Source organism: Miniopterus natalensis, chromosome 19 (assembly GCF_054644295.1).
Source record: "Miniopterus natalensis isolate mMinNat1 chromosome 19, mMinNat1.hap1, whole genome shotgun sequence".
Classification (NCBI taxonomy): domain Eukaryota; kingdom Metazoa; phylum Chordata; class Mammalia; order Chiroptera; family Miniopteridae; genus Miniopterus; species Miniopterus natalensis.
In genome coordinates, this window is record NC_142099.1 from 30,704,695 (window position 1) to 30,773,197 (window position 68,503).

General features: G+C 46.4%; 2 protein-coding genes across 2 annotated transcripts; one reads left to right on the plus strand and one right to left on the minus strand.

Moving 5' to 3' along the window:
* The first annotated feature begins 12,502 nt into the window (after positions 1-12,502).
* Positions 12,503-14,774, plus strand: AVPR1B (arginine vasopressin receptor 1B). Its single transcript, XM_016215919.2, has 2 exons — positions 12,503-13,442; positions 14,361-14,774. The coding sequence occupies exons 1-2, from the start codon at positions 12,503-12,505 to the stop codon at positions 14,693-14,695; spliced, it is 1,275 nt and encodes a 424-aa protein (XP_016071405.2). The 3' UTR covers positions 14,696-14,774.
* A 6,856-nt stretch (positions 14,775-21,630) lies between these two features.
* RHEX (regulator of hemoglobinization and erythroid cell expansion) lies at positions 21,631-25,274 on the minus strand. Its single transcript, XM_016215908.2, is given in 5 exon segments — positions 21,631-21,831; positions 22,386-22,456; positions 23,793-23,936; positions 24,946-25,046; positions 25,264-25,274. Coding segments are annotated over 5 exon segments (528 nt in total).
* Positions 25,275-68,503: the final 43,229 nt, after the last annotated feature.

The following is a 68,503-nucleotide window of genomic DNA, read 5'->3' on the forward strand; positions in this document are numbered from 1 at the left end:
TGCGATTTGCATCAAAAAGAAGCAGATATGGAAAACTGAAAATACTGTTAAATCTAGATGGGAGCGTTCATTATAATATTCTTCCTGAAAATGCCAAAGCAATCTTAATGCTGTGTAGACATGGGCATCCTGGTGGGACCATGCTCATCGGCACCGTCCTCCTCTGAGACGTTGGGTGCCTGTTTAGAGGGGGCACAGAGGCAATGGGGGCCTGCTGCACCCTCTCCATTCACTCACCACCCAGGGTGTTGACAGGACACAACAGCAGGCCCTAGACCTCTCCTTAGGTAAGGGGTGCTCAGCATTTTTTAGCAGTGGGGCAGGACTGGCCCCATGCGCCTCCTCCCTGGCTGTTGGGCCCCTCCTGGCTGTCTCCCCTGCTCGGGCGAGCCCTCCCCTTTCCACATGGCAGACCCATCCCTTCTGCCCTGCGCTGAGCTGGCACTGCTGCCCCAGAGGAAAGCTGAGCTATCGGGTGTCCCTTCTCCCTCCCCTCCCCTCCCCCGTCTCCTCTCCTCTCCTGGGTCTCCAGGGATCCTCGGATGCACCTCTTGTTGCCCGGAAGCTGACAGATGCCCGCTGGGGCAATACTGCCCTTCCACGTCAGAGGCCCACCTTAGAGGGCCCCCTGGCTGATGCCAGTACTGTTCCGGCTTCTTCTTGCCCTGCAACTTGGGGAGCTGAGCTGCAGAATCCGAGAGGAAAGGGACTTCTGAAATCCAGAAGCACAGCCTCCCAAGCAGAGCAAGAGTCCCCTAGAGCATCTCCCATGGTGTGTGTGTGTGGGGGGGGGGTCATCTGGCATGGGCTGAACAGTTTCTGTTCAGAATTCTTTCCCCATTTACAGAGTGTTTCTCTGTGTCAGGCCAGAGATCAGCAGCCTCTCTCAGGGACAACAAGAGCTCAGGACTTGAACTGAATCAAGGGACCCCCTGCAGCCCAGGAAAGCTAGACACACTGGCCTCTGGCCGCAGCCCTGGGGCTGGAGTGGAAGCTGTGGCCGTGAAAAGGTGGCTGGCCGACAGGCCACTCTGTCCCTTGGCGAGGATGCCACTTGTCAATATTCTGGTCCCAGCTTTGCAAGGTCGGGAGCCCAGTTTTATAATTCAGGTCCTGGGAGGTACAGGCCTGTGCTAAGCACTCCTCGCAGGAACATGCATGCCAGAAGGCCATTTGCAAATGAGCAATGGATGAGCATGGCTGTCCAGTGACCAGAATATTTGCATCTGTTTTCCAAGACACACATTTCCTGGAATAGAATTTATAACCAGGAGGTTGCTTGGTGAGCATGGAATCAGCCCAGAGGAAATGGGTGACTGAAGATTGTACTCAGGCTGCAGAAGAAGCCAAGGAAGAACCCCTCGGGCCTTTCGTACCTAAAATGCCATTGGGTGGACTTGTCTCCTTGATATGCCTCTTTCTAGACACCTATTCTTTTGTTAGCCACATAGCACCATCTCAGAAGAGGACATTCTTCTTATCAACTGTTTTCCAATTGTGCTTTACTGAAGCTGTCTCAGTAGGTGACTTAATGGCCACCTGGGAAGCACCCTGGCCCAAGGCTCGCTGAAGTGCTAGTTCTTCTGGTGTTTCTATGCCAGCCTGTGAGGCGGGCACAGTGGGGAACGCAGTGGGGCCCCTCTTCCCTTCACCTGGTTGTGTGTGATGCTGACAGAAGTTATAACAGCACTGGCAGCCTCAGTGTGACAGGGACCAGGTATGTAACATAAAGGAGGGAAGCAGGCTGACTCATAGTACGATTTCAGTAGCAACTTGAGTATAAATAGGCTTTTAAGGCTCTTTACTGTAAAAAAAACTAGCTTGGGTGTGAGGGTAAATGGTCCCTGATGCTCAGTGGGGTGAGTCCTGGGGGCTCTGGCAAGCTGGAGGGGGCATGTCCCTTCTCAAAGTCACCGCTGCTCAGTTCCAACAGACTGTGGCCATATGGGATTAAGGTACTGAAGTTCTCAGACCTGATTTTTTCTAGAGAAGTTGATAATCTGGATTTTTAGGTGAAGTCACCTGATTTTTTTAAATGTTGGCAACTACTTCAAAAAAAATTTTTTTTCAATGCTCCACTAAAGAAACAAAACATGTCAGGGCCAGATTCAGTCAGTTTACAAATTCTGCCTCATGTTTTGAAAGGATCCCTTGATTAAATGTCTCAGAAAATGCTGGTTTAAAACAATAAAATGGCAGAAAAAATAGGCAGATTTTCGTTGTTGTTTTTTAACTGTAAGACTAATCAGGACCTTTTAGAAACTGATGCGTATTTGGGTTTCCAATCCAGGTTCACTGGCTTCACACAGACACAGATCCCCTAAGAGCAAGATCTAAAGATGCCAAGTTCATCCATTTTCAGTCGATCATCTGGCTTCCGTGGCATTTTCTGGCCCTTTCCCCTAAGTCAAGGGCTGCATTCTGAGGTCTCAGAGCCCCGTGCACCTGATGCTGAGTGCAGTGGAACACAAGGGCAAAGCCAGCCTGTCCCCTGGATGAAAATCACATTACTTATCCAGCTCACTTATTTAGGTTCTAGAACAGTTTGGGCTGAGCTCACCTTTATCCAGAAGCTGCAGGTCCTCTACCCCATCAGTCTCACCTCCTACAATGACTTCCCTCTTTCTTACTTTTTATACCATGGTCATCATGCCATGTGAAACCACCACCACCCCTCCCAAAGGGCCCCTGACTTATTTCCACCCCCACCCAGCCTCCTAGCTGGTTCTGATCACCTCCTAGGAAGACTAAGCCTGAACTTAGGTCCCAGCAGTGCAGAGGGACCAAAAAGATAAGGAAAGGGCAGATCTAGTGAACTTACCCAGAACATTGCTATTGGAGAATCTAGGAAAAAACTTTTAAAATGTCAGCATTCATATGAGCCTTCAGTGTTGTTTTACTCTGAATTATGCTCAGAGAAGGCAGACTGTCATCTTTCTAGGGCTTAAGGCCTCTGCTAGGACAATCTGACTCAGTTTTTTCGAACTACTTTGTACATTTTATTTGTTTGTCATGTATAGCCTTCCAGCTTCCAAAAGGAATCGGTGACTGCCTGTCATAAAAACACACATCTCTGACGAGAGCCACCATGTGGCATCTGTTCCTCCCTTTTCAGCAGCTCCAGCCCTTATCTCGCCCCAGGCTTTCTGCCAGCACCTCTGAGTAGATCTGCCTCCAGCTTCCCTCTCAAGCCCATCCTGTGCCCGGCGGCCAGGGCGAGCTTTCTAAAACACAGTGACTGATCACCCTATTGCTTTGTGTCATACCCACCTTGATCGCAAGCTGCCCTAACGCAAAACACAAGCCCAACTCCTTCATGTTTCCTCTGTCGTCGTGATTCTCAAATCGGGGTGGGAAACGTATTTAAAATGCAACTCCCTGGTTCTCACCTCACAAGACTCGATCTGGTGGGACTGGGGTGGGAGGGAGTCAGGAATCTGCTTTTTATTTCCAGACAAGTGCTCCCGGTACTGGAGGTCTATAACCTACCAACTAAGAAGCATTATTTTTCAAGCCTGGTGGGACCTGGTAAATGGATGAAAGTTGACTTTAGTTGTTCTTAAATTAATTCAGCTGCCCCCAAAACAGTCTGTTTCCCCATTTCCTTCACCCCAGCATCTGGTAGAATGTCGATTGATTGGTTTCATCCTGAAGTGATTTTTTAAAAATATTCAGAGGAGAAAAGAGAAGGAAGGAGCTTGTCTAAATGGCTTTCACTGTATCCTGGGGGATCAGCAAGGTGATAGTCTGGAGGCAAATGGTGCCCTCGGTGATGTCTGGGTGTAACCCACATGCTTAGGCCACTGAAAAAAAGTCAGAAGTTTCATGGACAATGGTGTGAGGCCGGACCTAGAGAATTTGGGTTGATTTAATAAGCAGGAAACCATATGGCTACGTGCACAGGGAAGAGCTATGATAGGAACAGTTTCAGGGTAAATAATCAGGCAGCGGAAGAAGTGGGGCCATTCCTGGGGCGTTAGAGGCAAGGAGACCAGCTGGGGGCTACTGTGCTTGTTCTGGTGGGAGCTGAGCCACCTGCTCCTCAGGATCTGGAGGTGCCCAGCCCCACCCCACCCCCTGAGTCAGGTCCATGAGCCCTTGTTTGGTCCTAGTCGCCCGGGGCTCCGACGCTGGGCTCTGCTAACTGCTCATTCTGCACCTTGCGGGTTGGCCTTCATCTCCGGCTCAACGTTGACTGAGACGTAGGGTGCAACCTTTGCCCCCTACAGTCCCCTCCCCATCCTCTCGAATGTCCTCACACTCGGCAGCTATGTGGAGGGGAGAGCAGGGGCCACGGGGAGGACAGGTGTCCAGCAGAGGGCCAGCAGAGCAGAGCGCTAACATGAGGCCGCCCTGGCACTGCAAAGCCCCTGGCACTGCAAAGCCCCTGGCACTGCAAAGCCCACGCGCCTCTCCTGCCTCGGCACCAGCCTGCAGCCAGGATACTCGCCCTCCCTGCCTCCACCTCCCCTCTCTCACTCTCCCTCCCTTTCCAAATCCTGCTTGTATTTTTATGCGAGTGGTTCAACCATCTCTTCCTCGCTGCCTTCCAAATCACACCATCAGGGTCTCACCTCTATCTCCTCTATCTCGTTAGCTCTTTTCCTAAGGGAAGGCACCTCCTCGTAAGAGAGACTCTGGTGCCAGTTTTACTAATAACAATTCTGCTTGGAGCCCAACCCACCTGGCCTTCCCTTTGCCCCCACGGCAGCCCCTGGAGCACCTTTGGGAAACTCTGAGGCTCCACTTTGAAACCAACAGGCTGGGTAACTTTTGAGATCCCTTCCATGTTTAAAGCTGTAGGAGTCTATGATTCCTGCATTTCAATTCCATGTGACTGGGGGAAAAAGAGGCAGAAATGCCAAGTTGAGAAGGGCTGGCTTAAAGCAGTGGTTCTTAAAAGTTTTACTCTCAAAATCCCTTTATACTCCTTATGAGGACCCCAGAGAGATTCAGCTTTGTCCCTTATCTCAATCTTTATGTCCTGTGTGATCTTGGCCTTGTAATTAGCTCCTCTGGACCTCAATATCCTTAGATTAGACCTGAAATACCTACCTGGATTATGGTGGGAATTAAATGAGATCATGTAAGATCAAGTAATTTTTCAACTCCAAAGGGTATGTAAATATTAGTTGTTATTAGTATTATAGTTTTTTATTAAGTATGTAATGGTAATGGGATGCTGTTGCCTTTTTATATCACCTCTTCCAAGTACTAAAGAGCAACATATTATTACAGAAAGACTGAGTTCTAGAGCCTTCTCTCGAAAAGGCTTAGAATCCTGGTCTCTCACTTACTGGTTCTCTGGAGCCTTGGATGCGTCACTTAACCTCTCTGAATCATCTGAGTTTCCTCGCTCACCGTTAAGAGGGGAAAGGGGGTAATAATGCGGTATTTCTTTTCCAGGCTTGCAGTGCGAATTCGAGGCAATGTCTGCACGGTGCTGGCGCGAGGTAGACACTGAAAAACAAACGGGAACTCAAGCCTGCGGCCTCCCACCCTCTGGCTCACTCAGGCCCGTCCCCCTAGGTCATCCTCTGTACCTTCCTTCTTTTTATTACAGCCTCACCGTGGAAACTCACTGACAATTCCATTTTAAACTGGTTCTTTAACAATATGGTTTTGGCTACACAATGACATTCCTTGAATCCAGGCAGTCGGGACACCCAGCCAGAAGGTAGAAAGGTGCTGAAGACCAGGCGTGAACTGGGAAGGGGACTTGGGCATGGGCCAACGTGGGACGCATCCCCGAGGGTGGCATTAGCTCTCAGGAGGAGTTTTCTCCCCTCACGTCCCCACAGCGTCCTGCAACGGGTCTGCTGTACGACATTCAGGCACCCTCCATGGGGCAGCTGCTGATTGGGACTCTGGCTCAGAATCTGTCTCCACAAAACTCGTCTGGCCTGTGACTTTGAGTTTCCTGACCCCTTTGGCCCTGAATTTCCAGAATTAGAGCTCCTCCTTGGGTTGGTGCTATTTTTCCAAATGCTTGTTCTAAACATAAGAATCTCCTGAGAGGGGTAATATTTAGCGTGAACAGGTCAGGGTGGGTCGGGATATTGTGATACCATCACAGGACCAGAAAAGAGGCATTGCAGGGACCTTCGACATCGACCGGTCCAATCACCTTGGTTTACAAAAGAGGAAACTTAGGCCAGGGCGAAGAGACTTCACTAAGGACACACTCAGTCACTAGTAGTACCAGGGGGACAACTAGGTTTCCCCACTTTAGGCTCAATATTTCCAGTTTTTCCATCCATCCTTCCAACAAATATTTATTGAACACCCACTCTGTGCCAAGAGCCATGGTTAGAGCTGGAGATAGTTTCATCAGGGTGAGGAGCGGACGCCTTGGTCATCTCATGTCGCCTTCCTGCACCCCTTAGGAATAGCAATGACCACCTCTCACCAGTGGGGCACAGAACAGGAGCGTTGATGGAAAGACAAATGAAGGGGAGCATCTCTAACATGGGCTGCCACCTACAGGGGTGTCCCTGGGATGCTGGGCACTGCGTGAGGATTTGGTAGCTTGGAGGGAGGATGAGGCAAGAGGTAAGAGGGAAAGGAATTGCAGCCCTCCCTCTGAGAGCAGGCTCCGGGCACTGGAAGCAAGCCACCTCCTCCCCTGTAGCTGAAGGAGGGGCAGTGGGGTGGGGACTTGGGATTCTCAATGGTGAGTCTAGAGATCCTGCTACTCTGGGGGAGGGAGGAGCACCGGAGGTGGAAGCTGCACTTCGCAGCTGTCCCCCAGCCTCCCTCCTGTTGGGCTCAGCAGCTGTGCCCTTTCCAGTCCTGCTTCCCCCCCAGGGCCCCTCTCTCAGGGCTGCTAGCCTCAAACAGTCAAGCCCGCTAAGTAAGCTGGCCACCAGCTTTCCCAGAAACTAGAAAGCTATGCTGTGTGTTTATCCTGTGAGCTTGCCGCCCCTTCATTAAACTGCAAGGAAACTCATTGGAGTTTTGATAGCCACAATGAGCTTAAGAGAGAAATCACAAACCTCTCATGAACTGATGATAATTGATGGAGAAATTTGAACAGCCCTGCAAGGGGACTCAGGGGCAGTGACATTTGAGAATCGTAGGGTCACCTCCAGTTCTAAGAGGCCATGCCAAAGCAGAGAGCTAAGTACCCCTGGGAGACTCAGCCAGGCACCAGTGACAATATCCAGTACTAACTCAGCTTCTCTTTCTTGGAGCTGAGGTCTTCCCTCGGGCTGGACATGGGGAGCATCCAGACTATATAAAGGGCTTCCCCTCTTTAGCTGTCTGCCATGTTTTTGGCTGCCAGGATGCCTGACCACTCAACCCCCTCACCTGCATCTCTCACAGCCACATGCTCAGTGGGATGTGGTCTGAGAGGTTCCCAAAGACACTGCACACAGGAAACTTGACCTGACCTAGTGGGGCATTAGAGTCACTTCTCTGATCTACTCTCCAGAAAACCTTTGTCAAAGGCAAATTATATACCATACAAATTACTACACTCTTCTCTTTACTTTTGTGAATGTTTAAACATTTCTACAATAAAGTTTAAAAAATAATTATTACCTGGTGGAGATAATTTATTTACTCATTTGTGCCTGCTAAATTCTGAATTAACATTCAACAGAAGTTTGTTGAGCTTCTATTATATGCCAAGCACCGAGCTGGCTTTATTAGCTGCAGTGCTGAGACTTTGCTCTAAGGCAGTGGATCAGAATCTCAGCTGGGGAGGCCTGGCATTGCACAGTTTGTTCAGGAGATTCTCACGCGCAGCCAGGGTGAAGCACCGCAGCCATGAGGGACCCGTGCATGGAGGGGGGAGAAAGAGCACAGAGGTTGACCTGGGTCCTGGTCACACTCTTCCTTCTGATACCCATGTGATGTTGAGAACCTCACTTGCATCGTTGGCTTTCAGGTTGGGCTTTCTTCTGGAAAATGAAAAAATGGGACACAATGGTTTCCAAGGTCCTTCCCATTACTCCTCTTTTGTAGAATGTTGGAGTCGAAAGCTAAGTCCCTTTCGACTCCAACATTCTACAAAAGATATTTTATGGCAAGAAACAAAGTGGAGACTTGCTGGGAGGCCCTGAAATCAACACTGATTAGGCTGACCCTTCCACCCTCCACATCCACTCTTTTTACCTGTTGGTTCTCCATCAATCTTAGCATTAAATCAACTTAACAGAAGATGGTGGTGACACCAAGGCCTGCTCTAGGCTATAATGCTATAAAAGATGCATTAGTCCCCATAATGGCCCATCTTCCCCAGGCCGTTTCCTCTATCTAGACATTTATGGGACCGTGAATCAAGGGTTGCCCAGGCAGGTGACAAGTGTGTCCAGAGGAACCGAGCATCTCCATGAAATGGTAGCTCTGGCAAGTAACTCAACATGCTGAGAGGGTTCTGAGTCCCAACCAAGAAGAGGCCTGCAGACCAGGCCCCCAGAGGCTGCAGGAGAAAAATGTCCTTATCCACTCTCTTCTGCCCAGGTCATGATGTGGCACAAGAGGGACACACATCCCCACTCTCCACTGGCCAATAATAATGCCGGAATGATTTTAAGTTCACCCTTTTGGCCAAAGTGGAAGATTGTTAAAGAAAGAGATATTTATAAGTATATATTCTGAGAAAAAAAATTTATTTTTCATGATAGGTCTATTCCTGAAAACATTATGTTAAAGTTGAATATATGAAAATAGAATCCTTTCTTTTTTAACTGAGGTGGCATCTAACAATGTCAGTTTCTAACAACTTCAATTTCTCTGCCTCTGAGTCTACTAGTTAGTAATGTAGAAACCAACATTCAAATCCACGAAAGCAAATTCTTTTGTAATAAATTAGAATAAATGATTTGATTATGAGTCATGTCTTTTTAAATTTTAAAATATTTTTGGTGGGAAGCTTTACAAAATCTTTATTATTCCCTTAAGGTTTAACTTTCAGTTCATACAGAGTCAGCCTCAGATGGGGACCCACAAGTCACTATTCCCATAAGTATATTGGGAATATGGGGGGGAGGAGCACAGGAAGCATGCATATGAGTGGTAGGTCAGTGTTGAAAGGACACTATGTGCTCATCTACCAAGGGGAAAGCCAATAGGTAACGCTTAAAGCCAAAAATCCGAGAAGTAGCAGTATGCTCAGAAATAAACCCACGCATATATGGTCAATTAATTTACAACAAAAGAACCAAGAATATACAACTGGGAAGGGACAGTCTCTTCCATGAATGGTGTTGGGAAAATTAGACAGTCATATGTAAGAGGATGAAACTGGACCACTATTTTACACCGAACACAAAAATGAACTCATAGTTGATTAAAGACTTGAATGCAAGACCTGAAACCATAAAACTCCTAGAAGAAATCACAGGTGGTAAGTTTCTTGGCATAGGTCTTGACAATGTTTTTTTAAATCTGACATCAAAAGCAAAAGCAACAAAAGCGAAAATAGCCAAGTGGAACTACATAAAACTAATAAGCTTTTGACAAGCAAAGGAAACCATCAACGAAATGGAAAGGCAACCTACTGAATGGAAAAAAAATATTGCAAATCTTAGTAAGGGGCCAATATCCAAAATATACAAAGAACTCATACAATTCAATAGCAAAAAAAAAAAAAAAATCTGACTAAAAAATAGGCAGAAGATCTGAGCACATTTTCCAAAGAAGACATACAGATGGCCAACAGGTACATGGAAAGATGCTCAACATCGTGAATCATTAGGGAAGTGCAGACCTGAACCACAATGACACATCACCTCACACCTGCTAGAATGGCTATTATAAAAAAGACAAGAAACAACAGGTGCTGGTGAGAACGTGAAGGAAAGGGAACCCTTGTACACTCTTGTTTAGGACTATTAATTGGTGCAGCCACCATGGAAAACAGCATGGAGGTTCCTCAAAAAATTAAGAATAGAGTTACTATATGACCCAGCCATCTCTCTTATGGGTATCTACCCCCCAAAATTGAAAACACTTACTCATAAAGGTTTATGTCCTCCTATGTTTATTGCAGCAGCATTATTTACAATAGCCAAGACATGTAAACAACCCAAGTGTTTTTCGATGGATGTTTGGATAAAGAAGACGCAGTACCTATATACAGTGAAATTATATTCAGACATAAAAAAGATGAAATTATGACCATTTGCGACAACATGGAGGGATCTTGACAGTATTACGCTAAGTGAAATAAGTCAGAGAAGGACAAGAACCATATGATTTCACTCATATGTGAACTATAAAGCAAAAAGCAACCAACAAACAAACAAAAACCAAACTCACAGACACACTCAACAGAATGGTGGCTACCAGAGGGCAGAGGGGTTAGAGAGGTAAGGAAGAGGGTCAAGTACATGGTGAGGAAAGGAGACTGGGCTTTGGTGAGCACACAGTGGAGTATACAGGTGTCACATTATAAAGATGTACACCTGAAGTGTATATAATGTTATTAACCAATGTTATCCCAATAAATTGTTTTTTGAAAATCAAGTTCCAGAATGATACATATAATATGATGTCATTTGCATAATATGTAATATTTTTTAAATGTATGTTTAAGGGTATATAATTTAAAATAACACATCAAGAAATAAGTGACTGAGAGCTATAAAATGGAGAGAAGTGCGGCCAGCCCTTTTGAGAACTTTTGCTGTGAAGGGGGAGAGACCGCAGTAGCTGGAGGGGGAGGTGCAGTGTCCAAGCAGGCCTATAATTTTTTTTTTAATGGACGACCCTAGATTTTAGTTGCGTGCAGATGGGAATGAACTAGTAGAGAGACTTAAAGTAAGAATACATAAAAAGCAAATTCCTTTAGAAGGTGAAGCGGGCTGCAGAGCGCCAAAGAAGGCTGCCCACAGTGCCTTAGCCAAGAAACTGCGCGCTGGAACGGTGGCCGTGGGAGGAAGTGGGAATGAATTTGTAGGTGTCTAGGAGGTGGGCTTTCAGAAAGTGACGCTGATTGGGTGTGTGGGTGGGTGAGTGGCACTAAAGGGAGTCTGGGTGGATTCAAAGGCAAGACAAGAGGACCTCAGTACAAGGTGGACCCTGCCTCTTCTGATGGACCCTGCTGTGGTCACCCCTAATGAACTCCTAGTCTGCTCTGGAGTGAGTCCCAGGAACCCACCTTGTCTACGAACTAAAAATAAAGTGCATTCCACAGCCAGCACCCACACTGCCCCTTACAGTGCAGGCTGCCTTCTCCACCGCGCTGGGGTTTTCCGCCGGCCCGGCTGACTTTGCCCTGGGCGCTGGTGCGTCTGCGCCCTGGATCTCGGTGAAGTCTGCGCCCGGCAAAGCGCGCTGCAGGCGCCCGGGCCTGCGTCTCCTAGAGGGAGGCACAGAACTCAGGGCCTCCGTCTTCCACCTCACAGGGTGGCCGACTGCGTTTAGGACGTTGCTGTTAACTTTTGGCAGGCCGCGGGTTAAGCCTGCCCCTGAAGACGCCGGGGGTCCCCCAGCTTCCCCGGTGGGCGCCTCCCATCAAGCGCACTGGGCCCCCCTGTCTCGCTGCTTCCACCCCGCCGCTCCGTTCTCACGACCCTCCCTCTCCCACACCTGTCCTCGCTTCTCTTCCTCCCCGCCTGGCTCCAGGTCTCCCACCAGGGTCTGTGGTCAGACGTCGCCCCCAAGGGCCAGGGCTCCGTGGGGGGCGCTGCCTTGCCCGCCTGCCACCCCTGCAGACTTTGGGCCCTTGGGAGCCCCGGGGCAGGCGGCCCGCCCAACAGCGCTGTCATCCGCAGGGTCCCGGGAGGGGGGGTGACGGTAACCCCAGCCCCCAGGTGCGCACCTGTCCTGGGAGACAGGCCGACAGCCCCCGGGTGCGGCGGAGATGAGTCTGTTTGCGCGTCCGTGGGCTGGGTGGGACAGTGGGCGCGGCTCTCTCTCGCTCCCCGCCTCTGCCCGCCCCCGCGCCCCTCTGCCCCTCTCCCCCTACCCTCCGTGGGTGACGCCCTCTCCCCCCGCTGGGGCCCGAGCCTCACCCCGCCCTCCTCGCCAGGAGCCAACCCGCGCGGGCGGCGGGACGCGGCTGCGGGCGCATAAAACCCGCCGAGCGCCCGCTGCGCCTGGTGGCCGGTCGCTGGCGGGGCGGCGCGGACCGGGCCTCCAAGCAGGCGCACGGACGCCCGCTTTCTGCTCCCAGAAAAGCCTAGAGAAAGTGAATCTGGGCTGGATCCGGGACTGCTGCAGCTCCGGGAGCCTTCTTTCCCTTCCAGGACCCTCGGCCTGCACAGCCGCGCCCCTTCTTCCCCCCCAAGCCGCCTGCCTGGCGCCTTCCCTTCGCTCCTGGTTCCCCCTGCCGTCGGGGATCAGCAACCTCTCCTCACCGCTCTCTTCCTTCTCTCTTTCCCTGTCCTCTTAACCGTCCCACCTACTGGCAGCCTTTTCCCTGTCCTCCCGCCTTCTGCTTTCTGTCCCTTAACCTTGCCCTCCCACTCCAGTTCACCCCTAAACTCCACGCACCAAACCCTCCACCCGGCCCTCTTCCTCCTCTCTTCCCTCCCAGCAACCTTCCATCATGGATCCTGGGCCTGCCTGGGCCACCAACCCCGTTCCCAGGGGCACCCTCTCTGCCCCCAATGCCACCACCCCCTGGCTGGGCCGCGATGAGGAGCTGGCCAAAGCGGAAATCGGAGTCCTGGCCGTGGTCCTGGTGCTGACGACGTGGGGCAACCTGACTGTGCTGCTGATGCTGAGCCAGCAGGGCCGCAAGCGCTCCCGCATGCACCTGTTTGTGCTGCACCTGGCCCTGACCGACCTGGGTGTGGCGCTCTTCCAGGTGCTGCCCCAGCTGCTGTGGGACATCACCTACCGCTTCCAGGGCCCCGACCTCCTCTGCCGGGCCGTCAAGTACCTGCAGGCGCTCAGCATGTTCGCCTCCACCTACATGCTGCTGGCCATGACGCTGGACCGCTACCTGGCCGTGTGTCACCCCCTGCGGAGCCTCCAGCAGCCCAGCCAGTCTACCTACCCGCTCATCGCTGCGCCCTGGCTGCTGGCCGCCATCTTCAGCCTCCCTCAAGTCTTCATTTTTAGTTTGCGGGAAGTGATCCAAGGTTCGGGGGTGTTGGACTGCTGGGCAGACTTCCGCTTCCCCTGGGGGCCGCAGGCCTACATCACCTGGACTGCGTTGGCCATCTTTATCCTGCCAGTGGCCATGCTCACAGCCTGCTACAGCCTCATCTGCTACGAGATCTGTAAGAACCTGAAAGTCAAGACACAGACCTGCAGGGTGGAAGGAGGGGGCTGGAGGACTTGGGGCAGGGCCTCGCCTCCTGCCCCAGCTGTAGCCACGAGGGGGCTGCCATCTCGGGTCAGCAGCATCAGCACTATCTCCAGGGCCAAGGTCCGGACCGTGAAGATGACCTTCATCATTGTCTTGGCCTACATTGCCTGCTGGACACCCTTTTTCAGTGTCCAGATGTGGACTGTGTGGGACGAGAGTGCCCCTGATGAAGGCAAGTGTGTGGTCTGGGTGGGGGGTTGGGGCAAGTGGAAAAGAGCAGGGAAGGGAGAACAGGAGGAGTAGGATAGGGCGACAGTGCCCCCCAGAGCGCCCTTTCCTGCTTGCCTGCTGTGTCCACCACCATGATCGGGCTGTCCGTCAACCCCATGTCCCTCAACCCCATGTCCCTCACCTGTGTGGAGTGCTTTTCTACTTACCATGTGCCTCTCCGAGCAAGCAGTGCAGGAGCAGAGTCTTATAAGCGATGTGCTCCCTCAGAAAAATGGAAGCCCTCTGGGGCTCTTTCAGTTGGGCTGAGATTCATTTCTTTAAACGTACTCTCCAGTGCACCCAGTTTGCCTCCACAGCACACTGGGCTCCTGGCTTCCTGTCCCTGAGTCTTTGTCAGAGCCTACCTGTGTCCTTGCCCCTGCCCCCAAATGTCAGCTGAGTTTGTTCCAGGACACAGCAGGCACCTATGACACAACAAGTAGGACTGCCCCTGAGGGGCCAGAAGCCAATGTGCACCCATATCTATAACATAAATGGGGATGGGGCACCTGAACTTGGCCTAGAATCATGGTTATTTTCCCTGCATGTTTTATAGAAGTTGCCTATCCTAGTTCTACATCCATTAGCAAGTTCAAGGTCTAGGTTTGGAACAAAGACAGTGTCTCTTCTGTTTGGGCGGGTCCTGTCCACCTCTGAAGTCAACTTGGAGCAAACCCAGTAGTTAAAAAAAAAGTCAGTGAGGTAAGACTCTGGGGTCGGGAGTGCCAGGTTCAAGTCTCAGCTGTGCTCCTCCCTGATGAGAGGAGCCAAGTGAACCCCTTCTCCTTCCTAGCCCTGTTTTCTGTTCAGTGAGGGCTGGATTCTTCTCAGATCCCTTCCAGCTGTCCTTCTAAGGCCTCTCGTGCTTCTCTCTTGGCAGATTCGACCAATGTGGTTTTCACCATCTCCATGCTTCTGGGCAACCTCAGCAGCTGCTGCAACCCCTGGATCTACATGGGCTTCAACAGCCACCTGTGGCCGCACCCCTTACGCCTTCTGGCCTGCTGTGTGGGTCCTCGCTCTGGGGTGCGCAGGCAGCTCTCCAACGGCAGCTTCTCCAGCCGCCCCACGCTGCTGCTGACCCGCTCCAGCTCCCCGCCCACCCTCAGCCTCAGCCCCAGCCTCAGCCTCAGTGGGACGCCCGGACCTGAAGAGTCACTAAAGGACTCAGAGCAGGTGGACAGGGACAGTGCCACTGAGACTGACATCTTTTAGGGGACGCTCCCTGGAGTCCGGCACTGCCTGTGGGGCTATAGGAAGGTCTCTGCTCATCTCAGCACTGGGTGTAAATGCTGAGAGGGTCAGGGCTGGAATTAGGGGAGCCCAGCTTGAGGCAGTGTGAAAAGGCCAGAATGGCTACCCTGGGTGTCTGGCCTGTCTTCATTTGCTCCCAATCTCACATGCTGAGAGCCAGGGAGACTCAGACTGCCTGCTCCCTGATCCTGCTATATCCACAGGGCACCTGGGAACACATCCAAGTGGTAGATATGGTGCCCAGATCTGGGACAGGCCTAGGATGGCCCTGTCTGGGGCCCCCCAGGTGGCTGGTCTTCTACCTTGGCTACTAGGCCCCAACCTGACCTGGCTAGCACATCCAGCCCAGCCAGGAGAGGGGAGAAGTGAAAAACTGTGAGGAGGACCCTATTTGGATCTTAAATTTTTAAATTTTTAAAATTTTATTTTTCGTAGAGGGAAGATTGTTTAATGAAGGAAAGTGAATGGGTCTGGGCACTTTGCTTGCTATGCCCACGTGTCCACTGGAGAGAGATGTAGCACTCAGTACAGCACCAGGCACTCTGCACATTCAAGTTCCTCTTCTCCCCACACCACCCCCCTTATAGGGTGGGGGCAAAGTGTTGTTTATTTCAGTGGTATTACACACTGAGGTATGAGGGGGAGAGGAAGGGAGGGGAGGAGGGGATGAAAATGGCCCCCATAAATTTAAGAATGGAAGAAGCCTCAGAGGCAGCAGGGAGGGCTGCCCTCTCTCCTTCTCCCAAGGCACCCAGACAGCTCCTTCCTCTGGGCCTGCACGGAGGAGACGTCTTTTGAGACAGTGTGATGGGATCATGGCTCTGGATTCACTTGAGGCTCTTCAGAGTTTCCACAAAAATAGTATACATGCAGGAACCCAGAATTTCAAATTCGTCTCTGCTTTCAGGTAACTATATGCCCTTGGGCAAGTCATCTCCCTCTTTGGGCCTCGATCTCCTCACCTAGAGAACAGAGATGTACTCTAAGGTATTTCTCAGCTCTAAGCTTTCCTGACTTTGCAAGACTGAGAATGACATTATAATAGAGAAACACAGAGGCACTCTAACCAACAGGCTCTAGAAGAATCCTTGGATTTTCATGACAATGACATTTATACTCTGACTCAGTTTTCGTGAGTATGGTCCTTCCATGGCCATACTCTTCATTTTTGCCCTCAATTCTGTGATGCTGATGCTGGGAGAGATGGCAGAGCAGGTAGAATCTGGGGCTTTGCCCTAAATTATCTCCAGTGGGATTTATATCATGGGGTAGCTTTCCTGCCCTAATTCTGATTCTAATCTCAGAGATGGCCTTAATGGTGGGAAGAGCATCAGCTAAAAAGTCAGGAGAACTGGGTCCTGGTCCCATCACCACCCCACCAGTGATGACCAACATAGATGAAATGCTTGCTCTGTCAGTTGTGAGGTTCAAATAGGACTGTGGATGTAGGTGGTCTGTAAGCCCCTGAGCTCTATACTGTCGCTAATCTAATTAGGAGCTCCTGGAAACGGGTTCAATCTGTCCTCCTCTCCTAGGGAGGCTTCAAGGAATTACTGTGGCTTTGAGGATACACTTTTAAGAGGCCACTCAGCTTTGAGAAGACTCCTTAGGTTTCTTTAAAAAAACTGAACTGACTGTTGTGAGTGAGCAAAGCATTCTAACCCTTCAACGCTAGAGAACTGGAGGGTGGGACACAGGGCCTAGCCTAGTGAGACAAAGGCTCCAGGAAGAGGAACCACAGTCCCGTCACTGTGCTCTGCTGCCCAGGTGAGTCCCTGACATCCAACCACTTCTTTCCTGTCCATCCACCCCGGTGGATCTTAGGAGCCTCCCATGCCAACCTGAGCTGTGGAAGTTGTTCCTCCCCTCAACCCCCTTCAAACCAAAGTACCTGACCCTAGTGCCCAGAGTAAGTACTAAGTAAATCTTTGCCCATCATAATAAATGGGAAATAGAAGGGACACCAGTTTTGTATCCCAAAGGTATGAGTTTGAGCCCTGATCTCACCCTTTTTCTACCTGTACAAATTTGGACAAATTATCCAATCTCTCTGAGCAACAGTTTCCTTATTTGTAAAAAAGAAATAACAATGCCACCTTGTTGGAAGGATTTGGAAGATTGTAGACAATAGAACACTCTACTGATGTTAGAGAAGATAATGATAGCCTGGCTCCAGGTTGCATCTGGTGGATGGTTTCTAGGGCACTGGCCCCAGAAGACTCTACATTTCCGAGTGGAAGAAAGAAGACTTGGAATCAAGGCTGGCCAGAGCACCTTCTATGTCTACTGTTGCTTTCTATAGCAAATAATACCACTATTATATTTTCAGTTTTACATTGCACACGGGGAATTGACTTGTGGTGGTGGCTTGGGCGCCCTCACTCTTCCTTCCATAGAAAGGCCACATTTGGTCTTTTCAGAAAGCTGATGCTGTCCAACGATGACGGCAGTGGAGAGCAACTGGACACTGGGCTAGGGTCTCAGGAGCCTGTTGCAGGAGGCTCCTGAAGGAAATGGCAGGTTCTTGTCTGGATCTGTGAATGACAGCTTTTGCAGTATGTGTAGGGAGCTCTCAGGCATTCTGGGACAGCACAGGGCCTTGGAGAGGGTTTAGGGAGGTGGGCTTCTATGGGAAGCAAGAAGGTTCTGTGCTCCCTCAGGCAATCTCATTTTTTAAAAATTGATTTTTAAGGAGAGGAAGAGAAAGAGAGAGAAGAGAAAGCTAAACATCAATCAGTTGCCTCGCTTACATGCCCTGACCTGGGGTCAAACCCCCAACTTTTTGGTGTATGAGATGATGCTCCAGCCAACTGAGCCACCTGGCCAGGGCTGGGTCAGTCTTATTTTTTTTAAAGTTAATTTTTTATTGTTAACTTTATTACAGATGTTCCTTATAGCTAACCCTGGGAGGCTAACTCTCTCGGAAACACAGTACTTCACTCCCTTAGAACCCACGGGGGGAGAGGGGGGTGCAGGCAGGGCAGAAGATGGCAGGAGGGAGGTAATTGGTTGACTAGGGGGATTTCTCAGAATGGCTTTTTTATGTTGTTTGGTATAGGTCAGTAATTTTCCAGATGAGTCTGTCTGTGCTTTGTATATAAATGGGTCTTTTAAGAGGCTATAGACAGGAAGCAGCAGCTCACTCCTGGGTCAGGAACCAGAGGTGTGGTTGAAATTCACCAATAAAACCCCTTAACAACCAGGAAATTTCTAGTCATTTTTGTTTCCTAGGGACAATGATAATGGTATAGGCAAACTAAAGTAAAGTGTTGACCTTGAGCAGGGCAGGGGCAAGGGGAAGGTTGAGGGACAGGGAGCCACATTCCTGGGGCCCCTTCACCCAGTTTAAGAAACAAGAGTGCTCTGCAATTTTCCTTGGAGCCACACGGCGGCAGTGTGGAGCTGAAAGTGGGTCTGAAGCGGTAATAACCGTGGGCCAGGCTGCGAAAGTCACCAGCCTCCCAGCTCTAAGGCCGCACAAACTTTCTCTAAAGTTCTAGAATCTTGGTCTCTCATTTGATCCAGTTCTCCTGAGACACCTGGACACGTTTCTTTCTTACTAAGCTCTATGCATTTGGCAAAGAAAGGCAAAGAGCAAGAGGTTTCTACTGCAGGTGAAAGACTGTGTAGAAATTCCTGCCTGAAAGAGGGAGTGTTTGAAGGAGCCAAAACAAAATGAAACAACACAACACACAGATAAGATGGAGTTATGATAATGTGTTTGGTTTAGAGGCTGGGGGCTTAGTTTAGAAGGCCTCTTGAGAGCCGCTCTGGACCCAGGAATCTGTCCTGATCCCAGGAGCAAAAAACCCACTGATGTTGGGTATAAAATACCTGCTCATCCTAGTGGGTCTAGTTGGCCAATAGGACAGTGTCCCTCATGGAATTCTGCTGAAGTTCTATGGTGGGCATTCTTACTCCTTTAGAATAAGAATTTATTGAAGACAGGTAAAATTTATTCTGATCTACTGAATATTCCCAGTTTATTATTATTGTTATATAATCAACCATCAACTGGCTGCCAGTAGCAAATCAGTGTCTCTGTATCTTGTTCTAAGATAGTTTTGGAGAGGTTTTCATCCAGCTCTCACCCCCAGAGGCTCCCAGAGGGAGTGGGGCAGCATGACTGTTCGATGGAAGTTCCGATGACACACAACACGGGAGAAAGGGACTTCACTGTGCTAGAAACTATGCTTCTCGAAGGGTGATTACTCAGACGGGTGACCAGTCCCACAGATTTAGGCAGCTAACCTTCTAAGTTCACAGAAGTATCCCAAGCAAAAGGTCGATTTATTTCTGGCAACGTGGCTAGCAACGACTCTGGGTAACATTTCAAATTGTTAGCTGGCTCCAATCATCAGCTTATTGGCCCAGACTCCTTAGGACATGAAACCAGCCCTTCTCTGTACTTATCAGGGCATCTGAAGAGTCATCTGCACCATCAGCAGTCAACCAAACCTCTGTAGGTCACTTGGAGTCACACTCCCCAAGAATGCCTGCCCCTTATAAGCAGTCAGGGTGATTGCTAATGTTAACGTCCGTGATATATTTATTTGCTATCACAGGTCATACCTTTGAAGGCAATCATAGCAGACTTCATTAGAGACCTTAATCAGATGGTCGCTGACATTCAGGTCTCTGTTCTCTTTGACAGCTCCCTGATCGAGTCTCTCCCCTGTCTCTGAGCCCAGGCACAGACATTTTCCATGCAGTTCAGAGAGCCTGCATCCAGTCAGGCCTGCTCACTTTTCTTCTGCCTTTTCTCCCATCCATAGATTTTCCACTCTCCTTTCTAAATTAAGGTCAGAAACCCCTCTCTCTGGGATGTTTTCTCTGATTAGGTCCACCTAATCCTAACAGTCTCGTACCCCGTTTGCCTGTTGACAGGCTCTGGTTTCCCTGCTCTATGTTCACTCCACTCTGTCGCATGCTATTTTGCACACGTTCTTGCCCGTATCCGCAACTAGGTCGTGCGTGCTTTGACTCCACCCACCCAGCTCCTCAAGTCGTTTTTCATGCCTGCGCGGCTCCATTCCCAGGGCCTGTCGGGAACCCTGCAGCAGGCGGGCGCTCCGTCTGCGTGGCTGGGCTGCAGTGGCCCCCGCCTGGCGTGGGAACTGTCTGGGCAGTGCCCCCCGCGCGGTCTCTCTCGGGGGCACTGTAACGTGTCTGAACCTCTTCGGTTCTCTGTTTATTGTTTTCTCTTTTCAGAAGAGATCAGTAAGAAGTAGAGTTTCTGGCTGCCATAACAAAGTACCTCCGTCTGGGTGGCTTAGAAACAACAGAAATTTGTTTCTCACAGTTTTGGAGGCTGGAAGTCCAAAATTGGGGTGTCGGTGTGGGGGGGAGGACCCTCCTCTAGGCTGTAGACCGCTCACGTTACCCCCGCAAGACAGAAGGGGCTTGGAAGCTCTGTGGGGTCCCTTATAAGGGACTAATCTCATTCACATGGGCGCCACCCTCATGACCTAATCACCTCCCAAAGGCCCCATCTCCTAATACCATTCACCTTGCAGGTTAGGATTTCAACATATGAATTGGGGGTGGGGGAGGCACAGACATTCAAATCTAGCTGGGGAGGAAAAACAATGGCAGGCTAGAGGGTAGAGGGACGTGTAGATCTGCAAAAATTTCCAGCCCCAGGAACCAAGCCTGAACCTTTTCTTTAGATCGCCTTGGGGAAGGGGAGCCTGGGAATAGGAAAGTCGCCCCTTGCTCCCAGGACCAGGGTTAGAAAGTCATTCACAGCCAGCAGATGAGCAAGGTCATAAATCATCTCTAAGGTCTGCCTGCCACTCATCTGGGGCTTGAATTTGGCTAAGAGGATTCCTAGGGTTTCCACTTTGGGAGATGTTTAGCTATAGAGAACAATTTTATTTTTCGTTTTCTGCTTAATTAGCTGTTGGAGAAAGTATAGTGTATATTTCTCTAGCCACTGCTTACTGCATGTAATCAATTTTAAGACGTATTAAGTTAATTCTCTGAGGTTTTCTAGGATAGGATGTCTGCAAACAATGACAGATTTCTTCCCCCTTTCCAATAGTTCTAGCCTTTATTTTTGTTAAGTGTTTAACTGAACTGCTTAGAACTTCTAGAGTAATTTTTGATAATGAAGGAAAGAGCAGGTTTGTGGACATTCTTACTTTGTTCATGGTCTAATAGGACTATGTCTAGGACCTTACAGTTAAGTATCACATGACTGCTGATTTCAGATAAGATATTCTTAATCAGGTTAAGAAAGTGTCTTTTTATTTCTAATTGGTTAAAAAAGAAACAACAAACCAGGAGTGGATATTGGATTTTATTAGATTAAATTTGGAAAGATTTTTCTTATAATGGCAGATTGTGCTGTTGGTTGGTATTTCCTAGGCTCTATTTGTCATCTCTCGTTCATGAGAAACAGTGAATTCAAAGGTTGGATGACAGTAGGTTTCTACATGGACTATTTAAAGTTCTGAAGGCAAAGCAGGATTACTCAGCAGACACAAGTCTGAAAACGGAACACATACCGAGCTGGGCAAGGGGCAAAAAGGAACTGGTGATCACTATTTTATTTAAAACTTTTAAGGAAGTTGTTTATTGAAAATAATTAAATAGCTCAAAGGGTAATTTAATTGTGATATTGCCAAACAGGGCTCTACTATAGCTGATTAAAATCTTTTTTAAACATTTTCAATGGAGACTTCACCACTTTCTCTACTGATATGCTCTGATGTTTTCACGCATAACCTGGAAGTTCTCCTTAACTTCTCATCTGAACCTTTCTTGCTGAGATACAGCCTATTTTTTCCTCTTATGTCTTGTTAAAAAACAGAAAGTAATTTCCCTACAAAATAAGCACAAGAATTTGTAGAGAACTTTACCCCGTTTTAAAAAAAACACACCCCCCCCTAAATTCACATGTGCACTTGAGAGCGTTCCACTGGCTCAGCGACAGCAGGGTTCACAAAAGTCTAGAAATTGTGCTTGTGGCTTCTTGGGTTGATATTGACATAATCTGTCCCTTCCTTCATGTTCTCATAGTCCGAGAAAGATTCACGCTTTAGATCTCCTGCAGCTGAAAAGACGACTTGTGTGTAATTCACATCCTTGTAGGCCTTGGGGGAAAAGAGCAGAGAAGTGGAGGTCAAGATCCCTGCCACGTCTGGAGGGGGTAGGACCCCAGGACTACACCCTCACCCAGAGAGGCTTGCCCTGGGCCAGATGAGAAGGGGCCTGGGTCCCAGGGAGCCACGTCTGAGAGCAGGGCCAGGGCTAGGAGGCAGATGCCCGATGACTCTGTTTCTCCCATCTGCAGGAGATGGATGAATGGGTTTAAGGAAGAAAGCTATAGAGAATCAACTCAAATGAGGTCAGGACTCAGAGCAGTGGCCCAGCGACTGGGGCATGGGGAGAAGGCGGCTTCCCGTTAGCACTTCCATTTTCACAGCCCACTCTGGGCGTTGAATCCGGCTGAGCATCCCACATCCTTCGCTTGGATGGGCCTTGCGGGTGGGGCTGTGGGTCACCGCCTAACCACCCTCACCTAAGGATGCTGCAGCGACTCAAGAAGCCTCTCCTTCCTTGCTCCCATCTCTGTAGCCGGGGCGGCCTGACCTCTCAGGCCCCAGGCTGTACACGGGGGGCTGGGGGCGCTAGGACTGTCCATTACCTGGCCAGGGGGAAGCGAGCTGCTGGCCCTGTTCGAGGCATCGGAGCTCTCTGAGGAGGTGTCACTCTCACCTAGGAAGAAATAGAAACTGTCCTTCTTCTAAAAAAAGCTGGAGAGCCTTAGGAGAGGACAGAGCCCATGGAAGGGAGATGAGACAAAGACAGAGGCAGAGCAGCGATGCACAGAGGAGCGGAGAAAAGAGAGAAAGAGCTCCCAAAAGGGAAAGAAGGACTGGAATAGAGAGGGGGGAGAGAGAGCCTCCAAAAATAGGCAGGAACATGGCCAAGAGTCCAGGCACTGCTGCTTTGTCCAGCTCCAGCTGAAACGAACCAGGCTTGCTCGTGCCTGGGTGGAATAAACAGGGCCATGCTGAGACAACATGGCCCAAAGCAAACAGCTCTGGCCTCAGAAGCCAAGGGCACTGCTTCTCGTCTAACCTGTCACTAACTCTAGGCAGGTTACATCTTTTTTCATGCCCTGGTTTTGTTCCCTGTAAAACAAGAGGATTGAGCTCCCTGACAACTACAGAGCCTCTGACTCTGGCCAGGCTCTGGTGCAGCTTTGGGGTCATGATGAGGCCAGTGCCTCTCCCATTCCGTTGAAACACTGAGTTCATGTGAGTGTGTTTTCTGGTTCCTGAGAAACAACCAGATCTCTCCAGCCCAAAAGATCAAAGGAGAAGGATGGAGCAGACCCAAATCAATCGAGAGATAAACTAATGGAAAAAGTATGGTCTCTGGTGGGTGCACCTCCAGGGGTAATTGTCTTGCTGCAGAGGTAACAATTTCCTCTGTGTCAATAGTGAGCTGGTGGGCCTCCTAAGCTCTGAGATAGGAAACTAGAGGGCGGTGAGCCTGTCGGTCCACTTCCCAGAGGCAAACATACATTTGAACCATCACCAAGACTCATATTTATTAAAACACCCAGATACCCACAGGAATCTCAGACTGTAGAGAAGGAGCCTGTGGGAGTACGGCAGAGTCAACTTCTGGGACCAGCCAATGACACTGGCCAGATGGCATAATGCATAGTACCAGCCATGGCTGGCGGCAGGCAGTCAGTAAAAGTCTTGGCTCCACCACTAACTGGCCAGGTGAAAGAAAAGATGCCTTAGTAGTGCAAAGACACGAGCAGATATAGTCCCCAAGCCCCCTCTGCAATCGTTCACACGACAAAACCTAGAGGAGCTTAGACCCCTGAAACCCAACAAGTCTGAGCCATGTGACAGGGTGAAAAACTCTCTGGAAAATGTGAGGTATTGAGGCCTTTCCTGGGGTGGGTGTGAGAGATCGAGGCTGGGTTTGGCAAGGGCGGGACAGACTTGGGCTGCTGCAGGGAGTCCCCTGGGTGTCCAGACAGAGCAGAATACATTTTATGAGCACCCCCGCCTCCCACCCCATTACTCACTCCTGTAACGGGGCTCAGACACAAGGGTGCTTCTCTCTGCCTGAGTCTCCTTCATCTCCTGGGCAGCAGGTGAGTGGCTGTGGGCATGGCTGGGCCTGGGGGCCTGGAGCCAGGCTCTTTTTAGTAACTGTTCGTTCTCTTTGGCTGGAGGGAACAGGCAGGCACATCCTATTTCTGAGCACAACTCTCATTAGGTAAAAACGATCTTTTCAAGCCTCAGTACTCTTCTACTGCAATGCCCCTCAACTCACTTTGAGAAAAAGCCATAGTTCCAACCTTGAAGGCCCTCCATGGCCTCCCTCCTTCCTCTCTCGCCTTGCCTCCTCAGCTCCAGCCACCCCAGCCTCTTTGCTCCTGCTATAATGAGCCAAACCCCCTCCTGTCTCAGGGCCTTTGCAAGTGCAGCTCACTTCCTCACTTCCCTCAAGTTTATACTCAATTGTCAACATCTCAGGGATGCTGGACCATCCTCAATGTGTGTACCCTTGTCTTGCTTTTTTTCTCCCTAGCACTTATCATAATCTAACCCATGTTGGTTGTCTGTACCCCATGGAATATAAGCTACCTAAGGGCAGGGATTTTTGTTGTTGTATTGAATGAATGATTAATGAATGAACGAATGAATGACTAGAAAAGTCTCAACTTCCTTTACTAGAAAAACCTTCATAACATTATCTTGCCCAATCTCCTGTCTTAGCCAAAGAAATGTTTTTTTCCCCCTAATTGTAATGTCACTAGGACACAGCTTTTCTACTTTCCGTTGTAAAGCAGTTCAGGAACTGAAGGTGATCTCTTAGCCTAACCCAACCATACTCCCTTCTGCTGAGATTCAAACCATTTCTTCACGTCCAGTCCTTTGGTGGTGATGGAGAAAATTAATTAGGCCCAGGTTAAATGAGGCCACCCTCACAAGCATTACAGAAGCCTGTCCCTAGGCAGAAGGTCCAGGTAGTGGAAGGACTCTGGGCTGTCATTCCCAACCAGAAATAGGTTGGGTCAGAATGGGGGTTACCAGGTCAGGACGAGGGGCCGTCTGGCCAGTGGATCCTCAAGGTTTTCAAGTGATATTTGGGGGTTCCAAAGGGGCCTTGTTACAGACTTGGGAATGGTCCCTGAGAGTAACTGGGAGGGGAAAGGGCACTGAGCCAGTTACCCATGTATCTGCTGAGCAGGTAGTTGATGGCTGCGATGAGGCAGGCCTGTAGGACAAGGGACACGATTGCGATCACTAAGCCATGCCAGAGCTTCATGTCTCTGTTGGGAAAGGAGAGGGGTCAGAGTTAGAAGTTACAGAGTTGCTAATACAGCTGCAAACCCACCTCTGCCCCGAGCCAGAGGCAGCCATCTAGAGTCGCTGTGTCTCAGGGCAGCTCCCTTCGCCCTCTGGACAGTAAGGCACGGGAACCGGGGCAGGCAGGATGCACGCTTGGGAAGCAACTGGAACAATTCCCCTGACTGGAACCTCACTCACTCTGTCATCATGGCCAGCTTCTTGCGGGGCAGCCAAGGGTTGTGAGTGGGGCTCAGGCGTTCCCCGTGCAGCAGGAAGAGACTTGAGAGGAGCCACCCTGGGCACCCGGTTTCTAAGTAGCGGTGCCAGCAGGACCGTCTAAGAGACCTGCAGGAGGCAAGGCAGCTGGTCAGGGGCGCTGGCCTCACGTAAACCAATTCTCCTCAGGCAAACTCAGCTGCTTGGAGGTCATGTGCTCTCCTCTCCCAGGTGTCAGGCCTTCGAATCTACAAAACAGGCAATAGCATCCATCACTGAGCCCCCAGCACACCCGCCACCCTACCCAGTTCACACAACATGGGGCCTCGATGCCGTTCCCTCCTGTGTAATGAGCACCGTGAGGCTCGGCGAGCTGAGGGCCGTGTCTGAGGTTTCCCGCTGGCGGTGGCCAGGCCCGGGTTTGAGCCCTAAGTCCATCCTACATGCTCGGCCATTCCTCTCTGCTCCCGGAGAGTCTTAACCCGCTGCCTGAAGCACAAAGGGTCCAACTAGAGCAAATACATTGGGTGAGAGGCTTTGAAGAAGTTCAAACTTACACCACACACACACACACACACACACACACACTCACACACACACACACATATGACTTCACTGGGATCTAGGAACAGGACTGTAGTTGCCGTTACACCTCTGTGAATATGTTCAGTTAAAAATTAGCTTGTGAATTCCATCAACGTGTGCTGAATATGGATTCACTATAAGACAAAAAGGATAATTGAAAGCCTTTGAAATGATATTTACAGAGCCCTGAGCTGGGGCCCTATCACTGTCCACTGTCCTGATGCAGATGTGAACCTTAAAAAGCCTTTACTGCCATCAAGGTTCATTTTCCCAGCCAGGGTTTCCTAGTGCTCAAGGCAGTGGGGAAAGACCTGAAAATTTTGTTTTATTTGTAGTTCTCACACTGGGGATTTCTAGGATCAAAATTTGGATCAAGAGTCTGGAGGGAGGGTAGGCAGTGATGGGGAGAGAGGGCGTGGGGTTTGCCACCACGCCTCTCCAGGGCTGTGGGTGCAGGCCAGCTGGAAGTCTTTGACAGAAATGCCACCATCTCCCCCACATCCTTCACACACCAACAAGCTGGTCCTTGGAAGGACTTCTCTGCGAGAGTTCAAAGGTTGGGAGCAACACTGGACCAATTTATTCATCTAAATGGCTGAAGCCCCCTTTTTCTGGCATAATATATTCTAGACACTTCTCCCAAGAAACCTAACTCTATCTATCTTTGCTTTTAAGTTAAATGAGCAAAGTACACCTACCATTGTCCCTCCCAAAGAGTTCTATTTAGTTTGATTTATAAGGATGGATTCGGGATCCAGACATGACTTGTGTATTTTGTATGGATGTAGCATGTGGGATGGGTGGAGTAGATGGAATAGGGGGGAGAGTGGGAATGTTCTAGATGAGAGAATTCCCCTTCCTGTCTGTATCAGAGCCCTCCTGCTTTGTCCTAGCACCCACCACTGCATTGCCAAGAAGCACCAGGCGGTGAGCACAAGGGCTCCTGGGTTCCTTCTGTAGGAGGGCGGCCATCAGCTCACTGAGGTGCTGGTAGGAAGGGGCCGCAGGTGGCCAGAACACTGTCCCAGATGGCAGCTACGAAGGACTTCAGGAAATTACCAGTGTCCTACCTCCCCGAAGTCTATAGACAAATAGATAGAAAATCCAATATTTGCCAATGATCAGCGAACTCCAGAAAGAAAGCTCCAAGTGACTGTCACAAAATAAAAACTGCAAAGCTAAGACGCTGGAAAGAAAACACACAGAAGTGATCGAGATAAAGCAAGAGGGATTTTTTAGGAAAAACAACGATCAGATTTGGTGACTTGATTGAAAAAAGGGCATGAAGCTCAGTCAGTGTGGCTCAGAAGTTGAGAGTAGACCAAGGAACCAAATGGTCACCAGTTTAATTCCCAGTCAGGGCACCTGCCTGGGTTGTGGGTCCAATAATCCCCAGTAAGGGGTGTGCAGGAGGCAGCTGATTGATGATGTTTCCCTCTCATCAATGTTTCTCTCTATCCCTCTCCCTTCCTCTCTCCGTAAAAATCAGTAAAAACATATTTTTTAAAAGGGGGCATAGATATGCTTTAGTACAGATACTTCTCAGGTGAATTTCTGGGAAGACTGATTTCTCGGGCAACTGCAAAAGGAAGACCAGACTTTACCAGGAGAGCTTGATTGTGACACAAAAAGACATAAAAATCATGGAAAACAGACGGAGCTGGGCCAGTGTGGCTGCGAAATCAACAGTGTTCCTTTTTTTTTTTTTTAAATATATTTTATTGATTTCAGAGAAAGGAAGGGAGAGGGAAAGAGAGAAACGTCAATGATGAGAGAGTCATTGGTCGGCTGCCTCTTGCATGTCTCCTGCTGGGGATCGAGCCCACAATCTGGGCATGTACCCTGACTGGGAATCGAACCACGATCTCCTGGATCTTAGGTTGATGCTTAACCACTGAGCCACGCTGGCCAGGCAACAGAGTTCCATTTTTAAGGCACTAGCTGCTTTACTGCATGTTTAATGTCTCATTTGTCCTTAATCACTAAAATCATTCTCCCTCCCCCAGCGAAGGGGGTGGCCAGAAGGCTACTAGGGCTGTGTTCTGATACCACACTCAAAGTTTTAATTTTTAAAGGCTCCTCTTACCCTTTATTTATTAAAGATTAAACAGTGAATAGATATTGGTAGTAAAAGAATTAAAAATACAAATAAGCAAAGCATTTTATAAAGTCACCTTGAATTTTATTTCATGAAATCGTCCATATTTTTTCATAAACATACTTTGTGAATGTGTATGTAAAAATATATATATATGTACACAATCTTTTTAAAACATGGGCTCATACTAATTAGCAGCCTTGTCTCTTCACTTAATGTAGTGTAAATATACTTTGAGATCAGAAAAACCTCCATTAAAAAGCCCCATCTGGGGCCCACAGACCGAAGCTGGTGCCTGGTGGTTCTGTTTGATGATGCGCTTTAAAGTTTTAGGGGCGTGTACTCTTCAGGGCGTTTGAGTTCGCCAGCCTTGACTTTTAGAGAATCGCTTTAAATTCCTGCTACCACTCTGTCAGTGTTTCTTAGTGGTCTCTGGCGTTCAGAGCCAGGCAGGTCCTTGTTGTCTAGAACAGTTTTGCACACTGCGGGACATTTAGCATCCTGAGAGATCACCAATGTAACAGGCCAATGCCGCAACCACAATGACCAAATGTGACCCCACATGTGTATTTCCAAGGGCCCCCCTGAGGCAGGTGCCGTTGCCCCCAATTGAGAGTCATTGCATTACACCAATGTTACATTCTTTTAGATCCGATACTTATTTGGCTCCTTATACAAAACTAGATTGCCTAGGCTTCACTGCATCATTTTAATATATATGAGCAGCTTGCCAGCCAAATGACACACAGACCCTGTGCCAGGATATAGCAGAGCAGTCAGACAGGGTGAAATATGGATCCAAATTCTGTTCCCTCCTAGATGTGAATTATTAAACTTCTCAGTGCCTCAGTTTCTGTACCTGTGCTATGGGGAGAAGCATAATATCTGCCTCCCAGAGTTCTTGCGTGGGCTTGGCGAGGGAGGCCGTTTGTAGCGACCTTTCTACAACACCAGGCATGAGGAAAACACTCAATAATTATTAGGTGTCATTCAACCTAAAACATCAAAATGGCGACTCGAGTAGAGCTATTAAAATTGGGTTGGTCTATTTTAGGAAACTTGAGTGTTCGTTTCGAGTAGTTTGGAGATAAGATCCAGGACAGGATGAGGTATGGAAATTATGACAGATGTCATTATTTCAGCGGCTAATGGCCCCTAACCACAACGAGCAGGTTGTTTCTTGGGGTCTAATTGCAGATTGCTGATCAGACGGTTTCCAGAAACATCTGCTCATTTGCACGAAAACATACCCAACACCTGGGAAACAAGCAAGTGAAGGTGATTCTGCTGTGAAAACTCTGCTGGACTCCTCAGCCCATCATCAGTATGGGGACCGTCCTGCCCCCTTGCACACGCTGGGTTCTGGTGCCCAGGCCCATGCTAATGTAATAACCCACCAGGCGCCTCAAATCCGCCCTTCAGCAGGGCGCCAAGAGCATTTCTTCTGTTCTCTCTAGACCTGGGTGGAAGTCCTGAGACCCCAGTCAGGGCTGGATCCCACGTTATTGTCCCCCCACTGATACAGGAGCTCTCGCGGCCTTCCTAGTGATGCAGCGAACCGCCCGACGTGAAGCAGCGAGGACGCGCCGGGCCCTTTCCTGCCTGGCGCCGGCTTTCTTTGGATAGAGTCGTTCTAGAAAGGGTGGTTTAAAACAGGAGCACAACAGGAGATGAATTATATGAAAATCACGTAGACCAAGTAATCGCAATCAATATTGTGAAGCTGACTTTACCAATCTTTTAATATTAAGTAGCTTTAACATTTTTAAAGCTTTTATAACGATTACGTGGCAATCTTCATTAATTACTTGTTTTAAAAATTAATAATTTGCCCTGGCTGGGTGGCTCAGTTGGTTGGAGTGTTGTCTGGTACACCAAAAGGTGGCGGGTTCGATTCCCGGTCAGGGCACATATCTAGGTTGCAGGTTCGATCCCTGGTCGGGGTTCCTAGGGGAGGCAGCTGATCAATGTTTCTCTTTTGCATTGATGTTTCTCTCTCTCTCTCCCTTGCTCTCTCTCTAGACAAAGCCAATGAACATACCCTCGGGTGAAGATAAAAATAAATTAATAATTTGATCTGGAACATGGCTTATGGTATAGTGGAAAGACGGTGACACAGGGCGATGAGAGCCTGACGTCTCTCATCATAGAAGTCCCTTCCAGGCCCTGCTGAATTGAGGGGCTCGGCAAAGTATCCCCGAAGCTCTTTCTAGCCCTAAGCATTCTGTTCTTCAAAGACTAGGGTAGAGGAAGGGAAAAGGGAAACAAAGGCAGGTGGCAACAGAATATTTTAAAAGAAATAAACCTTTGTTTCCATTTTATCATTTCACACAGCCTCCTCCCCATTACTAGACCTTTCTCTCCTAATTAATATGCAGTTCTGAATCAAGAAAAGGAGGGCACATAAATAAACGGAACCGAATGAATGAATATAACCATAGAAACCAATAAAAATTGAGAGGCTGTTAAGGATTTTTTTAAAAATCTCAGCAAATTTAATGATTTCCTAGAAAATTATAAATTAGCAAAATGGATTCCACAAGGCACAGAAAACTTAAACAGATAAACACCAAAACAAAACAACAAGAAAGGAGTTTGGGAAGCAGCCTGGTATCTTGCCGCTGAAGGCAGATCCCTGTAACTTGGAGTGGGGCGGCTGGGTTCGCATCCCAGCTCATTCTCTGCCAGAGCTTGGTCAGCTATTTACCCTCTCAAGGCCTCAACTTTCACATCTGTAAGATGGGAACAGTACTGACTGATTCCCAGAGGAATATAAATGGCACCTACTTCTGAGGGTGAAATAGATGTGACGTGGGAAGTAGTCATTATAGCTTTTGTCACATAGTAATAAGCATCCAATAAATGACAGCTATTACTATTTAGAAATTGAAAGTATTATCAGAATTATCTGCTAAAAGCCTGTGTCCATATACTCGTTTTACAAATGAGTGACTTGAAACTTTTAAGGAACATATGATTCGTGTGCTACATAAGCAGACCCAGGGCACAGGGAAAGATGGGAAACTCTCCAGGCTCATCTCACTCATGAATACAGAAGTGAGTATATAATAATATCAAAGTTACTCTAGGGATGTCCAGGATCCAATTAGTACAATGAGGAAAATGAATGGGGAGTATTTTCTGCGGGCTTTCCTCCTCTTGCTCTACAGGAATAGACCTTATCACCATTTCCTAGACAAGGACACCAGGAATTTACTGAGAAATCTAAAAGACTTTAATAGAAAGACATGTTTCAGATTGGAAAGCTAGAAGACTAAAAATAAAGTCAATTTGAAGTGGATTTCTTGGTTTCATTTAATTCCAATCAAAATTACAGTGAGGAATTTTGCTCAACAAGGCTGAGCCACTTGTCTTGGTCCCGGCTCTGGAAGAGTCAAAATTCAAACTCAAGCCCGTCTGACTTCAAAGCCTAACTCTCAATCATTACAAGGAGCTGCCTTTCATGTAATATAAATACAGCATCAATAAATCAAATTTAAAAGTAGTGATCTCAGTAAGAACTAAAAAACATTGGTTAAAATCGAGTACTCATTTCTTAAAGTTCAGAAAATAAAAATATGAGGATTGTTTCTAATTCTAATAAAGAATATGTCTTCTATACCAGTAATCAACATCTTACCAAATGGTAAAATATTTTAGCCATTATTTGAGGACAAGGATGTCTGCTGTAACCATTTTTAAAAGTTAGTCCTGAAAATTCTAATTCCTGGAAGTTTGAAACGCCTCCAACCTTCAACCCACAATAATAAGGACATTGAATATTTATTGAGCATGTTCTGTGCTGCAGACGTTTACACATATTAACTCATCCGATTCTCACAACCACCCTGAAAGGTAGATATATTGTTATTTCTATTTTACAGAGGGCAAAACTAAGACACAGAGAGGTTAAGTAACTTGCTCAAGATAATGAGAAGATTTAATGGGACTTTGTGCCCAGGTGAGCTGGCAGTGAAGCCTGAGCTAATAACTGATGCATGAAAGTATAGTTTTGGTCAAGGAGAAGTCAAATTCATCCTTATTTGCAAAATATGTGATTTTATACCTAGAAATCCCCAAAGAATCAATTGAAAAACTAGTGAAATTAATGAGACTGCTCAGAGAAGTCCTGAGGGCATGAGAAATATTCTAAAATTCCCAGCTATTCTTTCCATTATTCTAGTAATAGCCAGTTAGAAAATAGAATCGGGGGGAGGGGGAACCATGAGCCTTAGCAACCATTACAATAGATATATTGAAGAATAATTTTATAAGAAAGTTATTTTGAAGAAAATAATAGGAATTTACTGAGAAATCTGAAAGACTTTAATAGAAAGACGTGTTTCAGATTGGAAAACTAGAAGACTAAAAAGAAAACCAATTTGAAGTGGATTTCTTGGTTTCATTTAATTCCAATAAAAATTACAGTGAGGAATTTTTGATAATTTAAAATTACTCTAAAATTTACCTGGGCAAAAATAATAACCATCAAGAAGAACTAAAACATATTTGAAAAGGAATTGTGATGAGCTGGATTCCTAACTACCATTTCTTAAGAGTAGCACAGATTTGAAAAAAATATGCCACTATCTAGAGTAAACATATCACAAAAGTGGCTCACAAAGCACGCAAGGAGAGGAAAGGGCTATTTAAGAAATGTTGCATGTAGGATAATGAAAGAGAAATTAACTATTTTCTCTACCTATAAGGAAAGAGAAAATAACTTAGATCCAGAAAAACAAATTTCAAGGCAATTAAGGAAGTAAATATTTTTAAATTGAGATAAAAATTAGAAGGAAATAGGATGAACTATTCACACATTCAAAAATATTTATTAACTCCCCAGCTGGGAGAAAACTTTCTCAGCTTATATGCAATGGAAGAAACCACAAAGCAATACAAGAAAAATATTGAGCTCTAAAATATCAAAACTTGATATGTTAAAATTTAAAAGCAAACAGGAAAAAAAACTAGCAAAATTATGTGCAACACATAATTGAAAAAGATTTTGCATCTTTTTTGAAACGAAAAAAAAGTAAATGGATAAATGGTGTGGAACAAATGATAAAAGGATGAATGGCGTGGACCCAGAGGAATCACAAGCAGTCCAGGAAGGGAACAAAGCTATTATTGCAGGACAGCTACAGCCACCGCTGGTCACCAAAGTGAAAAGTGGGCAACGATCCAAGTGAGAAAACAGGAATTAAACAAATGAGGGTGAGGTGTGGAAGAAGTGTTACACAGACACTTAAAATTATGCTGAGGAAGAATTAATCCGGGGAAGAAGTCTGTTCTGTGAAAAAGCACAACACAGCTATATGGTGCTACATACAATATAATCAGGGCTCAAAAAGTAAACGTAAGAAAAAGGAAAATTTGTAATGAAAGGAAACTCTGGGTCATTAAACAGTTTGTCTACCATATTAGTTTAGTAATAACTACCCCCAAATCACCTGATTCAGTTCACCAAATCCAGAATAGTTCATTGGCAATAATTTTGCCTATAAAATATAGATTTATTCATAAATATAAGTTTATGGAAATTGGTCATTTCATTTAAATGTACTTTGTTCAGAAGGGGGAAATGGGAGAAAATATGCCTAAACGTTAACAAAACTGGGTGTACTGGGATTGATGTTTTATTTAATTCTTTATACTACCTATCACTGTCAACACTCTGTGTTTATTTTTATACTGCCTGTTAGGGTCAACATTAACATGCATCTTTTTGCCAATCAGGGAGAAAATAACGTTTTAAGAGGAATGAAACAAGCTCAGAAATTCTGTGGCTCAAATGAGCATAATACCGAATTTACCTATATACAAATGTATGTACATCTAACCCGTGCCCCGCCGTGTTTCTAGAACATTGAGATAAGCAGCTGGGTCCACTTGTTTCTGCACTCGGACCCATCGGGCGTCCACGGAGCGGCCTGCGCGCAGGGGCCGTGCGAGGCGCCCTGGCCGCTGGAGGGGAGGCTGTCGGGGCACCAACGCGTTGCGTGCTCACTGTGTGCCAGCCTCGTGCAAAACATCTTGCGTAAACCATCTTATTTAATCCCCGGAACAGCAACCTTCTGAGGTTGATACTATTGGTGCCCCCATTTGACGGATGAGAAAACCAGGCTCTAAGCCCCCACGGAGGAGACAGAATCCACACCCGGGCTGTGGGGGCCAGAGCCTTCCTCACCCTGCACACAGGATTTAAGCTTAGCCAAGAGCCTGGTATATGCAGGTGACCCTTGAACAACACAGGTTTGAACTGTGTGGATCCTTATAGATGGATTTTTAAAAAATAAATACTATAAATGTGTTTTCCTTGTGATTTTCTCAGTAACATTTTTTTCCTCTTGCTTTCTGTATTGTAAGAATACAGTACAGAATACATAAAACATACGAAATATGTGTTAATCCAGCGATTTGCAAAGGGTGTGCCACAAGAATTTTTAAAAACATGCAATACCTGACTGTTTAATCAGGGGCACTGATCTCCTTTCCCTTAGATTGTCAAATTAAAAAAAACGACAATGACCAACACGATAGCTGACCAGAGTGAATGAATAAAATTTATACCTATTTTTTTTGCATATCAGTAAAAATATTTTTCGGTGTGCTGCAGAATTTTAGTAATTAGTTTATGTGCCATGAGATGAAAAAGGTTTGAGAATTGCTATGTTATCTACTGTTTATGTTATTGGTAAGACTTCTGGTCAACAGTAGGCTATTTGTTGTTAAATTTGGGGCAGTCAAAAGTTATACTTGGATTTTCAACTGGTGGGGGGGTGGCGATCCGCACTCCTAAACCCTATGTTGTTCAAGGATCAACCGTATAGGTGCTCACCAGGGGGTGACCCTCAGACAGGAACAGAGAATCCCACCCGTAATTGGCCTAGCTGTATAACCCGCCCATGTCCATAAGGCCCTGTAAAAAACTGGGCTCACTCCTGATCTTCATTTCCCATGTACAAAACCATATGGTCCCAGGAACTCCCTGGTACCAACAGTCCCTGACCCTATGACTGTCCACCCACCAGGGGACAGAAAAGGTGAAAATATCCAGCCATGAGTGGGGAGGAGGGGTGTCTGCCAAATACCATCAGGGAGGGAACGGCAGAGGCCTAGGGTATTACCTTTGTTCTGGGCATCAGAGAAATCCTCTCTGGATACCCTTCAGTGCTGGTCACCATGGCAGGGGCATCCCCCCACCCTGGGTGGTTGGGACACATCTGGAAGAATAGGAAATGGGAACCTGCGTCAACATTCCTGCTGGGCAGCTTTTAAAATGCAGCCACCGTGGGTGTGTCACTTCCTCTTTCCGAGCCTGTTTCCTGGTTTATACGCTGAGGGGGGTGGGCTAATAGATCTAATCTGACGTTTTGTTGTTCTAGAATCTCTCCTCCTAAAATGGACATAGAGGACAGATACTCCAGTTACCCAGAAATAGCAACTTCGAGTTTCAACCAGATGGGCCTCATCCCTAGTGACACATATTCCTAAGTGCAGCACCGACAATCTTTTAGGAGGAAAACAAGTTATTCAAAATTTCTAATTAGTAATTTTGGGGAAAGCTGTTTTGCGAGAAAATAACAGAGGTGAATGCACCTTGGTAATGTGGGGGAAAGCATTTTTACAAGCAGTGACTTGAAATGAATGAAACCTTGAATGCTGCTTAGTTCCAAGAGGAAACCAGCAATTATACAAAGGATGCCAGCAGCGTAAGCAGTACTCCTGGGTTCCTTTGCTAATTGCCACAAAGCCCCAGGTGAGCTGAAGGGCCAAATTGTTCTGTTTCATTGATTGCCCAACTAAATTTCAGAGAAAGTAAGCACCTTCTACAGATGCGGCTATTTGTGAGCACTTGGGTGGCTGGGACCAGGACTTGTCCATATTCTACACTCCACAGTACTTAGAGATAATGTGTGGGGGAAACACTTCCTAACATTCTGTGCACACTGCAATTAAACCGATTTGCATATGATAAATACTGTTTAATCTTGGGGAAGCCACTTAATGTCCCAGAGTCGAAGAGGGAAGTCAAATGTTTCCCTTACCGAATTTGTCAAGAGGGGTAAGTGAGACTCTGGAAGCTTCCAGCACTGTTCCTCCCTCGTTGGGTGTCAGCACGTGTTTTCTGACTCCCATTTATAATATTTTTAAATTGCCAGGCTGGTCCAATTCCCTCCACATATCCCAGTCCTTTGCAGCTCAGAATGAATCTTAAGGAAAAAACCCCTGCAAGGAGATATTCTCAGGGCTCTGGTTCCCAGTAAAGGAGAGTAATTAATTAATAGCTACTATTGGAGCACTGTACTGAGCACTCCATATGCATTGTCTGTAATCCTCATAGCAACACATAGTAAGGTGGGTGGTTTTATGCCCATTTCCCAGATGAGGAAACTGAGGCTTACAACAGGTTAGCAGAGTTCTGTCTGGATCCAGAGTCGTCCATCTCCTAGCCAGATCCCTGATGGCTGCTGCTGCTACTGCGGACAGACCTCTGGTCTCAGGGGCAAGAGATTAATGTCATAAAGAGCAAACTGCAATTGAATTCCACATCCTGTAATGTCAACACATCAGTGAAGAATCCCCCTCTGAAACCTCTACATATACATGGTTACCAGCACACACACACCCTCAAAATCATTTAAAATCCTACCTACCCCGGCAATACTCACCTCCGGGACCATGAGCAAGGTCTGACCCCAGCCTGTGTTTCAGCGCTGTCCTGATGGAAACATCTCCCCCCACCCCCAGCCCCACCCGGAAGCTTCTGTCACTGGTGGTCAGTCACAAACGTTTCATCACTTCCACCAGGGTGGGGGCTGCCACTCGGAAGATAGTGATCTAGCTCAGCTGAGTAGAGGAGGGCGAAGCCACAGATAACACCTCCTCTTTTAGCAGGCCCTGCTCCTTCGTGCAGACCGTTCACTAGACGGGGGAGATGCGCAGCCTCTCCATGTGAGCTCACATTTAAATACCACAAATATGCACACCACCTGGTAGAGTGGAAGAGCACTGGGGGAGGAGTCAAGAGGCCTGGGTTCAAGTCCCAGCTCTGGCACAAAATTGCTGCCCGAGCTCAGACAAATCACTTTCCCATCAGGGCACCCATGTCCTTCCTCTATAAAATGAAGAAGTAGGTTTCTAGATATTAGCAAAGGTCCCTTCTGACTTGGCTCATGTCTGAATTTGTGTCTGAAGTGACTGTAGATTGGGACAGTGTGTGTGGGACGGGTGGCAACTGCTGAGGATAATTTTTCAAGGACAACTTCTTTGCCATTGAACGTTGAATTAGGCCAACCTGAGACGGCTGTTGCAGCTGCGCAGAGTGACATCCTACCTGGGATCTCCACACCCCCTGGGTTTGCCCTGCCAATGTCAACATACACTTCTCTCTGCTCCTAACTCTGCCGAGCCTCTAAGTAAGTAATTCCGGTTACAGTTAACCTACGGGAATCAAGCCAGGATTCATGACTCCCTACTTTTTACATGAGTCCAGTGTAGATGTGGTAACAAGTAGAGTCGTGTAACGTTCACGCTGCTCTGCTCGTGTGTGTGGACCACTCTAGGATGAGAACCTTCCACGATGCCACTCCAGTGCTCACAGTATTGGGTAGTTGTTAAGGATCTTTGAACACGACATGTTTTGGGTCGTCCACGCATACTCTCATCAGGGTAGTGTTGCAACACTAGAAAACCAACTTGGACCGCGGTGACCTGGAGATCCGCAGCATTTGATCTCTCTGGACCACATTTTCATCCCATGGAACTGTAAGGAGTTTTGATTAGCTCATCCATGACTCTGCTCTAAATAGTAAAGTAAGAATTATTGATGGTCTATGTCTTTTTCTCTGTACCCCTGGCCACCAATACTCCGCCTGTACCTAGTAGGTGCTCAACAAATGTTTGCGGCATGAATAAATGAGTGAATGCATTAAAATGCTCTGTTACAGTGATGGGTGCATTGCACACACCGCTGACTGCAGGCGCCGCTGAGGGTGAGACGATGCTCACAGGGGCTCTGGCCTGCTCCCGCCAGGGCCTGGGAAGGGGTCCCAGGGGCGCTCCCCTCCCCCTGCTTCAGCTCACAGAACTCCAGCCTCAAAGGCAGGATTCAAGGGGAGATCAAAGCAGTGATAAAGGAGGTTATAACATCTGTAACATCAGCAGGAAGCTCTATTTGATCGTTTATCAGCTGATGGAAAACAGCAGCTGGTGGAGGTGGTAACATACTTTCCCCGCCCACCACCTTGAGCATTTCTAAGACCACATCCCTCCCAAGCCCCTTCTCCTCTGCCCAGTGTCCCCAACATTTGTGGGACGCAATGTCTCCCCCAGACCGTAGCCCCTCTCTGCAGGAGAATCGCTTCCAAAAATGGTGTGGCAACAGGATTGGGAATTTGTAAAGGGCGGAAAAACCCTACTCACTATCCAATCACCCTAATACATTTTTGCATAATGCTTTCCCTGCCTACTTAGAGTTTTTAAAAAAGAGTAGGTTTCCAAATTGTTTTCCACGTTACAACGAAGGAGCTTTTAAAACCCACAGTTCTGGTTATGTCACTCGCTGCTCAAAACTCTCCAGTGGCTTCCCATCGCACCTGGGGTGGAATCCAAGTTCCAGAACAATCTATAACCCTTCCGCTATCTGGCAGCCACCTACCCTTTTGGCTGTACCTCAAGCCCTCTGCTAGCTTTTCTCTCTTCACACTCTCCCAGGCCCCTCCCACCTTAGGGAATCTGCATGTGTGTGTCCCCGTGTGCCTCAGGCCCACTCCCGCCTTAGGGTATCTGCACACGTGGGTCCCCCTGTGCCTCAGGCCCCCTCCCGCCTTAGGGTACCTGCACGTGTGGGTCCCCCTGTGCCTCAGGCCCCCTCCCGCCTTAGGGTATCTGCACATGTGGGTCCCCCTGTGCCTCAGGTTTCATGGTACCTTTAAGGGCTGCCTAATTTCCCATTTTGCTGCTATCACCCTAAATTCCAAACCATCCCTTAGATCGTCATTTAGTTGTTTCCAGTGTTTTTACTGTTGGAGACACCACCATGATGGAACACTCTGTGCACACTGATTTGTTTTTATTAGGGGGAGGGGAGCACTTATTTAGACTGTTTCCTTAGGATTAAGTTCCAGGAGTAGATATCTAAGTCAAAGAAATTGTCTTTATGACTTTTGCATCATATCGACCTGCTTTTAGAACGTGAATTCCATTGGTAGTTGAGCTTGTCCATTTCACGACAATCCAGATAGCAATGAATTAGCATTTTCCAGTAATTATATATTGTTATTTCCATGGGTGTTTTAATTTATTTTTCAAGTCTGCTTATTAGTAGTAATTAAATGTTTTACTATTTATTGAGTACCAGCAAGGGTACCAGTTGCGTCATATACACTAATTCATTTAATTCTCACAATAGCCTACAAGGAAGATATGGTTTTACAAAGAAACTGAAAATTGAGAAGGTTAACTTGCGCAAATTTATAGTTGTAGTAAGTAGCAGAATCAGGATTTAAATTCAGATCTTTCATTATTATTTCAAAAGCAATTTGCTTTATGCAATATTTTTCTACCTTCTGTATCCTCTAACTGACTTTCTGCACCAGTTATGAATTATGTAGACACTCAGCATGCCTTAGAGTATGGTGCAGCACCCTAAGTCCATATGAAAACACATATGAAGCACCCAGCATTGTGCCTTTCCAGGCTATAGACAGGAGATTTTTGCCCCCTGGCTACTCCCACCAACCCTCCCCTTCCCTTCAAATTAAATTCTTTTAAAAAAAAATTGACTTTAGAGAGGGAAGAAGGAAGAAGAAAGAAAGAAAGAAAGAAAGAAAGAAAGAAAGAAAGAAAGAAAGAAAGAAAGAAAGAAAGAAAGAAAGAAAGAAAGAAAGAAAGAAAGAAAGAAAGAAAGAAAGAGAAACATCAATGTGACAGAGACCCATTGATAGTTGCCTCCCATATGCACCCCGGTTAGTGTCGAACCCACAACCTAGGTATGTCCCCTGACCGAGATTTGAACCCCCACCTTCCAGTGCACAAGACAACGCTCCAACCAATTGAGCCACACTGGCTAGGGCTCAGATTAAATTCTTTATTGATTAAAAGTTTCACTCCATAAGCTGAAGTTTAATCTCAGTAATAGAGGAATTAAAATATCCACCTCACAGAATTGTTTAAGAACCAATGATCACACATGAACTACTTTGTTAACTATAAAACACTCTACCGGCATTAGGTTTATTATCTTTTTAAAATAACATAGGGGGAATGAGGAATGATTGCTAATGAATGCAGGGTTTCTTCTGGACTGATAAAAATATTTTAAAATTGATTGTGGGGATGGTTGCACATCTCTGTGAATATACTAAAAACTGTGGAATTGTGCACTTAGAATGAGTGAATTGTATGTTATGTGACTTGTATCTCAGTAAAGCTGATATTTTGAAAGTATTCTATAAAATATTGAGCGCTTTGCCACTATGGCCACTATGCTATTCTCTCCAAATGGTTCTGCTGTTCATTCATTCATTCATTCATTCATTCATTCATTCATTCATTCAATATTTATCCCTGATAGTCTACGATACACCTGCCTAAGCACTTGGGAGACAGAGGTGAAGTGGTAGACACGGTGCCCACCCTCGTGCAGTGGGGATCACGGACTTGAGCTAAGGAATTGCACGGAGGTGTGGTGAGTGCTGTATTGTGGAAAGTGAGAGGGGGCCGGGGAACAGCACGGGCTCATCACAGCCTTTGGTCAGAGAAGCCCTCAGCTCTCACCTAGGGAGGCCGCAGGCAGAGGACAGAGCCTGAGTGGAGGCTCAGTGTGGGGAGACAGGGCCCGTGCGTTTGAAACTCTGAGAGCAGCCAAGATAAAGGGAGAGGGGAAGAGAGAGGCAGGGAGTGATGGGCTGGAGAGGGGGGTAGGAGCAGGATCACAGAGGGCCTTGTAGGCTTGTTAAGTCTGAATTTACCCAGTGACAAGAACCCATTGATGGTGCATTGAGCAACTGAAAGGAGGCAAGATCAGAGTTTGTGCACAGGAGAACCCTCTGGTTGCAATGAGGGGAATAGGTTGGAGGAGAGAAAGGGGCAATAACAGATTTTTAAAAGATGTGGGAGAGAGAAGTGATAGGATTTGGTGGTTGGACTACTTGGAGTGGAGGAGGGAGGAAGAGAGTCCCAAGGTGACTCATAGATTTTCAGCTGGGAGGGTGGGTGACGGAGGTGAGCTGGGGAGAGGAGGGAACAGCAGGGTGCCTTCTGTGCCTGAGGCAAGGAGTGAGAGAGCACGGGCCTGTGCACAGCGTGGTTAAGGACCCCAACGATGAAGCCAGACTGGCTCTGCCATCTTGTGGCTGCCACTTAACCTCTCTGTGACTCAACTTCTTGGAAATGAAAATAATGACAGCTTTCTCAAGTGCTGTTGTGAGGATTACATGAGTTAATATATGTGAGTCACTCACCGTGTGCCAGTAAAGACTGTTTGTTTACACACTGTAAAGATGACACAGATGTATGTCATTGTCATCATTATTGTTATTACACACCCAGAAGGTGAAGTCCAGCGAGCAGTTAGATGTGTGTGTCTGTCAGCAGTCAGAGGGGGTAGATTTCAATGGCAGCAGCAAGCAAATGCCACTGAAGCCTCTGGGAGTGAAGCCAGAGGGCAAAGGGCGGGAAAGAGCCCCGAGGTGCTCCAATATCAGAGGGACAGGTGGAGCCTGCCAAGGGGACCCCAAGGGCATGGCTAAGACACAGGAGTGCATGGATGTTAAGCCTCAAGGAACATCCATCTAACTCGTTGGGGCTTCTAGCTGTCCCCACACTTTCTCTGCATAGTGGAGATGCCCTGGCTGGAGCGTATCCAGGAGACATCGGTGAATTCAGTAAGCCAAGTTCTTAGCATCTATGCCCAGAAACACATTTTCGGAGTATATTAAAGGAGTAAACATTCTTACAAAGCCTGAAATACAACCTCCTAAAAAAAACAAGAATCCTTTGGGAACAAGGACCATCCCTCCACACTCATCACTTTTCTAAGTTGGGACCGTGGCACACCAAGCTGGCCTGCTTTGCACACAAATTTTCTTCCATTGTTTTGTGTCTGTTTCCACTCCCCACCTGGGTCATTGGTTCCTAAGGAAAAATTAGAGGCCAGTCGTTGATTTATTTGTTGAGTCCTTGTTTATGGGGAACTGTTGCCAAATGATACTTGAAGCAGGTTCTCAAAAAAAAAAAAAAAAAAAAAGTGTGTTATTAACTGACTCTGGCCATTTTCTTCTAGTGGGGGCAAAATAGTCCTGCTGACCTGGTCCATTCAACTCATCAGTGACAAATAACTCCTTATAACATAATCGGCTGTAATATAATCAGTTGATAATGATTCTTTACATCTTCTAGAGCATAGTTTGCAGAATATTCTTAACATCATTAGACTACCTATCTGTGAAGTTCTCAGCATAATTTTGGTTTTACAATGAGAAAACCTGGGCTTAGGGAAATTCATTAACTTGACAAAGGTTCCACACCGTCAGTCAAGGGCCAAGACTGACAGCTGACGGGAGGGTGGGCAGGCGGCCCTGGGAGCAGGCGTTGAAGGGATGCACTGTCTGTACAGGATTTAAAATTAGAAAACCAAAAAGGCAGGCTGCTTTTTCTTATCACCATGAGCTGGTAATTCTCTCCTCCTGCTGGGCACGGAGAGTCTAGCCTTTTCTGTCCTCTGATAGAGACGTTAAGAGAACAAGTGAGCCTCATGTGAGTCGCACAGAGATTTCTCTCAGGACTTGGGAAAGCCTTTCATGTTCCAAACCCCTGCCTTTGTTGAAACACACACCTTTTCTTTGGGGATGCCCAGAGCCTTGCGGAATCGTGCTTTCCCAGGAGAAATGACTGCCACGTGGCCAAATGTCGAGAAGCACCTCAGCCCATTTAACAGGATTTCCTAAGAATCTTCTGGAAGAGCAGCACTTGTTCATTCCTTCCGCAAAAGGCCCTGAGCGTGATGCAAGCAGGAGCTGCAGGTGGTTGGCAAGGAGAGGAAGACAGCTACCCCCGCACAGCTAGGGATGTGGACACCTGAGGATGAGCTGGGAGAATTTGTCTTAGTGCCCAAGACCTGGGCCTCCTGGGAGCATACAACTCACTTTCCTCCAGGCTTCAGCTGGAAATGTCCAGAATTCTCTTATCCTCACCGAGAAGGGCAGCTGCTTGCTCCAAAACCACAGAAGCTAACAGCCCAGACCAGAGGGTTCCCTGGAACCTAGAACTCTCAGTAGAAACTGGGACAGTCTCAGACAAATCAGGATGGTTGGTCATCCCTTCTTCTAGGGCTGAGATTTCTTAATCACTGTAGTGCTCACTTTACTGCTGTCAGAGTCACCATGGGTCCACAGTTTGAGGCACATAGAGCCTGGGAAACATCTAGATATTCATAGGAGCCAGCACCAGGACAGCTCCCAGGAGCTCCAGGAAGACCCATGGGTGGGGTTTCTCAACAGCAACACTTCGAATTGTATGCAGGGTAATTCTGTGAGGGTGGGGCTGTCCGGAGCATTGCAGAATGTTTAACTGCATCTCTGGCCTCTACCCACTAGATGCCAGTAGCCCCGCCCTGTTGTGACAATCAAAGACATCGCAGATATTTTCAAATGTCTCTTGGGAGGGGGAGCAAAATTGCCCCCAGCTTAGAGCTGTTGCCCTAGAGAGATGTCTTTTGCTACCTCCCTAAGAATTGGGGGCTGTTGGGCACAAATCAAAGCAGGTAGAGGGGGGTCCTGGCTTCAGGCTGGGCCTAGCCACCCCATTTGCGGACATGAAAGCCTAATGGCTACTTTGCACCCTCCCTTGGAAGAAGCAGAGTGAGGCTGGTTACTGGGGTCCCCCTGTGACAGTGCCACCTGGCCAGGTGCCCTTAAGCAAGCTCTTCCCACTGGGTGTTAGTTATAAAGAATACTTCCTGTCCTGTGCAATGCTCTGTGGGGAAATAAAAGGGAGTTTAAAGAATAATAAGTGCATTACATGTTGAAGGCTCTGAGCACTCTTGAGAGAAGGAAACCTGTTTAAATTTTACAACCCAGATTTATGCTGAGGTCAACCTGTCCATTAAGATTGAAGCACAGTTGGCTCAGTCTCCCGGCTGCAGGTTATTTGGAAACTCTGGCGCCCTCCCTGGAGCTTCTGAGAATTTCCAGATGGCTTGTGCTCTTGGAGTCACTTCTGGCTCTGAGTTCAGCCCCACCCGCCCCAATTGTCCAACTCACTCATATTGCTCCTCTCACCACTTCCCCCTTATTTCTGCTCTATGCTGACCAAGACGTGATTTCAGTCCCCTTTGCAAGATTTCCCTTCCCCTAAATACCTGCACCGGCATCACCGAGGTTTATAGGAGGTATTTTCTGTGATTTTAGCCCCTTTTCCTTCCAAACTTTTCTCTTTATCTCCCTAACTCTTGATTCTTCCAGATCTTCCTCTCCCACCCAGCTCCCTTCTCCTCACTTTATTGTGGGAAACAACTTCGCTTTCCTTCCTTATTTGTTCTTGGACCTACTTTTGCACTTTCAAAGGCTTCTTAATAGGTGGCCACATAATTTATCATTCAAGCTATGACACTTTCGAGAGTGAAAGGGGACCTAATAATGATTTTGCTGAGACAACAGGCGTGCACCAGGAAAGTCCCCAGCAAACCAGGGCACGTGATCACCATCCGCTCTCGGCACTGGGATGTGCCCTTTGTCAACACAGAGAAGGTGGCAGAGGCTTGGAAATTAACATATTTCCTTCTCACCCTCCCCTCCCCTCTCCAGTCCCTCTAAGTGGATGGATCTATAGGGTGTTTCCTTGTTGGTAGTGGCTTCCATCAGCTCTGGTTTTAAGTGGAAGGTTTCTTTTTTCTCCACTACTCTTGCTTGTTAATTATTTCTCAAGCTTATTTGGTCATAGCTCTCATTTAATCTCTCTATCCCAACTCTCATTAACATCTCCCACAATGCACTTTGGGGAACTTGGAGTCCAGACAAAGGGAGGGTTGTCTGTCTACGTTGCCACTGAAGTCGCCTTGGGTGATGACAGGAGTAGGGTGGAGTGGAGATCAGGAATTTGGCTTCATTAAGTGAGAGAGAAATCTGGAGATTCAAAGGCGAGAGTGACAGGAGTGCAGAGAGTGGTACAGGCAAAGGCACAGTCCCCAAAGGGCCAGGGGCCTCTGTACTAATGTTCCGCAGACAATGCTGCGGGAAACACTGCCTTGGCTCACTGGTTCCCAAACTCTGGAGCTGATCTGCTGCACAGATCCCATCTTCCTACGCTGCCCCCTCCACTCCAGACACACTCACCTCCTCGCTGTTCTTGGACCATGTAAAGCTCACTCCACCTCAGGGCCTTTGCACTTGCCGCTCCTTCTTCCTGAATGCTCTTCCCCGTTTATCCTCAGGTCTCGCTCTCTCACTTCTGGTCAGTGTCAGCGAGGTCTTCCCTGGCCATCTAATAGCAACTCACTCGCACCCGGTGGGCCCCACCTGCAGGGACTTGCTTTCCTGTTCTCCTGGGCACATGCTGCCACTTGCGGCCTGTGCATTTGCCGGTTTATTTGTTCATTGTCTGTCTTCCCCTCCTGGACAGTAAGCGACATGAGGACACGGATTTGGCTGTTGGGTTCGCTGCCGTGGTCCCAGAATCTAGATCACGGTGGTGTTTAATAAATGTTTTTAAATGAAGGGAAGGGGGGAATCAATTGCAAAGTTCAGACCTCTTCCAAAGTTGCCACGGGAGCTGTCCCTGGTCAGTGGTGGCACGTAGCCCACTTCTACTAGGTGCTCCTTCCCCAGCTCCTGTCCCAGGTGGGAGCTCATTCTCTGTGGGAGCTCATCAATCTCACTCCCCCAGTAAAAGCAGCCCCCCATCCTAGTATATTGTCCAGGCACCCAAGGTAGTTAGCCATTCATGTCTCCACAGACATGAGTGTGACTCATGATTAACTCCTGCAGGGTGCTAATTCACGGCAGGGAAGAACAGGAGAGGAGGAATCCAGAAGCTGGGCCCCAAACAGAATGAACTCCCCCCTCAGCTCTAGCCTCAAGGGGGAACAAGAGCTGGAAAGGGCTCCTGTGTTGGCCAGTCTGGCTCAGGAAGGCAGGGCTGTGGCTGGTCAGCAAGAGCATGTCCCTTGTCTTTTAAGTCACTCTTTTCCCCTATAATTATACTTTGCTTCCAATAAATAAGAAGAAATACACATTTACCTCCATCAGAATATATTTGATGCATTTTTTAACACACACACACACACACACGCACACATCTAAAGCAAAAGCTGTGTCAGGATCCAGCCGGGGCACAGGTCTGACCCCACGCTGAAGCATCTCATCGGCCCCCCATCAGTGGAACACAATGGAGGCGTATTCCACTTGGTCTGGCGATGCCCTCCTGGTACGATCAAAGCAGGGCATGTTGGCATAGACAGCGAAGTCGTCCTCTTTCCAGGGGGCCAGGTTGATCACGTTGGAATACACAGCATCAGCGTGGCAGGAAAACTCCTTTAGAGACAGGACCCCTGTTAGAGTCAGGTGGGGGGCACAAAAGACTTGCAGAGACAAAGCCCACTACTGGGCTCCCTATGGCACAGCGAGTGGAACACTGGCTTCTTGCTGAGCAAGCCCTGGACCCCGCTCGATTTTCAAAAACATTCCTGTTAGAGCCCTTCTCTGCCTCACCCCACCACCCCCTGTATGGGGTCCATCGAGGAAAGAGCATGGTGGAGATGACTGGGAACCCCTTTAATTATGACTCAACTCTTTCCTTACCGAGGATTTGTGGAGAAAGTTGGTCTGATGCCTCAGTTGCTTCTTAAAAAGTCCTAGAAAAATTAATAAACTCAGAGTCAGCCTGAGTTGGGGCAGTAACCATCTTTACTTGATCGATTGTTGGACTTAGGGTTGAGCTTTAAAATTCAAAACCCACTCTGTTCAACCCATTGGGCCTCTGAGACTGAGCTAAATGCCCTGGAAGAGACAGGGGGCGTACTGGTATACTTTATAATATTGATTATTATTAGATGAAATTATTTGGCATCAATATTTCTTTCAGTTGATGCATATAAAAAATAAGGGAATGTGTAGATTGCTTATATATGGCTTTCTGCATAAGGAATTTGTATCATAAATAAATCTTATTGTACCCTGCAGAGTCCATGGCAAGTCCAGGGCATAGACCCCATAGCTTACCTACTCTTCCCCCTTCCCAAAGCTGCCCCACAGGAAAGACACCCCCATCTCCAGCCCCAGTCCCCCTCCTTTCTCATTGCCAGTTCCAGGGCCAACTCATTCAACTCACTCTCGTGCCTCCATTTCTTCAGGGTCACGGACAAGAGACCCACAAGAAGCAAGAGGAGGGCCATGGTACCAATGGCGCTGAAAACAGCTGTGGCTGCTGTGCTGACGCTGGGGAAAGCAAGGAAGAGAAATGAGGACACTCCAGCTGCCCCGTCCAGTGTTGGTGCTGACCAGCCACAAAATGCCCTGGGGCCTCCCCATTCCTGCAGGAGCTCTCCCACCTCTGGGCTTCAACCTCCCGCCTCCATTCTGAGCCTCTCTCTTCTGCCCCAATCTCCTGGCCATGGTCCATTCACACCAGTCATCATATTCAGGCCAAGAAGACCCTTTCTCCAAAATCCTCAATACTCCTCAACAGGGCCTGCCCTTTCTCACCCACCTGCTAAGCTCTTTGGGCGTAGTCTCTGGCTTCAAAGTGGTGATGTTCTCTACAGAAAGGGACAGAGAGGAAAAGAAAAGGAGATTTGAGAGTAATTTTTACACACAAGCTCTATACTATTTGGGTCCTGCCAAAATCCATATGTTAAAACCTATCCCCCAATGTGATGGTTTTAGAAAGTGAGTCCTTTTGGAGATGATTAGGTCATAAGGCTGGAGCTCTCATGAATGGATTGGTGCCCTTATAAAAGCGACCCTGGGGAGCCCCTTTGCCCCCTCCCACCCATGAGGACGCAGTGAGAAGACAGCTGCCTGTGATCCGGGAAACGGGCTCTCACCAGACACTGAATGTGCCAGTGCCTTAACCTTGAACTTACCACATCCAGACTATGAGAAATAAATTTCTGTTGCTTATAAGCCACCCAGCCTACAGTAATTTGTTATAACAGCTTGAACTGACTAAGACAAAATGCATGCAAATGAGCTCTACAGGATCTACATGGATCTTTATTGGGGACTTAATCTATGCCTATGCCGGACACATTTATTATCTTGTTTAATCTTCATAAATAGGCAATGACATAGGAACATCCTACAGTAAAGAAACCAGCTCAGGGTCACAGAGGTAGAAAGTAGCAGAGTTTGGACATGAACCCACACCTCTCTGACTTAAAATTGTGCATTTACACACATGACACTTTGCTGCCTTTGTGTGAGCATTTTACTCCTGAGTTCTATCATTCTTACAAAGGGTTAAAGGTTGCCATTTATGTCAGGATGCCCAGAAAAGAGGACATCAGGACCATGCAGCTCTTTGGTACCCTGGGAAGGGCATGTGGGGCGTGAGAAGGGGTCAGGACATCAGCTCATTGGGCTGGAACTAGGTGGAAGTGGCAGGAGCAAGAGCCTGTCCATGCTCTGTTGGGGGGGGGGGGGCATCTTTTATTCACACTTTGAAAAAAACTTTTCCTACTTCAATGGATGGAGACCCCCAAGCCCATCTCCTCTCCAGCCACATCTATTCCTGGATTTTTAGAGTTAGAAGGAATCTTAAAACATATGTAGCCAAACTCTCTCGCTGCACAGGTGAGGAGACTCAGGGGAAGCCACTTGCCCAGGTAAGTGCTGGATCCAGGACTTGAGTCCATGTTTTCAACTCCAGCCCCAAATCTCTCTTTCCTTGCACTCAGACCTCTTCTTATTTCTTCCCCCATAACGTGGAACTGCATGACTCAGCCCCCGTAGCAGGCAGCACCTCTCCAAACACATATCTTGGGGAGCTGGCTACTCAGTACCCCAAAGCAAAGATTGCTGCCAAGGTGGGGTGAAGGGAACCAAAGCAGGTTTACATTTGTTCATGTGGAAAATAATACAGTTAATAAATAGTAATACAAGAATAAACTGTTTTGAGTAACTGTAACCCTATTTTGCCTGTACAGGGTCTTTAGGGCAATCTGACAAGAAAAAGCAACCATGGGTGGGAGCAGCAAGGATCACAGCCTCCCACGGTGCTAAGGCCACACGGGATCATGTCAGGCACCTAGTGGCTCACTTCCTCTCTGCCTCTGTTCCTGTCCCCCTTCTGAGTAAGTTGTCTGACCTCACCAAGTTTCTCTTTGACAGTCCCTGCCCACCTTCTGGGTGAGGGTTAGGGAGGGACCTTGGAAACCAGATTGTCCCAGTGCCCGCAGCACTGCCACCCAAGATGAGGTACTAAGTCACAGGGCTTGATGAGCGAGGGAGTGGGGTGGGGTGGGGTGAAATGTCACAAGTAAGTCTGGAGCAATGAGAGGGAGCCTGGGGCACCAGCTGGGAGAGCTGGCTGGGGTAGGGCACACCAGTTTACAGCAAGAAGGACAGATAGCATGAAGGTGTCTGTCCACGGTCAGAAAGTCAAGGACATATCTTGGGAGGGTGAGTGGGTGTGAGGGGAATAAGTATGAAGGTTGATGTCATGAACGAACCTGAGATTTAGGTTCTTAGGACAGTCACTTAATCATTCTGAGCCTTGTTTTCTTCATCTGTGAGATGGACGTAGCATGAATACCTACATTGCAAGGTTGTTTAAGACCTAAATGTTCAAACTATTATTTAACAGTAAATAATGGCCACTTAGCCTGTTTTCAGCTGGTCTTACCCAAGCAGAGCAATGGTGTGGGGTCGTCCAGGGAGGCATTGCTGGCTCTGGGGTCCTGGAACCCACAGTTGGTCCAATTCATTTTGACAAGAAGTCCTCTCAGGAGGTTCTTGTCCCAGGTACTGAGTGAGGTTCCCAAGACAGGTGGTCCCCTTTAGCTGGAAGCAGGGTTGCTCAGATGTGTTTTGCAGCAGCTAGCAGAGCTTTTTCCCTCCATCTCTTTATTCCTTCACAGGATCCTGTTGGATGGGGAGGGTGTTAGAATCTCGTCACTGGAGGGAGGACCCCCGAAGGCATCGAGATAGCACTCCTCTCCTAAGGAAGGCATCTTCAGATAGGTCTTCCCCAAGCCCGTAGTCTGAAGTCACTCCTCAGCCTCTCGGCCACCTCACCCTCTGATCTTTTAGTATATGAACTTACCTCGATCGTTTATTCTTTTACTTGATTGTTTTCAGACTCTCTGCACAAGAATGTAAGCTCCACGAGAACAGTACCTATCACTCTATCGCCAGTGCCTAGAATAGTGCCTCACGCCATGAATAGGTTCAATATATGTGTGCTCAACAAATGAATGAATGAATGAATGAGTGAATGCCAGTGATTCCTTTCCAGCACCCAGACCGGGGCCACTTGACCTCTGTCGGATCACGGGGAGCCTCCATTACAGACTTCTGGGTCTCTTAGTTGTTGGCAAATCTCGAACCTCTGAAGAAGGTGATTTGAAACAGCCCAAAGTCACTCAGAACCAACCAAACTGTGTCATAATGTAAGAACACTGAGCTGGGTAATGCCAATTTTGGAGAAAGAGGAGCTGTGCCTGCCAAGCACCTAGAGCAATGCCCTGGAGGAGCCTGGAGGCGGTGCCCTGCCTGGGTGCGTGGGTGGCCTGGGGAAGAGAGTGGGGAAGGGAAGGGACAGACCAGGACCTAACATCCTGCCTCGGCCTGCAGCCTCTACTTCAGCTGGGAGGCGAGGAGAGAGGTGGGCTTGAGACCAAATGAAAGAGGGTCTGTCCCCATCTGCCCCACCCGCTCCCTGCCCAACAAGGGCCAGATGACGTGGACGACACTTAGCCTGCCCGGGCCCAGTTTCCCTGTTTGTGAAACAGCAGGATCGGGAGGCAGGTGCCTCCGCAAGTGCCTAGTGCTTTTCACAGATGCATCTCCTTGCCTCTTTCTAGTGTCCCTTTTGGTCGTGTCACCTTATGCATTGTACATTTCTTCTACTAATCATACCGTTCCTCAAGGAATACTAAGAACATTTTGGGGGATGATAAGTGCTGGGAATTGCTTTTCTTTTTAATTTTGGAAGAAGTGGATATCATCACTTTTTCAGTTTGGCGCTTCTAAAAGTTTTTGTTTAATTAGGTAACATTCATGGAGTTCAGAATTTAAAAGGCACAAAGGGATAGTCTTGAAAAACTGCTTTTCCACCCTTTACCCCAGCCAGCTAGTTTCCCTCCCTGGAGGCAACAGCATTTCCAATTTCTTGTATGCCTTATGTATGCGTGAGCAAACACAAAGACACACACAGACACATAGACACACACAATACTTTTTTTCCCTACAGGTGATAGCATGCTACACACATGGTTCTGCCTCTTGCTTTTCCACTTAATATACCTTGGAATTAATTTATTATTAGTACGGACAGAGCTTTCTCATCTTTTGCAACTGCTGACTGTTCTACACTATAGATGCCCACAGTTTATTTCACTGGTCTCCTGGTAGCTGACATTTAGATTGTTTCTAATTTTTGCTCTTCAAATGATAGTGCAGTTATTAAATGTGTACAAACATCATTTTGTATGTATGTGAATATACTTGTAGAATTAGGGGAATAGCTATTAAAGTAGTTTTGCAATTTATATTTTAAGAAGCCAGTATTACATTTTAAAAATCCAAAATGTAGCGCTAGCCAGTTGACTACCCATATTATTAACCAGCTCTCACTATTTTTTGTTATTGCTGTCGTTCATTCTCACCCGAGGATATTTTTTCCATTGATTTTTAGAGAGGGTGGAGGGGGAGGGAGAGACAGAGGGGGAGACAGAGAAGCATCGATTGGTTGCCTCCCGCACAAGCCCCTATTGGGGCTGGGGATTGAACCTGCAACCCAAGTATGTGCCTTGACCGGGAATCGAACCCGAGACCCTTCAGGTGCACAGGCTAATCGCTGAGCCACACCAGCCAGGGCTACTCAGCTATCACTCTAAATGGCCTTTGGCTGTTTCCAAAAATTAAAATATTCCTCAAAGGTCAAAGCTCCGAGAGCACTGAGGTTCTCAGCAGAGCTGCCGGTGCTCCCCAGGCCGTCCTCCACCAGCACCCACAGGTGCCCCCCAGGCCGTCCTCCACCAGCACCCACAGGTGCCCCCAGGCCGTCCTCCACCAGCACCCACAGGTGCCCCCAGGCCGTCCTCCACCAGCACCCACAGGTGCCCCCAGGCCGTCCTCCACCAGCACCCACAGGTGCCCCCAGGCCGTCCTCCACCAGCACCCACAGGTGCCCCCAGGCTGTCCTCCACCAGCACCCACAGGTGCCCCCAGGCCGTCCTCCACCAGCACCCACAGGCCACCAGCAGCAGCAGCGCGAGAACGAATGGACTGATTCCTGGATGGCAGCGAGGGCGGGGTAACCCTCAAAAACACGAATATTTTCAAGTATTTCAAACGAGACTTACTGAGTCCCAACCACAGCCTGCTTCAAACCCCGACCGTAAGGATGAACTGGGAATGGCCTTGCCATCAGGAAACCGATGATCTAAGATTGGGAAGTGTCGTCAGGGATCCCCTGGGGACTCCAGAGATCCTTTCAGAGGGTAGATGGGGTCAAAACGATTGTCATAGTACTGAGGTGCCAGTTGCCTGTCTCACTCTCAGTATTTCTCAAGTGTACAGTGGAATTTTCTGACATGTGCTATGGCAACAGGCAGAATGCGGCATCCGCTCTCATTTATCAAGCCAAATGCTAATATTAATGAGATTAGCCAAAAATGTAAATAATGCCTCCCTCCTTGCTATATCTTTTATGCTTTCGAAAATGTTTATTTTTCATAAAAATGTGTTATGCTAATATGTAATGGCTTTAGTACTATTTTTAAGTTAATTAAATACTTATAAATGTTTTTTAATATTTAAAAATTAATTAATTAAATATTTATGAATGTTTTTAGTTTTAGTTTCTAATATGGTATATATAGATAAATATAGCCCACATAAATAATAGCTCCTTGAGGTCCTTAATAATTTTGAGGGGTATAAAGGGGCCCTGAGACCAGAAGCTTGAGAAGCGCTGGGCTAAGGACTCAGGGTGTTTCTTTATCAGAGGGCAGGAGAGGAGCATTTCACCAGGGGGTGGTCCACCCAGGGCTGCAACCAAAAGATGTGGGAGAAGCAGAAATGGGTGCTCTCACACAGCAATAGGCACAAGGAGGGCAGAGAGAAGAGAGAGCTTCCCAGGGCCTCCTGGTTAGCAACGGGGCCTCCTGGGGCCTCCCAGGGCCTCCTGTGTCCCTCAGCTCTGCCAGAGGGACACAGCTCAGGTGAGGCGGGGGCAAGGCTCTGGGGGCCAGGGAGCCTGGAAGGGAGGCGAAGCCTCGTGCTGGACCAAGCTGCTGACTGCCTCCCAGGTGATTCCAGGGGTCACCTGCCGTACCCAAGACACTTCCCCACTGGCTGCTGGTGCCTGAAATCCAATGGAGTGATTCATCCTCAGTCAGAGGTAAATCCAAACAATGCCATCTAGTTGGAGCTCACACAAATGTGTAAATAGCCTTACAGTCATTTAGATAGATTAGGAGGCTGTACTTCAATAAAACAAGGGTGGGTGTCTATGGCAGAAGAGGGATGGTTGGGTGGCAGGGGATGGGCATGGAGAGTAAAGGAGGCCAAAAAATAGTAAATAAATAGAATATAAAAGCCGTGCACACTCATGATGGCAGTGCCATCAACAGAGGAGTTTGATCAAGCTAATTCTGGGCAGCTAAAATTAAGTGGGGAAAGAGCCAATCCAGCTAACGTGTGTGTGTGTGTGTGTGTGTGTGTGTGTGTGTGTGTGTGTGTGTGTGTGTGTGTGTGTGTGGTATGCAGCAGTGTAAGGCTGCAGGGGTAGAGAGGAACTGGACATGAACCCTGGGCTCAAAGAATGCCACCCCACCTCACACTCTCACCTCAGTCTATCAGGGAAGATACTCATTGACCCCAACAGCTGTAACAAAAGGCAGGTGTATGGTAAGTGCTAAAATGAGGTGCAGAGAACTATTGGATCAGAAAGGAAGGACAAGTCATTTCTAACTTGGGTGGTAAGGGAAGGCTGCATGGAGGAGGTGGCATTGGCGCTGGTCCTGGAATGGGAAGAATTCCTATGGGCAGTGCTGAGACTATGCACCTGCCAGCATGCTCACGGCACAGAAGTTGGAGCATGCAGTCATTGCTCCCTGAATGAACATCTGAAATCACTGGTAAAAGAATGAACACTGACTGGGCACCTGAAAATGAAGGGAAGCTGTCCCCTTGGATGGCGGAGGAAAGGAAGGACAGGACATTGGGAACACAGTGTAAGAAAGCCCACAAACTAGACTTCAGGAGCCCTGTGTGGACCAACATCATGCCTGATCTGACTTATGTTCCCAGCACGAGGCCAGTGCCTGGAACATGGGGGGCCCACAATGAATGCTCCACGAACAAAGTGAAGCTCGGACACTCCTTTGCCCCAGGCTGGGCACACAGATGGCTGCTGTAATCTCGAGGGCCCATCAGGCACAGAGCAGATTAGTTTGAGCAAACTTCCCCCTGGCTTCCTCTGAAGTTGATATTCTCACCGTTTCTGGGACTTTAAATGTTTTTTCTGCTGGTTTTTGCAAATTTTCATTTCTCAAAATAGAAACACCGTGTTTCTAAACCTCTTGGGGTTTTTAAGAGTCATTTACTGGTTGGAGGTGGCTTTAAAGATCACCTTACGTTTCCAGTTTTCACAGTGGCTTCTCTGCAAGCCTCAAACAAGTGCCTTCGCATTTGGCTTCCTAAGAAAATCAGAATGTCGGCCTCGTGGGCTCCTGCAGAAAAGATCGCCAGTGAACATGTGAAACGCACAGCTGTCCACAGGTGACTTAACAGGAACTGATCCTAAATTTACCAGAATTACTGCACATATGCTTCATTCGATTTGGAAAACATAATACAATTTTTTAAGATAGCATGTCTTATCAAGTACCTAATAAAACCTCATGCACATCCCATTTCGTTCACTACTCAGAATTGGGGACGTCTCCTGTGGCCTCAGGTAGCAGCTGGAAGGATCAGGTGAACGTACCCCCATTTGTAGATGAGGTGACTGAGAATTCCTGGGGAGTGGGGAGTGAACTGCCCACGGTCACAGCAAATAGCACCAGGAGCATCCAGACACAGGTCTCACGATCCCTTAGACTTTCCTCTGTTTCCTACACAGATTGTTCCCGTGTGCTCAGGAGCACTTTCTAACTATAATGCCACATAAATAGCCAAGGACAGTTAGTTGTTCAGGTTGTTTATTGCTAAGGACATGACATCTAAGGGGACTACCCGTATCATAGACTTCGTTATTATTTTGAATTTTCTCCACATTTTTATTTAACCGCTAACTCCAAAGGTAGGGGCACTATATTTTTATTACAAGAATGTTCTGGCAGATAGAAATATCTAACAAAATATCTAGCAAAAATATCTAACAGAAATGTATTTATTATGATACTACTTTGATGGATAGAGTAAGACTTTTTCTAACAGTGTTGATGTTTACTTGCTTCATAAGTTGAGGTGGAATGAGTTCAATAAAGACCTTGATGATTTACTTTATTTTATTTATTTATTTATTTATTTATTTATTTATTTATTTATTTATTTAAATTTATCTTTATTGTTGAAAGTATTACAGATGACCCTAGACTTTGCTGATTTAAAACATCCAAAGTGACTGGTGCTTCCAAACGAGGAGCTGCTTTTCCAGCTGTTGTTTTGACTTTTATCTAAAATTTTTTTAAAACCCTCTATTAGTATTTGTGTATTGGTTAAATTTGAAATTTTGCATTATAATTCATATTGCCTGCATGAATGGTAGCTCAGAGGTCTTCATTTTAACCTACCAGATTTTCATTATGATGTAACTCTCTTTTGTAGTAATTAATGTCCATTTACCATTGTATATCCACAAAGTAATTATTTTATATTTATAAATTAGAGGCTTCCATATAATGAACTGCCAGTTAAAGCATAGCTATTGTTTATGGATCATTAAAGGACATTTCTTCAGGACAAATTAACTGCAGATAAATTTCATAGATGGTTACATATTATTTTTTACAAATTCTAAAATTAAACACTAAGCTCATATATTACATCTCCCATGGTACTGAGATGAGAAAAGTATTTCAAACAAAAAACAGAAAATGAAAACTTGCCTATACAAGAAATGAAATAGAACTATTCGTAGTGTTGAATAAATTTGGGGAGAAAATGGTGGAATACCAAAAACTATATAAATGAATATAATAAGAGTTTAGAGCCATTGGGTTCAGTGAACATGTCACAGAAATGTGAACAGGACATGAATTCACCTTTTAATTCCATAGTCACTCAGAACTGACAGAGTTCAAGAAAAAACAGGAAAAATGCAAAAAATCCAAATATATAGGCATGTAATTTAAATATGAAACAAGGGTGCACTCTCATTGAAAATTATTCACCTCAGCTGAGAAATCCTTACTTCACAAAAGATAACACAGGTTGGAAGTTTGGGGAAATATAATGGACACAAATTTTTCCACATGCTGTGGGGAAAGATCACTGGATTCTGGTTACTTTACTGTACTTCAAAGGAATCTATATTTTGCCAGCTTTTTGATAATGAAAATTCAACTGGAAAATAAGAAAGAACACAAAGATTGGGAGCATTTAGCTCCTTTTTTAAAACAGGAAGAATCTGAAATAAACATCAATAGTGGTATTGTGTATCCAAATTTCAAATTTGAAATATGTGTAATTATTAATGCGGTCAAACAGAGGAAATGATGAGGAAAATATCGGCATGCTCTTGTTGAATACATAACAATCACAATTCTGTTTTTAGCAAGACATTATCCAGCATTCAGAGGACCACCCAAGAAAATGTATGAGTGTTATAGCAAGAATCCTCTTCATTTGCAGAAATTACAGATTAATAATAGCATTAGAGCAGGACATATATAAAGGATACAAACACCAAATAACATTACATACCATTTAGCAGACGTAAAACAAAAGTCAAATAATTAAAATATAGCAGACTTGTTGACTAAAATCATTTTGAACATCGTAAGAAATGCTAAATATTACACAGTTAAATAACTGAGGCACGTCTCCTGATAGAAGCCTTGCAGAATATTTATTTATAGATTTGTAAATGTTTAAAATGTATATTTTGAAATACATCTGTATGAAATATATTTATATGAAACATTAAAAATATTTTTTCCACAGTAAATGACACAGCTGGAGAAGGATTATACAGATTTTTAGTAGACCGTCAACAAAAAAGCACCAAATCTAGGCCATCATGATTTGAGGAGGCAGCGATACAACAATACTGCAAGAAAATGTATGACACACTTAATGGATTTCAACATAAGATTCTAAGGTTGTCCATTATTTAAACCTAGGGCTCAATGATACAGCCAATAATATTGCAAAAAGCTCTTCAGACACCATGGAATTCTGTTCTATCATCCAAGAACTGTTTGACTTCAGTGAAACACTGGAGGGTGTTGAAAACAGAATAGCTAAACATAGATTTGAGACTACTCTCAAATACACAATGAAAACATTAATTTAAAACCACTGTGACCCAGAAAACTCAATTAGAGTCAATATGGAGCATTCTTCTAGAAATTGTTGATATTGGTAAAGAAGTAGATTCTAGAACACAAGCTAAAGCTATACTTTTTTAAAAATCGTTTTAAAATATATTCACTCAATACTAATTTGACAAAAAGTTTATGACAACATATGACAATTTTTTTACAACATGTATATCAAAATAAGCAAAAATCAAAAGTTAATGTACACAATGCCTTTGAAAACATCAATGAGTTTATTAAACTCTTGGAGGAGAAAAACGAAATTTTCCCAGTTCATAAAACAAAGTTTATGAAATATGTGTTATTGATGATAAACAAATTTTAATCTCTTGACATTAATGCCAGCTTCTCCAAAATAGAAAGTACTAGAAACAGGAAAGAGAAAAATTGTTTTAACTGTGAATCCTATACCTAGTCCTTTTATAATCCAAAGGCCAATATCATAATCTTTTTTTTTCCTATATTGGAAACTGCAATATCTCTCTTAAAAAAAGGTTTATGATACTCAAAGGGTCTCTTGGCTTCTTTAGTATTCTAGATGACGTGTGTAATTTGAAAAATTATGATGAATATGAACTTTTACAATCATTAAAAATATATAGTTCAGCCCTGGCCCACGTGGCTCAGTTGGCTGGAGCATCGTCACATGTACCAAAAGATTGTGGGTTGGATTCTGGGTCGGGGTACACACCTAGGTTGCGGGTTTGATCCCCGGCTGGGACATGTAAGAGAAGGCAACTGATCAATGTTCTCTCTCGAATCAATGTTTCTGTCTCTCTCCCCAATCAATAACATATCCTCAGGTGAGGATTGAAACTGAAGAACATGGTAGAAATGCAATAATGATAAGACATTGATGTGAGAGGAACTAAAATCCTTAAGCTGCTTTCTCAAATGTGGCTGGCTCATGTGCAGTGCCTCAATCTATTTGCAGCAATAATATATTGGACACATTTTATAAAACCCTCATAGCTCTCAAGATATATTAACCTTGGCAGTATCAGCTACCACTGGAAAATGTAGCTTTTCTTATTTAAAATTAATTGAGAAACTACTTAACATCCACAATGTCAAAAGAAAGACCATAAAATCTAGTGGCCGTTTCTATAGAAAATAGGATATTGATCCATGAAGCAAGCACTGAAAATTGCCACAGCAAGTTTTGTTTTTGCGAAAATTATTTTGCGACTGAGACTATCTTAGGACCAAGTGTTCTATCCTAGAGAGTTTGCGTTCCTAATGATGGTGAAAAAAACACCAACTTTGTACTATTTTGTATTCAATAATTCTCTGTGTATAATTTATGTAGAATCAACTTATGTTTGCTTTGTTATTACTGAGAAGTACATACTCTGCTAACTCGGAAATATTTTACACTTTGTTGTTCCTACAAAGGTGCCATAGGGGCCACAGTAACTTTTCACTGTCTTGTCATTTGTGAAAAAGTGACCGGGGTAGAGGTCAGCCCAGGAAGCATCTAGTTCTCCCCTAGGACATGCCGCCTCACATGTGTTATTAATGTGCACGAATCCGCCTGACAGTGGCCATGCCTCCAGCCGTGCTCAGGATATTGCCCAGAGGCCTTACACATTTGTAAAAAGCTCACCCTCTGGGCCCTGCCCGCTCTTCCAGCCTTGTCTCTTAGCAGTTCCTCTGTGCTCGATGCTATCACCAAATTGAACTGCTTCCAACTCCCCCAAACCTGCGCACAGGCCCCAGGCCACCTTTCCCCCCTCCTGCCCTTCCATCAGGACTAAGCTGAGATGTTCCCTCCTTCAGGAAGTTTGCCTTCTCCGGGCCCCATAGTTCAAGGTTACTAGGCTGGGGACATTTCCACCCAGCACAGACCACAGCACTTGTCATCTTCCATAACCTTGCCTGGCTTCCCCACAAGACAGCGGCCCTCCAGGGAGGCGCCACGTGTCACCACGGTTGCACACGGCTGTAACCCCAGTCTTTGGTACCTACTGTTGCTCAAGAAATGTTTGAACAAGGACACATGCAAATGGCCAGATGCATATATCTATAAAATGAGTTCCATCTCACTAATAATTCAAGAAATTAAATTGGGAAAAACAATTTAAAACAGATGGGATTTCATCAAACTATAAAGCTCTGCACAGCAAAGAAAACCATCAACGAAATAAAAAGACAACCAACCAAATTGGAGAAAATATTTGCAAATGATATTTCTGATAACAGGTTGATATAAAAAAAAATATAAAGAATTCATACAACTCAAAAACAAACAAAAAAACCCAGTTTTTAACTGGGCAGAGTATCTGAACAGACATTTTTCTAAGGAATATGCACAGATGGCCAACAGGTACAGGAAAAGACGTTCAACATGCTAATGATTAGGGAAATGCCAATCAAAACCACAATGAGACCTCACCTCACACCGGTCCAAATGGCTATTATCAAAAAGACAAGAAATAAGAAGTATTGGCGAGGATGTGGTGAACGGAGAGCCCTCTTACACTATCGGTAGGGTTGTAAATTGGTGCAGCCACCATGGAACTTCCTCAGAAAATTAAGAATAGCGCTACCATATGACTCAGCGATCTCACTTCTGGGTATTTATCCAAAGAAATACAAAACTCTAATTCAAAAACATATCTGCTTCCCCATGTCATTGCAGCAGTGTTCTCAACAGCCAAGAATGGGAACAGCCTAAGCGCCCACCAATAAACAACCGGACAAAGAAGACACGGTACATACATACAGTGGAATATTACTCAGCCATAAAAAAGATGAAATGCTGCCATTTGTGACAACACAGATGGATTTGAGGGTATTATACTAAGTGAAATAAGTCAGATGGAAAAGGGAAAAAAACATATGAAGCAAAAAAGTAACAAACAAAACAAAACAAACCCATATATATAGACAACAGAATGGTGGTTACCTGAGGGAAGGGGTGAAATACACGGTGACAGACGGACACTAGACTTTCGGAGGTGAGCACACAATACAGTATAAAAATATAGAATTATAAAGTTGTGTACTGAAATTTATATAATGCTGTTAACCAACGTTACCTCAATTAAAAATATATAAATATATTAAATAAATAAATAACAAAAGCTTAAAAAAAAAAGAATGAAAATGGTCAGCCCAGCAGGTGTTCCAGGGGCGGACACTCTGGCAGGCAGGCAAATTGCTACCACCTCTGGGAAGGGCAATTTGATGATATGAATGAAAAAGCCCTAAAAATGTCCACCCTTCTTCGACCCAGCAACTCTGTTTAGAGGAATTCATCCTGAGGAAATAGCCAAGGACGCGGGTGGGAAGAGTCAGCGGTAAGATGGGTCAGCGGCAGCTTAGCATCTTTAATCCCAGTAACGGTGGGTTGTGTCAATCTGGGGACAGCCATAAGGTGGAATAGAATTAGCTATTAAAGTGACCGTGGGAAGCAAATTTATTGACAGGGGAAAATGTTCACATCATATCGTCAATCAGCAAGAGAAGGGTAACAGAATGTCAGTGTTCAGAGGCAATGAACTTGCCAAAAGGCAGCCTGGGCACAATTGGAGCTGCCTGTGAACCCAGCAAAATAAATAAATTAAATAAAAATCTCACAAACTTCTTTTTACCACCCTAGGTTTTCCCTTCTATTTACAAAGCATTCATTCTTGCATCTAACAGATCTCGCAGTTTGTCTTGCTGCTCTGACCTCTTTCTAGTAACGTCTGCTACTTTTAATGTAGGTCAGTGAAGCAGCTTTGCAAGAACCTGTTCCTTTGCCATGACTCTATTTTGATATGCGATGGGCAAGGGTGAGACTGTCTCCACTTTCCTGGGATTCTATTTTAAAACACACTTCAGTAAATGTCACCTTAATCGAGTGCACCCAGCGCCTGAGCCTTGTTCCAGTCACTTTATATTTAGCTCGGTTGGCAATTCAAAGCCCAGTGCAGAGTAGATGTTAAGTAAATATATGTGTAAAATAAGAGGGGCTGCTGCAAAGAAAGAGCCAGCAGGGCCTGCCGCCTGGAACAAAGACTCAGGGTTCCAGTCCCAGAGCCTCCTGCCCTCCACTCCCCAGTCTGCCCAGCTCCTCCATCACCTGCTGGACATCCCAGCCGCTTTTCCTTGGACTTTTTCTATCTGTGCCCCTCGTAGGAAGGACTTGCTGGATCACCCAGATGTTGGCATCCGGCATCCAACCATGGTCCTCTGACACCTCCTGCCCAGGCCCTTCAGCCCCATTGGCTGCAGTGAAAGCGGCCCCTGTCCCAGGCCCTCTCCCCTGTCCGTCCTCACTACTCCATTCCCCCCTCCCCTTCATTCCCCTGCCATGCCTGTTCCCTCGGGAGCCTTCCATCCAAGCAGGGACAGCCCTTTGCCCTTAGGAAGGGACCTTTGGCTTTCTCGCCCATGGCTCCAGCTGACCACGGAATGGGCATGTGTGTGCCCCACTCCTTTCCTTTAAGCTTCAGGGGAGGCAGGGCCCTTCCAGATGCTTTAGGGCCAAACAGAGTGGCAAGTCAGCCAAGAGCAGGCTCCTCACCACGTTGTTTATTCAGCACTTATTGAGCGCCTACTGTGTGCTCCCTGCCTTGAAAGGCTCTTGACCCAGTTAAAAGTGCACCTAAATTTGCCTCAGCGGTTTCTGAAAGCGCCACACTGTTCCCTGGGGTGAAGACATGTCCTTTTACCTGCCTTGTTCGGATTAAGGTCATTTTTGCCTTTGTTTTTTCAGATCTAGCCCCTGTTTCTGGAGGTCACGGTCTTTTAGGCAGGTATAAAGGTTTTTCGGCAAAACAGAAAAACATCTTTATCTCGTTCTTCCCATCAAAGCTGCTGCCTCCAATGGTTTTTTTCTTATGGATTTTCACAGGAAAAAATTAAGTGGACAATAACATACATGCCTCAACAACTGCACTGTCAAAATGTTGAAAGACCTTAAAAGAGTTTATTTTTTGTTTGTTTTCCAGAAGTACCTTAATAGGACTTTTGTTCATATAAAATTTTCTCTCCTTTTATTTACAACTACACAGTGTTAGTTTAGGCAAGGTCCTGACTAGTTAGTAGTCGTTAAACGATAGACAGGCACTCACTGCTATTAAGCACACTTGAAAAACAGGTTTCGAATTCTTACTAACAGTTCTTTCCTTCCCTTTCCCCCTCCCCACCTTGAACCCAAGAACCAAGCTCAAAGGCATTCAGATAAAGGATGTATACCCTGACTCATTTTTTTAAAACATCAAGGCGTCAAAGACTAGGAGTGAATTAATTTATGGCTCTGCCAAGTTGGACAGATAAAAATCACCCTTCACTCTGAGATTCATTTAGAAGAACCAACTGCTGCAGGACACTTAAATTTCCACTCCAGAAACTGAGAACAAGAAATGGCAACTCATTTGGAAAATTAATCTTCATGGGCCTTCTTAGCTGCAATTAGTGGGCACTGAATGAAGAGGTTTGAGTAGGGCAAGGCCCCGGTTAGGGAGGGGGTGTGGGGTTTGGGGAGCTTAACTGCCAGTAGACTAATCAGAGCTGCAGCTGCAAGAGCCCCCAGGCTGGACTTCACTTCTCTTTACATCTGGCTTTGAAAAGGTTCCTAAAGAGAGCTCCCAGCTTTGATACTACTCTTATAAAAGGGCTTTTCAGGGGGGATTAATAAGCGGGTTTATGAAGAGACCGGGCATTCCTCTTCGCTAAACAGATAATGAGGATTTCTAGTCATTAGAGCAATGATACCAGATAGAAATTCCCAAAACACGCATCATATGAAACCAAGAGGACATCAAAAGCCCCCTAAATCCTAGAAACTGAACCTGCCCACTATATAATGTGAACTCCCTTCTCTGGAATTTTGTTTTCAGCAATTCAACAGAAATTTGGACATGAGGAAATAACAGGTTCTCAGGGTGTTAAAAAAAATCCTATTTAGAAAAAAATTCCTCTAATTCAAACGAAGACCATTAGGGATTCAGCAACAAGGGCAGCCTAATTCTGTTTCCCCAGCTGGCAGGTGTGGGATTGAAGCTGTAAAGGTCCTCTTTGTTTTATGGAGATAAAAGCTACACGTCCTGGGTAAATTAGGGGCTATGCCAGGACAGAATGCAAACAGGTTCTCTGAGGCCCAGCCCTGGGCTCATTCTTTCCACAGTCTAGAAATCTGTGATAACGAAATCACCCAGGGCCCCCTTAATGCGCCTATTCCATATGCGGGCATAATAGGACCTACAAATAAGTGGGGAAGCCCTATAGACTCATTTCAAATGATGCAAAAATAGAGTCACATGCTACCGGTTGGGGGGCGGGGGCGGAGGGAAACTCGCGCTTTAGCCAGGCACACCGGGGTTCAAGTTCTGACCCTGTGCCTCTTACTAGATGGGTGATCTTGGGTAAGTTATTAAAGCTCTCTGAGCCTCAGTTTCTTTATCTAAAAAAGTAAATAATACCTGCCTCACAGAGCTGTCATGAAAATAAATGTGAAGGAGATAACATTTATAAAGCTGGTAGCCCTGGTGCTTAATAAAAGTTGGTCCCCCTCCTACTTGCTGTCACCTGAATTCCTTTATCCGAGAACGAAGGGTGTGATTATAGATTACAGGGCATGAGCGTCGCCTTTGCTAAGGTGTGATCAGTGATTCAACAAATATAAAATACACGGGAGATCCTACCCAGGCCAGTAAAAGATTCTGATGGTTTTAAATGCCCAGGGAGAAGGGCATCGCTGGGCTGGTTAGAGCTGAGGGAAGTGAGAGAGGGTAGAAGAAGGGAGCCCAGGGCAGCACAGACCAGAGATGTCCCAGTATAACGCAAGCCACAGCTGCCATTCAAAATGTCCCAGCAGCCACATTTAAAAAGTAAAGAAACAGGTAACATTAATCTTAGTAGTATATTTTATTTAACCCAATATATCCAAAATATGATTATTTCAATTTGTATTAATATAAACAATTATGAATGAGCTAGTTTATGTTCTTTTTTTCCTACTAAGTCTTTGAAATCAGTATGCATCTTACACCTACAGCACATCTCAATTCAGACTGGCCGCATTTCCAGTGTTCGTAGCGTTGGACCCCCCAGGTACAGGCAAATCCGCACGTGCCAACCACTGTGCCGGGTAGCGGGGGACCGAAAAGTCTACACTAGAGCATGGTTCCTGCCCTCAAGGTGCCCACTGTCTAGTCTGGGATCTAGGACAGATGGGGGAAATGTTATCCAACAATATACATTTGCCTGTAGGTTTCCAAACTACTTATCTAAAGGCACTAAAGCTGCAGCTCAATCTTTTTCCAATAAGCCTGAGACATACCCCGCCACAAGGACAATATTCCTTCCCATTGTCCGCATAAACCGCTGTCCTCATGCGCCTCTGACTGGGAGGCTGGGATGTACAGCACCGTAGGAAGCAGTTTAAGCGAAGCGGGTGCCTGTCCTCCCATTCCTTCAGGCCACAGGGCGCCCGCTTTATGCTGGGTGCGCCCAGGTTCCAGACCAGTAGCAAAGAAACTGAAAGTGAAGCGTCAGCCCCAAGGGAAACGGTTACCTGTCTCCTGGGCGAGCAGCAGGAGGAGCATCCACGCTGAAGAGGCCGCTGCTCTCACTGCAGGCTGCACTCCACCCTGCGCAGCCCTCCTTCCCTCGCCCCTCCCTCGAGAGCCTCTTGGTTTCCTCCAGGGCCTGGCTGGGCTCAAAGGGAGACTCAGCCCCGACATGAAAAGCCAGTGGCTAATGCCGCGTGCAGAGTGATCTTCATGCCTTGCAGGCGTGGGCCTCAGCAAAACCACAAATTGAGATTTGCTTTAGATTCCTTAGCACTTTTTGGAAATTCTTTTTCCCTTTCAGCAACCACCCCTGTACCCACCCTAAGGCCCTTCCTTATCTGTTCCTGCTGACAAACTAATTTATATTAAGGAGTTAATGACTCAGTGGGCCATCTTTCACAGGGAGATTAGCATTTTTAAAGATAAAATAATAATAAAAAGAGTAGCTAAAATTTATTGAGTGCTTACTAGGTGCTAGGCACCGTGCTAAGAGGGTAAGGCCTCACTCCAAGGCGTGACTGAACAATGATGGAATTTCAAGCATGTGACACCAGGTAGAACAGGTGCTTTTAAAATCATACTTAGTTTACAACTTTAATGCAACCCTACATGTATGGGGAATATTGTCAGTGAAGGATATAGGAGACCTGCACTATTTTCACTTTTTTGAGGGTAAATTTTAGAGCCATCATCTTTGTTGGGGGTGGCGGTACAGGGATTATTTGTTTTCATTCATTCACTCACTCATTCAACAAAGATTTGATGACTGCTACTCTGAGTCGGGCACTGGCAGTGCTGGGGATACGGCAATGATCCGGCTGCCAGAGCTCAGTGTAGTCAGGGGAGGCAGGCAGGAAAGAAACAGTACGAGAGAACTACAGATGTGCTCATCCTTGCAAACGAAAAGGACCAAGGAGTGTGATCCAGAAAAGCTGGGAATTGGGGTAGAGGCTCCTTAGATCCTGGCTGCTGGGGGAGGCCTCCTGGAGGAGGCAACGTGGTTTCCCTGCATCCCCACCGTGCTCTTTCTTGGCCTCCTCTGCTCATCCCTCCTCCTTCACCCACCTGGGGCTTCAGAGCACAGTCCTGGGGCTCCTCCTCTTCTACATCCATGCACCGGCTCCTGGCCAGTGTCCTAGCTTTAGCCGCCTTCTATATGCTGATGCCTCCCACATTTATATATCCAGCCACAAGAAGTCTTTTGAGAGCACCAGACCCATAGATTCAAGTGTCAATCTGATGTCACCCCTGGAAAGTCTACCAGCATGTCAAAATTAACATGCCGAAGACAGACCTTGGTTCTCCACCTCCCTCGACCTCTTTCTGCTGTCTTGAGCCTGCACCACTCTGTACCCAATAGCTCAAATCAAAAGTCTGAGTTATCATTTTTTCTTTATTTTTGAAATTGTCTGAATAAGTAATTATGGTGGGCAGGATACCCCCATAGATGTCTGTATCCTAATCTCGGATCTGTGATTATGTTATCTTATATGACTAAAAGAATTTTGCACGTGGCATTAAATTAAGGACCTTGAGATCTGAAGATTATTCTGGATTAACTGGGTGGGTCAAATCTAATCACAGGAGTCTTTAAAAGCAGACAACCTCTCCAGACTGTGGTCCGAGGGAGATGTGACAGTGAGGGAATGGTCAGAGGCATGCAGCATTTCTGGATTTACAGATGGAGAAAGGGGCCATGAGCCAAGGAATGTTGGTAGCCTCTAGAAGATAGAAACTATCAAATAATAAGTTTGTGCTGTTTTAACCACTGTGTTTGTAATAATTTGGCATAGCATCAATAGAAAACTAATAAAATAATATAGTCACATGATTCAAAATTCAAAAAGTATAAAATGATATACAATGACAAGCTTCCTCTCACCCTGCCCCCATCTATCTAGTTCCCATCCCAAAATGTACCTTCTGCTACCAATTTCTTGGTTTATCCTTCCAGAGATATTTTATGCAGATATAAGTGAATGCGACTATATACATTTCCCCCCTTTTATTTTATACAAATGGTAGCACACAGTACATACTGTTATACATTTTTTTAACCCAACAATATATACTAGAGGATTTTCTTTGGAGCTTTTTCATTGTTTTGTTATGGTGTGGACAAAAAAGGGGGGTTTACGGACAGTAACCTCACAGGGTGATCTGATCATAAATTCCTAAATAGACAGGTTAAGGCGGGTAGTCATGCCCCAGGCCTGTAACTTCTTTAGTAAGAGGTTTATCTTTGCCTTAAGCAAGCCCTGGCCATTGTTTCTGTGCATCTAGGTTAACACACCTTTGGAATTCGTCTTTTCAGACCCCTCAAGAAAAACTACCCTCAAGAGAGCACATAATCTTGTTAACTATCCTATAATCCAGTCCCCACCTTGCTTTCTCCCACCTTCAGATAATCTTCCCCTATGTTCTCTCTTTAATTCCAGATGCATAATGGAAGCTGCAAATGTCATTTCTCAGTTTGCTGAGCTCTGGCTTCCAGGCATATCCTCTGTTTGGCTCAAATAAAGCATGTCCGTCTCACTGGTGGTACCCGGAAACCGATTTCCTTATATTAAGTGCACTTCATGTATTTCTAATAAGATTACTTTCCAGAAAGTTAAATTTGTTACGTTCTGGCTTTCAAAAGGTGAAATATAAATAAATTTTATAATTTATCCAAAAAAAATTAAAATTCTCTGCAGGTTCGGACACTTTTACAATGGTCCCACAGCATTCCATGCAGGGACAGGCCGTAATTATTTAGCCAGCCTCTTTCTGATGTCTATTTCCAAGTGTCCCCGAACCCAGGCTCATGAGCTCAATGCTTCAAAAGGCCAAAACTCAAAATGCCAGAATTTGGAGTAAGGAAATATTTATTGGTGGAGAAGGCGCCAACCGAGAAGATGGGAGACCTAATAGTGGCCCAAAGCATCTTGCTCAGCGGCTAGGCTAAGGGTTTTAAGGGGCTGAGAGAACAGGTTTGCAGAAATGCTGCACGTTTTAATTGGTGAACCTTGGGACTTGGCCATTTATGGTCAGGGGCGTCAACACCAGATCTTCCTGGATCCTTCCCCTCTGAAGGTTTCCAGTGTTCAGATTCCAGTTATATCCCAGTTCTTTGGTTCCTTGCAGGCGGCTGTGGGGGGCTGTGGGAGACTTTAGTTCAGGGCACAGCCAGAGGTCAAAGTTCCCTTTTCTGCGCATGCTTCTGCTGCATGACTTGCAGTTTTGATCTCTGTCTCTGAAAATCAGCTCAGTATCTTTTTAAACAGCTGCTTCTGTGGTTACACAGGCTTTCTTATCACAAAACTGCTCGGTGTAAAA

What these genes read in the sequence shown, in the direction of transcription:
- AVPR1B (XM_016215919.2), top strand. Translation starts at nt 12,503, where the DNA reads ATGGATCCTGGGCCTGCCTGGGCCACCAACCCCGTTCCCAGGGGCACC. An exon ending in CGAGAGTGCCCCTGATGAAG is followed by an intron (nt 13,443 to 14,360) that starts GCAAGTGTGTGG and finishes CTCTCTTGGCAG; the next exon opens with ATTCGACCAATGTGGTTTTC.